Genomic DNA, 60,948 nt, shown 5'->3' on the forward strand with positions numbered 1-60,948 from the left:
AATTTTGTTATATGCAATTATTACAAGTACATATATAACAAGGGAAAAATTTAAGATTTTAAAATGCACATGGCATGTGGCTTCCTTAGCAGTAAATTAAGTAATAATCGCAAGCTAAAATGCTGGCACAGAACAGGCATAGAGGAAAAAGGAGATGTGGGTGTGTATTCAAGACACCCAAAAGCTTTGCATGGTAGTGTGTACCTTTAATCCCAACATTCAAGAGGGTGAGTGAGACAGGTGATCTCTGTGAGTCTGAGGCCAGCCGGATCTACATGACGAGTTCCAGGACAGCCTGGAATTTTGCCATGTGAGTATTGGGAATCGAGCCTGGGTCCTCTGGAAGAGAAGAAGCCAGTGCTCTTAACCACTGAGCTATTAGTCCGGCCCCAACAATGGGTTTGTGGGCAGTTTCACGGATGTTCACAGTTTTGACCACGTTCATTCCCACATTTCTGTCTCCTGGCCTCCCTCTCCTGCTGAAGGCCCTCTTTCCAGCTACTCTCCCTCCTACTTCCATGACCTATTTTTTGCAACTTGCTGAGCTTAATTAGTTTTGTTTCCATGAGCATGGGTGAGGAGCTAAATTCTTGACACACAGAAAATGTTTTTAAAAATCAAAATATACTACTCGGCTTACTTCCATCCAAAATTCATTAAAATTTATATGAAATGGTAAATTCAAATACAAAATTGACCCCAATTAAGACAGAAAACAAATTTCTGTAAAAGGTGCATGTCCATACTCTATCTGCCCCATGTTCTGTTTCTGTCTGTTTGTTTGCTTGCTTGCTTGATTGCTTGCTTGCTTGCTTGCTTTTGGACCCTTTAGCTATATATGTGGGGTGTTTTCTCTGATGGCTATTTCATTGGATATTTTCCATGGAAACAAGATTTGAAACTGAAGAGGAAAACGGTGATGGTCCTTTGTATCTCACTTAGTGATTATCTTGAGTACATTGTTTGCCTACTGATAGAAACTAAGTTTCATCTCTTCTGTGTGAAACTTCTGTTAAAAGTGGTCTGTTGGTGAAAAATAAACCACCCATGCAAGTTTAATGTATTTAGATATAATATGTCCCCTCTGGCCTCTGAGAGCAGATAAGACATTACACTTTGTGTAGGCTCTGCCTTGCTTTATAATGTATTTGGTTGTGATTGACTTAGCTGTCCCTTCGGTAATGAATACCTTTAATTCTATGCAGAAAAGATAATCCAGGACAGAAAGAAACTCCTCAAGGATGGAGTAAAGCAGGACGACACTCAAAAGTCTCAAGATTTTCTGGATATTGTCCTTTCTGCCCAGGTAAATGCACCAAAAGTCTAGGTCCGCTCACACAGCTTGCCAGCCATGTGGGAGGGAGGAGGGTGGATAGGCAAATGAAATTGAAATGGAAAGACAGAAGAAACACACCTTCTCTGCTAAATGCAAACTGTAGAGTGTTGTGGGCCATGGCTCTTGGTGCAGTCTGGAAGAAAGACTGAAACCTGTAATTCACCAGGAATCAGAGAAGACTGAATATCTATCTGTTTGCTATGATTTGGAAGCTATACAGATACCAGGGGTTTAGAGACTTAGGGGAAAAATGGAAACATGGATGAGCAAACCCTTTCAAAAGAAAATGTTGAAAAATTCGATACATTTGAAAGGGTGAAGAAATTTTCCAAGTGCTTATGCAAAGCCTGCTTTCCTTTTGGCTCTGAGCAGAATAGGACTTGTCGTATGTGTTTGATAAACTGAACTAAAAATTGAAACCTTTAGTTGAAACTCTAGCGTTTCTATAAAACTATCATTTGGTTGGTGTCTCCAAACATCTGTGAAGTTTGGAAATCGTGACATTTCATTCCACTATCTCTGCTGCCTGTTGTAGGCTGAAGATGAAAAAGCCTTCTCAGATACTGACCTGCGATCTGAGGTGAACACCTTCATGTGGGCAGGGCACGACGCCTCTGCAGCCAGCATCTCCTGGCTTCTCTACTGCCTGGCTCTGAACCCTGAGCATCAAGACAGATGCCGGACAGAGATCAGGAGCATTTTGGGAGACGGGTCTTCCATCACCTGGTAAGATCTGCAGCCCTCAGTAAGTCATCCTAGCACTCCTTTTGAGGCTGTGCTTATTTCTTACCCTGGTGCCTACTGACCACAGGATCCCAGGGTATGTGTATGCCAAAGCCCAGTAAGCAGGCTACTTGTCTCTTCTTTCTGAAAAGAGCCCCATGTTAGCCTTATCCTCTGCAAAGGAAGTTCACTATCCAAAAATCGCCCAACACTATTTTTTTCAACACAATGTTGCATTTGTTTTGCTTTTTGTTCTACAGATTCACAGTAGATGGCCAGGTCAAGCATTGTCTCACACAAAGATATGTTTGTCTGTGTAATCACTGCTGCTGGGAGGATCCAAATGGAGAACCTCCTAGCCTATCACCTTGTTGACTATCCCATTTCTTTTTATTAACTAAACTTGGGAGATTATGATGTCTGTTTCAATGCTCCATTTTGTCTGTTGTAGATACTTAAAAAAGAAAATAAAGCTAGGCGCAGTGGTACATGCCCTTAATCCCACAGGACAGGTAGATCTTTGTGAGTGTGAGATCCCCATGGTTTATATAGTGAGTTCCAGGACAGCCAGAGCTACATAGTGAGACAGGTCTCAAAAAAACAAAACAAAAGGAGAAGGAGGAGGAAGAGAAAAAGAAGAAGAGGGGAAGGAGAAGGAGAAAAAGAAGAAGAGAGGAAGAGGGGGAGGGGGAGGAGGAGAGGAGGAGAAGAGAAGAGAAGAGAAGAGAAGAGAAGAGAAGAGAAGAGAAGAGAAGAGAATGCATGTGTTGGCTTTTCTCATTCTTAATTGATCTAAATTTGAAAACAGTAATTGAGTCCCGGCCAGGTGAAAAGCCTAAAGTCCAAAAGATCTGTTAACTATTCTCTCTTTTAATGGAAGAAAGAGAAAAAAATACTACAAAGAGCACATTTTTAAAGATTTTGTTTTGTTTTGTTTTTGAGACAGGGTTTTTCTGTGTAACAGCCTTGAAACTCACTCTGTAGACAAGGCTGACCTCAAACTCACCTGCCTCTGCCTCCTGAGTGCTGGGATAAACCACCACTACCCAGCACAAAGATTAATTATTTTTTTAAGAATGTGGATGGGAGTGTCTTGTGAGGGTATAGGCACGTGAGTGCAGGTGCCGCAAGTCCAGAAGAAGGCGTCAAATCCTCTGAAGCTGGAGTGGTTGTGAGCCACCAACACGGATGCTGAGACCTGAACTCGGATCCTTTGCAAGAGCAACAAGCACCCTCAACTGATGAGCAATCTCCAGCCCCAGAACCATTAAAATAAAACTCTATACATACCTATTATTTTCATTAATGAAATTTACATGTGACATTCAGAATATTTTAAGCAATTTCTCTCTTTGACTTCTTGTTAGTCCATTTCTATGTTAGTTTAAAATCCTTTGCTTGTAGGCAGTGGTGGCGCACACCTTTAATCCCAGCACTGGGGAAGCAGAGCCAGGTGGAGCTCTGTGAGTTCAAGGCCAACCTGGTCTACAAAGAGAGTTCCAGGACAGCCAGGGAGGGAGAAACCCTGCCTTGAAAAACCAATAATGATGATGATGATGATCTTTGCTCAGGAAGATTTATATAAGTTCAAGGCCAGACTGGTCTATTCAGAGAGCTCAGGCCATTGAGGGCTATGTTGTGGGAATTTTCTGTCCCACCAGCCAGTTCCCAAATAACCACACAGAGACTTATTATTAATTATAAGTGCTCAGCTGATAGCTTAGGCTTATTACTAACTAGCTCTTATGGCATAAATTTACCCATCTTTCTTAACTACATTCTACCATGTGACCGTGTACCTTTCCTCCGCATGGCATACTCATCTTGCTTCTCTCCGCGTCTCCTGTGAGTCTGCCCTTCCTCATCCCAGAGCTCTCTCCCTGTTCACAAGTTCCACCTAACCTCTTCCTGCCTAGTTATTGGCCCTTTAGCTCTTTACTAATTCAGTGAGAGCAACATATCTTCGCAGCACACAAAGAGATTATTCCACGACAGAAGGCTACATAGTCAGACTGTCTCAAAACAACAACAAGGGGGCTGGAGAGATGGCTCAGTGGTTAAGAGCATTGCCTGTTCTTCCAAAGGTCCTGAGTTCAATTCCCAGCAACCACATGGTGGCTCACAACCATCTGTAAAGTGGTCTGGCGCCCTCTTCTGGCCTTCAGGTATACAGAATATTGTATATATAAAAAATAAATATTTAAAAAAAAACAACAATTTTTCTTTTTGTTCACATTGATATGGGTAAAGTTGTGTCTCTTAATTATGTAAGTGCCAGAGTAGACACAATTGCCCATTTCTTTCTTGGCCTTGATGGGGAAAGAATACAGAATTAAAATTTTACGTTTTTCAATGGCCAATACCCTCATTAAAGTAATTTATCAGAAAAAGAAACAGAGATGTGATCAGACAGAAATGACTAAATACACGTAGTCATTTTCCTGATCTCACAGCTAGTTATACAGATAAACCATTTCATCCTTTTCCTGTTCTCACTTCAGACTTGCTCTGGGGGAAGAGTTCTTTTCATCTCAGAGGCAAAAATCTTAAGGAGTCTCCTGGAGTCCCATCTACTGAAATCACAAGCCACTCTCAAGCCAGTAGCTAGCCTATCTAGCCCAGAGCACTGACAAATCGCCACTCACGTGCTTGCCCACCTGGAACCTCTCTCTCTGCCCCTCCTTGGCCCTTTGACTTGGAAGCCAGTAGAGTGAGAGGAGTTTGTTGTTGGCTTGTCTTATTGGCCAACTTCTCCCCAACCCAAGACTCTGACTGTGTCAGAGATGATTCCCGTGTGAAAGGAAACTGTCATGGTCATGTCAAACACTTTGTGCTTTTCTCGTCTCTCGGTCATTCCATCTGCTGGTATCTTGGAGACTCTTTTTCTGGAACTTTCTAGTGCTGATTCATGGGGCAGGGGAACTCTGGAAACAGTGTTTCTCCAGCTGATCTGGGGCTCTCCCTCCTCCTGCTCAGCTCACTGACTGCCCAGATACACCTGTGCATCCCTACCTCGTTCAGCTGATCTCCCTGCCAGTCTGTCTGCTCTGAGTCACCTGTGATTGGTTCTGTGCTTCCCAAAATCCGAGGAAGCACATACCAAATCCTCTATGTAGCCCGAAGTCAGTCTCCCCCTGTTTAGGATGAGTAGCACCTGACTCTGTTTTCCAAGGTACTTCAATATTTCAACAATTCTCTTTACATAATTTTTTCTCCAACTTCTTTTGCCTCTTGTTCAGTCTTTAGCTGTGCCTTATACGTTCTTCCATTATGTGAAAAGCTAAGGTTTGCAGCGCTGCTTGTCAGAAATCCTGTTGTTAAGCACGTGGCGTCGGTGTGTCTGCCCCCTCTGGGACTTCCGTTGACATGGTGACAGAAAAGATCACATTTTAACAATATGCTGTATAAACCCAGACGAAATCACTTTACCCCAACAGTGGCACATGCTAGGAAAAGTGATCAAATAGAAAACAGTCAATACAACGTGGGTCTGGTGTCTCTGTCACTTCTCTCCTTTGTCCTCACAGGGACCAGCTGGATGAGATGTCATACACCACAATGTGCATCCAGGAGACACTCCGTCTGATTCCGCCCGTCCCATCCATCTCCAGAGAACTCAGCAAGCCCCTTCCCCTCCCAGATGGACACTCACTGCCTGCAGGTCTTCACATTCTCTTCCTAACCCTGAGATCCTGAAGGGGACAGTGATGAGGACTATTGGGATTTGGGGCTTCTTGGGATGTCTGGTAGCCTGGGCAGCTACTAAAAGCTCAGAGGATACTTCCTTGATCCTTTGTGAGCCTCAGTGACCTTCCTAAGCCACATAGCCAGTTAGAGCTGTGAGGTTCCAGTCTCATTTTGAGAAACCTAGCCAAGGGTTTCATCTTTTGTGACATTGTCTCTAAGATAATCTTTGTGAGACCCAAGTGTGTCTGGACAGGAGAGGAGCACCATTGTGTTAGTGTAGGAGACAGGAAGGGGAGTCCTTATCCCCACACCAACTTAGAAGCGGACAATACTTAGCCTGTATAGAACCTTCAAATACATTGTCTCATGTCCCCCTTGGAATGTAATCTTAACAGACATGTGTTCAGTACTTTATAGTTTACAAAACACTTGTGAATAGTTTTGATATCTCCAAAGACCCATTGGGAAAACCCCACTATGTATATAAGGTTCACAGACGAGAAGCAAAGTTAGAACCTCTAGTGACCCTGTGTGTGAAGTCAGACGTCTCTGCGCAGGGCACATAGGTGGCAGCAGAATCACATGAGATGTCATTTCCCTTGTCTGCTTTCGTGTCCACAGGTCAACAGGAGAGCTGAGGGCAAAGCCTGCAACCTGTGGCTGTCATTTTGTGGACAAAACCAGAATTATTTTTGGATAAGAAAATGATGCTCAAACTCCCTCTTCTTTGCCTTTTATTGTTTTAACCACCAACCATATGAATATGTGCCCAAATGTTTAACCTTTCACAGATGAACAGTGCCAAGAGAAATTAGCCTCTGGATCTTCAAGGCAGAACAGAGCAGTCCCTGTGGAGTGCTGCCTAGATGCTAGATGTTAACAGTAATTCAAAGCAAGGCAGAAACCTCAAGTACAGTTTAGCTCTTTGGCCAGATACCAACGACTCCTTAGTATAAAATTATGAATATGGTAAATAATTGCTTTGAAAACTACAGTTCAAGCCCAAGCCCGTTCTCCCCGCGTCCTTCCCTGGTGGAGCGTTGGCACTCAGGTCAGCGGGAGGACATCTTCCCGCACACCCCAGCAGTTTTCTCTGTTTCCCTCCTGCCCCAGGAATGACTGTGGTTCTCAGCATTTGGGGTCTCCACCACAACCCTGCCATCTGGAAAGACCCGAAGGTAAGATTTTCTTCTGTGGACTGCTTTAGAGAGTGGTGCTGAGTGATTGCTGTGTTGATAGTTAAGCCTGAAAAGGGCTGCACTGTGAACGTAAATGTGTAAGGCTCACCGGCTAACGACCTTGTCCTCGCCTCATATCCTTTATCTTTATTGCCATCTAAAGACCTTAGTCCCAACTGTCACTGCCTGTATTTCAGTCACTCGCCTGTCAAGCTCTTTTGAACACCTAGTAGATTTCTGCAGGTCCGCAGCTCGTCAGTAGAGCAAAGTGGGCAGCTCAGCGTCTCTTTTATTGTATGAAGCAATCGGGATCCTGGCGATATTAATGGCACATTTCTGTTGCTCAGTTCAAATGTTCCATAAAGGAACTGTTTGTGAAGATACGGGCAGAGTTTAGGGGAAGCAAATGAAAGTGGGTATCTTTTAGAATCATTAATCTTTTCTAGACCCGATGGACCCCAGAGCGGAGAGTTACACAGCCTGTAGGAGCTAGACAGGAAACATCAAACGGGCCCATGCGGAAGAGATATTGCCAGTCTAGGACAACCAGCAGGGAGGAGCCAGCCAATGAACAGTCAACACCCCAGACTCTCGATTGTCACCCTTCAGATCCCCATCAATGCCTTGTATTGTTCCAAACCATGTGGGTCAGCTCTCTAGAGCCCAGAAGAACCTCAGAAAGAGAGAAAGGAGGACCTGGACAGGCAAGGAGATGTGTAGAAAGCCTGAGCTGATTTGATATGCTTGAAATCCAAAACATAAGCACTAGTGTTTTCTTCTATTTAAACCACTAGGGCTTTCGATCTACTCTGTAGAATAGGAAGCTGGGAAATGATATCTCATTTGTGCTAAGTGGGTGCACTCTTAGACTGGCTAGCAGACAGGTCAGGAGAGGGCCTGATAACCCCTCCAGGTCTATAGAGCTGCTGTCCATGTGGCCACTAAGCAACTTGGCTAATTGGAATTGCAATATGAAGTTTGAAGATACAGCACCCCACTCAAAAGTGAAATATTTCCTTAATTATTTGTAATAAGTACATGATGGACTATTTTGTTTAATAAAATCTATTATTAAAATTAATGCTATCTTCTTAACATATGGCTTGCAGAACATTTTAAATATCTTCTTTGGCATATGTTTCTCTATCAGCACTAAGTATCACCTTAAAAGATGTGTATTTGTATTTGTTAAGCTGATGATGGTATTGTCTTCTCATTTCAGGTCTTTGACCCCTTGAGATTCACCAAGGAGAATTCTGATCAGAGACATCCCTGTGCCTTCCTACCATTCTCCAGTGGCCCAAGGTGAGGCCAAATTAAGCTGCTGAAAATATACACAGAAAGCTTATTTATACCCATTAGCCCCTCTGCTCCATTAATTCCTCCCAGAACCCATCTCTTCACAAAGGACAGTACCACTTAATGTCACATCCCCTGAGTCATGCCTGGGAAAATAAGCCTGTACTGTAAGTATCGTTCACAGGCTCAATGCTAGTAGGAGAAACAATTTGTGGGTGACTCCAGCTGCTGCCTTCTTCAGGGAGGGCATCACACTGAACCCTCCAACTCCACATTCTTGCAAGGAGCAACCTAAGAACATACTCTAAAAGTCTCCATGATATTTGGTGTGAAAACTCGGCTTTGTTCTGGTTGTGTAAGAGAACTTTTCTGGAAAAAAGTAACATAAACACATCTACTCACCCCAGAAAGATGACTCCCCAACAGATCACGATGTATTAGCGCCTAATTTAGTGAATCACTGGCTTTTTGTTGGGTTTACTAACAAGAGTGAAAAGTTGCTTATGGGAACATGGTGGCTCTAAAGATGCTGTGTCTCAGTTACTTTTCTCTTGCTGTGAAGAGACACCGTGACCAAGACAACTTGTAGAAGAAAGAATTTACCTGGGGTTACAGAGTTTGAGGGTGAATCCATGATTGTCATGAGAGGGAACATGGTGGCAGGCAGCTGGGCATGGTGCAGGAGCAGTAGCTGAGAATTTGCATCTGATCTGCAAGCACCAAGCAGAGAGAGAAAACTAACTGGGAATGGCTGAGCTTTTGGGTTTTTTGTTGTTTGTTTTTGTTTGGTTGGTTTTTATTTCCAAGACAGGGTTTCACTGTAGCTTTGGAGCCTGTCCTGGAACTAGCTCTTATAGACCGGGCTGTCCTCAAACTCACAGAGATCCTCCTGCCTCTGCCTCCTGAGCGCTGGGATTAAAGGCGTGAGCCACCACCCAACTAGTTGGGCTTTGGAAACCTCAAAAACTACCCCCTAGAGACACACATGCTTCAACAAGACACACCTCCCAGTCCTTCCCACACCATCCCATCAACTGTGGAGCAGACATCATCTTTATACATGAGCCTACTGGTGGTCTTGCTCAAACCACCACAAGCTGCTTCACCAAAAAGTCAAGTCCAAGCCAGTACAAGTGACCACTCACAAAAGCCGCAACCCTGGCTCTCTATGCACAACCTGGGCTGGTCTGAGAGATCTCTGGACAGCACAGCTGCTCCGTCTCCTCCCCAGGAGTTGTTTACTGTTTCTGTAACTATGGAGAGGGGCCCTCATGAATTTCCAAGTCACAGATTGTCCAGATGTGAAGTCCGTCCACCTCTGGAGTTTCTTGAGTCCTTTCCCTCCCTCATGGAGAAAATGTTTCACTCAGAGGAAACCTCTGAGCTTTCATAGACTCCAGACTTACTATTCTAGAAACTAACTCATTTCTCTCCCTCCACAGGAACTGCATCGGGCAGCAGTTTGCCATGCTGGAATTAAAGGTGGCCATTGCCTTGATTCTGCTCCGTTTCCAAGTATTTCCAGACCTCACCAGGCCTCCTGCCTTTTCCAGCCACATGGTCCTCAGACCCAAGCATGGAATCTATTTGCAACTGAAGAAACTCTCTGACTATTAGACACAAGGGGACAATGACTAAATTTCCTTCTGTTTTTAAGTTAAATTTATAGTCAATGACCCAGGCAAATGGAGAAGAATCTAAGTCTGATGGGAGAGATAGAGGGCTGTGGGTTTGGGCCTCTCTACAGCTGCACATTACCCAAAGACATTTTCAGGAAACACAGGTGACCCTGGATATGTATGACTTAGAGAGATTTTCAAATTATTTTCTAATGATTATTACTAAGTCTATCACTGGGTGACTTCTATATATTTTCTGTTTTTTTTAATAGTTTTCAGAATTATACAAATAACAGAAGAATGGATGTGTGCTGAATGCAAAATTTTTTTAGCACTGGAAAGTGTAGATAAAATGCCCTCTCTCCTGGGCTGCACCCCCTGACCTGACAAAGCCTACTGCTTTTGCTTAATGCAGAGTAATTTAGTGTGCATTTTTCCTGACTCTTTTCTGCATATTCCATATATAATGTCTGTGTGTGTTCTCAGACATCAGTAGTCCCCAGAGCCAGGTCACCTAGCTTCAGACCCTGACTCCTCCACTTAAGCTGGATGTCTCACTTTGGTCCAGTCTCTGGATGGAGACATGCTGTCCGTGCCTCAGTTTCCTCACTTGTAAAACCTCATAGGATGGCTATAAGATTTAATGAACACACACACACACACATAGTTTTTTTTTTTTTGAGTAGCTCCTAAGGAAGAGAAGGGCACCAGGCACTGTTCGCACACACCTTTAATCCCAGCACTTGGGAGGCAGAGGCAGGTGGATCTCTGAGTCCAAGGCCACCCTGGTCAACAAAGTGAGTTCCAGAACAGCTAGGGCTGTTACATATAGAAACTCTGTCTGAACAAACCAAATAAGTAAATAAACAAAATGTATACACACTTTTCTTTATGATTTTTTGGTTTTGAATCTTGAATAAGAAAGTCTAAATTTAGAATATTACAAAAGTAGTTTAAGTATGTTTCTGGAGCTAACTACTCTTATGAAGCCTGAATGGGGACTACTTAAAGATTTCTAAGTTCATCACTTGTTTGAAGCTAATCAGAGATTTGGGTGTGTTTTAAAGCCCTTTGAAAGGCTTTCAACCAGAGGTGGACCTAAGGTGAGCTGCATTTTAGGGAAGCTTTTTCTGGACACGATGATGCATACTTAAAACTCCAGCAAGAGAGCCATGCGTTCAAGACCAGCCTGTGCTACAAGAGAGAAAGAGGAGGGGGTAGTTTTGCTTCTGTTGCATGGATAATGAACATATTAGTGATAGATTGGAGAGGGTAAAAGTAGAAGCCAGAAGAAAGGACACAATTAGAAAGCTCAGACATGGACAAAAGTAGATGCTGCATACTTACCTGGTGAAAGAGACACTATAATCATGAAGGCTGTTTTCCCAGGGCAAGGCTCATCCATTGCGCTTCAGATGTGCTGACTTCCGTATCCCAAATGAGGGAAACTAGCCTTCGTAATTTATTGTAGTGAGAGACTGCACTCATGCTCTCCCAACAACAACAACAACAACAACAACAACAAAGATGGTGCTTGCCAAGGGTGGTGGCATGGTAGTGGGCCTTAGGGGAATGAATGTGCACGTGACTTTGATGGCATTTGGGAGAGTGAAGAGAACTTTTTGGTAGGCTGAAAGTGTGAATGAAGAGACAGAATCCAAGATTTGAGAAACTGACCAAGATTTGGACTTGACCAAGGATTGGACTGACCTGTCTTCCTTGGAACCAGCCTTCTCTCACCAAGCGTCCACCAGGCGTTTGCATTTCTGGACATTTTGATTATGGAGAAACTATAAGAAGCAGCTCTGCTACCAGGCAAAGGCACTAATAAACATGGGAGCATAGTGAAAGAAGGGATGGTTTGGGGAGGCAAAAAAAAAAAACCTTAATCAGACAGAAGACCCACCATCTCAGGTTTAATAAAATCCGTGTCTTAGCAATGATATTCAAAAAGATAAAGAAAATTTAGCCTTCAAATGCAATGACACCAAGAGCTTCCTGTAGAAACAAGGCAGGCTCGCATAGCACAGTTCCTGTGCTCCTTTTGTCTCCTCTGTGCCCACGTGCATAGCTGCGAAAGAGCACCAGCTACCTGGAGAATAATTCCGTTGCTTCGCTGTGCAGTTGGTATTTGGCCAAGTAAGACCAAATAGGAGCTTTGATAGTTGCAGTGAGTATGGCCACAAGTTCTCGAGCTGCCCCATAACTTGCAAGCGTAGTTATATGTGTGAAGAGCCCAGAAGTTTCTTTTATAAGTTAACCTGTAGGCTGGTGGAAATTTGGATGGTTCTTGATTACGGCGTTCTACATGTTGTGACTCATTCATGATCAGCACTGTCCCAGCTACTGTTTCTATTTTAAAGGATCTGTCAGTGTCCATGCTTACATTATAGTCTGCCTGTGGGTGACATCCATAAGCAAACAGCCACTCCCAAACCAGAAATGGCACAAGGGACCACATAGACCTGAGCAAAATGCTGTGACTTTCTCCACCCACCCCTATCCAACCTGGAGATAACAAACAAGCAAAAACTGATGCTCAAATTTAAAAAAAAAAAATTATTTTTATGTGTATGGATATTTTGCCTGTCTGTATGACTATGCACCGTGTGTGTGTAGTGGCCACAGAGGAGGGTGTCAGATCCTCTAGTACTGGAGTTACAGATGGTTGTGAGCCACCATGTGGGTGCTGGGAATTGAACCCAAGTCCTTCAGAAGGTCAGTCCGCTCTTAACTGCTGAGGCATCTTTCCAGCCACTCATCCCCCCACTCTATGCTATTTCTTAAGCACTAGTCTTGGTTTTTCCATGAGGATTGATGTGCCTAACTAAGCTGAAGATTATATCAAACGTCATCTTTTATTCTTTATCCTCTTTAAATCATACCTCTTTTAACAAATCTAAAGAAGTCATGGATCTTCTTCTTGGGATCTTGTGTAGACTCAAAGCATGGGAACACAATTTGTCTATAATGTAATGGCATTGGCCAATCCAAGAGCCCATACCTAGACCTCACTGAAAGACCTTCTCAGCTTTAATGTCCTTTAGAAGAATGAAAAATGGCCACAATTAATAATGCACCCTACTGGTTTGAGGGGGGGGCAAGTTATTTCACCCTTAGACACATCTGTCTCAGAAGAATCTCAGAACCCAAAACATAATTTTACTCACTGGTACAATTCAAAACATGTTAACAATTATATATAACTTATATATAATATATGATTTTCAGAGGCGTTTTACCATTATGATAGGCAACAATGTGAACATTCCTCTTGTAAATGGAGCAGTAAAGCATCTCCGTCAATCTCTTCTGACATATTATCCATTAAGAGGGTTGGAACTGGGCCGGGCGATGGTGGCGCACGCCTTTAATCCCAGCACTCGGGAGGCAGAGGTAGGCGGATCTCTGTGAGTTCGAGACCAGCCTGGTCTATAGAGCTAGTTCCAGCACAGGCTCCAAAGCCACAGAGAAACCCTATCTCGAAAAACCAAAAAAAAAAAAAAAAAAAAAAAAAGGGTTGGAACTGTAGCTCAGTGGTAGAGCAGTTGCCTAACACACACAAGGCTCTGGATTCAGTCCTTTGCACTGAAAACAAAAATACAAAATTTTTTATAAGAACATTGATTTAATTTCTTCCTTCCTCTCCTAACTCTCGCCCATTGTTCTATTTATTACAATGCTGGCCACCAGGTATTGCTCAAAAGCCTCTATTGAAACAGTGCTCTGAGATCTCAAAACAGGAGATGCTACGCCACTAAGAGGGTATCCTTTTTCTTGCTTAATACTTGCAACATTTCTTTGTGGGATCCAGCTCTCTAACTAACCTAATCTAACTAACTTCACACCATCTCTACCTGTAGTCATAGGTGGATCCCAAGTTTACTTTCTACACTATCCCCTGGCAGTATAGCATGAATAAATGAACATCAGCCAAAGATTATCAAATGCCTTTAAGAATATTTCCCCAAGCCAGGGGTGGAGGCTCTCGCTTTTAGTCCCAGCACTTGGGAGGCAGCAGCAGATAGATCTCCATGATGAAGATCATCCTGGTCCACACAAGTCCCAGGCAAGCTAGAGATGCCTAGAAAACAAAGACCGTGTTTCCCTGAAGAACACAGATATTATCAGTGAATAAAATGTTCCACAAGGACAACCTGAACTCGGGAAGACCCAATACTTACAACTAATATTTTATAATAGAAAAAGAACTGCATAGCCCCATGAGCAAGTGGACTTAGTTCTAAAATGCAAAAACGGTTCAATAGACAAACAAAAAAATTGGTCGATGGAATCCACATCAACCTAATAAAGAGGTGAAATCACGGGATCATCTCAATTTATACAGAAAAATCTTTTAACAAAATGCAGTACTCTTTCTAGTTTAAAAAAAGCGCTCTATAAACTGGAATTAGAAGGAAATACCTTATTAAAAGCAAAGCCTGTGCCTTTTAAAAATTCACAAGAAACATCATACTCTATCCTGAAAGACTGAAGACTTTCTCCTTAGATCAAGAACAAGAAAAGATGTCTGTTTCATCACTTTTCTTCAACATAGTACAAGTTTCAGCCAGAGCTAACCTCACCTCCTCAGCTAGTTCTTCAGTGCTCCCTCTTATCGGACCCCAAACTTTTTATATGTCCCAGAAAAATGGAAGTTATTGGCTCCTTTTTTGTTTGTTTTGTTTTTGCTTTTATTTTTCTCTGTGGAGCTTTGGAGCTTGTCCTGGGTGTTTTTGTTTTCATAAAGCTGTGTAAACACGGTCCTCTGCTTGCTGTTGAGGATACGTCAAACAGTACTGGTTGGGGAGCACTGTCTAAACAGGTACTTGGCAAAGAGAGCACCTGCTTTGTAAACAACTTTTGGAAGTATTTGCCCTCAAAGCAAACTGGAACCCCACACACACATGGTTCCCATTGCTTAATGATTAAATGCCAATGGATATAACCCTTAAGAAAGAGTAAAAAAGCATATACTTTGCAAAAGCCTCAGAAGGGCTCAGGTTCTTTGACTGGTTCGCTACACTCCTAAGAGCTGATCCTAATAACACCCATAACGCCTCTGGGGAACCGCTGCATAATTAATTATGGGAGGGTCATGCTGACCCAGACAACGTCAGAGCAGAGAGATCTATGGGGAGAAGCCAGCCCTCAACTCTACCCCAGACAAAGCTCTGAGGACTCAGGAGAGGAAAAGGGCACAAGGATCAGGTGACTTAAGTGATTCCGCAATGGACATGTTGAGGCTGTGCTTTCCAGGCATGGGAGACTCCAGGCTCAGCTGATCCAGATTGGCTCCAGATTAAGCCTAGGCTCCCCCCACCCTCCATTAAAAGGGTTTTTAGGAAGAGGAAAACAAACTCTAACACTATCAAATGAGCCATTGTAACAGGTGGCAGTGGGCATGGGCAGTGGTTGGCAGGCAGGTACTATATCTATACATGGTGGCCCTGGTTCTACATCATGGCAACTCTCACCCTAGAACTTGAAACCAGACTGTCACTGTCAATGTAAGGAGCATCCTCATTCTAATGTCCATTTAGAAATAAGGTAACTGAGACCCAGAAAGGTTAAGTGACTTGTTAAAGTTGATACAGCCGATGTAAATGTCTAGCTGAGACTAGCTAACACACAGGTTCAGCAAATGTGGAGCGCTTCCACGATACGGGCACTGCACCTGCTCTGTAGACGCCCTGTCCTCCATAAGCTCACAGACCACAGCTTGGCTCAGGGTAGTGTGCAAAGAGCTATCAGAGAGTCATCCTGCAAGAGGTGAGGCCTACAGAAGGAAAACCAGGAATCCTGAGTATGGACAGCACAGGCAATGACGCAAGAAAGAACGTTATAAAGAAGAAGAGGAGAGGTGGAAAAGTTAGTTGGTCAATGAAGTGAAGCCGCTCTCAAGGAAGACGGTTGAATCACAGTGTGGCCATCTAGTGGCCGCTATAGGCATTGCAGACAAGACAGCTTGACGTTAAATAAGCAATGACTATAGGCTTTCTGAAAACAGGGTAACACGTTTATTGACGGCCACAAACTCATAGGATGGCATTATTTAGCACTAATTTGTGTATTTTGACGCTGAAATACCTTGATCAACAATTTAACCAACATCACGCTAATGTCAAAATGATAGACAAGATTTGCCCAGGGATGTTTGGCTCCAAACCTAAGCAGAGAAGAGCCAATGGGCTACACATGCCTTGATCATCCTCTAGGAAAAGGGCTGGATCTTGGCTGCATCTCTCTGACTGCAGCATGGCAAAGGACCAAAGGTGCAGCAGCGGGATCAGGAGAAGCAGGAGGAAGATGCTGCAAACATCCAGGCAAGCCGTCTGCTGAATCAGGGAACTGTGAGGTAGAAAGGTGAGTGTATTCACAGGACCTGTGCAGGCCAGATGGGGTCCCAATAGTGAGAGGGGAACCAGACATGAGCCCCCATCAGTAACCCAGAATCTCTAAGAGGTAACCACTTGAAAAGAAAAAATCAGCTTTCTCCAATGGCACCTCATTGGGTATACAAACCACACTTAAGGGAGGCCCCAAGCCCAGCAGTAGCTAGTTAACACAAAATGAAGTCAGTGGTAGTTTTGGAGATGTTTTATCTCAAAATTCTTTGTCTGGACATTTTAACCTTACTTGTCTTTTCATTATATGTTACAGGCTTTACAGCTTTTGTGTGAGTGAGTGTGTGTGTGTGTGTGTGTGTGTGTGTGTGTGTGTGTGTGTGTGTGTTTCTCGGGTTTTTCTGTTTGTTTTGTTTAATTCTGGTTCACTTCTTTGGCTTGTTTGTTTTCTAGAGAGAAGGAAGGCATGGAGCTGGAAAGGTGGGAGATGGGGAGAATCTAGGAGGAGATGAGGAAGAGGAAACTTTGATCATAATATAGAGCAGGGGAAATTTTTATATTTCAATTAAAAATAAGTAAATAAATAAAAATGTGTCCCATCATGTCATGATGGATTTTAATATTATAACAGGGCCCTAGACTTTAGCACAACTGACTCCATTCTTGGAGGCCACTTGTCTCATTCCCGGCTGCTCAGCCCTGAAATAACCACACAGAAACTGTATTAATTAAATCACTGCTTGGCCCATTAGCTCTAATTGCTTATAGGATAACTCTTACATCTTAATTTAACCCATTTCCATTATTTTATATTTTATCACGAGACTCGTGGCCTACCAGCAAGGTTCTCAGCATCTGTCTCTGGCAGGGCTCCATGGCTTCTCTTAGATTCCGCCTCCTTTCTCCAACATTCAGTATAGTTGTCCCTGACTAGCTAAGTTCTGCCCTATCAACAGGCCAAGGTAGTTTCTTTATTCACCAATGGTATTCATAGCATACAGAGGGGAATCCCACATCACTCTATCAAAACCCATAGTTCTGGGAAAATCTCTAAATGTACTAACCTTGCTTTTTAGCTTCTGTAGTTCTGTTTATGGCTAAATTGTTCATGTTAACTGAAGTATGTCAACCCAGGATATGATTTTTTTTTTTTTGCTTAAAAGCTAACCCTGAGAAAGGCTTGAGGCCACACTGGGATCCCGAATACCCAGTGTAGTCACAAGCAGGCTAATACAGAGTTTCTATTGTCTTAAACCCATGTTTAAGCAGCAGAAGGCCCACAACAGTGTTGTTTTCACTCTTCACACCACCCCTGGTAGACAGACAGCGTTGACTGCCCCATTTCAGTTCTAGGAGCTCTTCAAGTACTGCTGTGAACCTGGGCTTTTTTTTTTTTTTTAGATTTTATTTTTATTCGTGTGTGTATCCTCAGGGGTTAGAAGAGGGCACTGGGTCTCTGGAGCTGGAGTTATAGGTAATTATGAGCTGCCTGACGTGAGTGCTGGGAACTGAACCCTGGTTCCATGGAAAAGCAACAGAGGTTAAGCTCTCTTAACCTCTGAGCCTGGACTAACAACTCAGGGAGCACCCAGCCTAAAGCAAGACCTCCGGTTCAGACCAAAACCACACTCCTACTGGCCCTGTCCATGTCCCTCTGCAGGCTGCTAAACTCCCCATGCTTCATCACACACTCCATTGGTTCCTGATATCTGACAGCCTCAGCAGCATCCCATGGCTTCCATGATGCCTGTGAATACTGGATAAAGATGCCTCCCTGTCTAAACAGCACAAGTCCACACCAAACTTCAGGGTGCAGGGCTGGTCCATGCAGGAACCAGGGACCTCTCTGCACCCTGTCCTGGATCCAGTATTCCAACATCTTCCAACTTGCTTAGTGCTGTGATTGATATTCTCTCTCTCTCTCTCTCTCTCTCTCTCTCTCTCTCTCTCTCTCATCTTTCTCTATCTATCTACCATCTATCTATCTCTCCCTCTTTCTCTCTCTCTCTCTGTGTGCACATGTGCGTGCATGCACGCATGCATGTGTGTGTGTGTGTGTGTCTGCATGTCTGTTTCTACCTCTGTGTGTATGTGTGTGTGTATGGATGTGCGCACATGCATGCATGCATGTGTGTATGTGTCTGTCTGCCTGTCTGTCTCTCTCTCTCTCTCTCTCTCTCTCTCTCTCTCTCTGTGTGTGTGTGTGTGTGTGTGTGTGTGTGTGTGTCCTGCCTGCAGATAACAAAGGATGCTCACTCAGGAAAGGCAGGAGATGCAGTAAACATAGGCATAACTGAGAGATTAAGACTCAATCAGGCAAGGTTTGAGTCTGAGCACTTAAGAAGATCCCTACCAGATATTCAAGCTCTACTGAAGCCAGTCGGGGGACTCACACCTGTAACCCCAGCACTTAGGAGTCTGAGGAGGACCACACCAAGCCCAAGCCTGTACTTCAGAACGATCATAAAACTTTTGAATTAAAAAACAAAACAAAAAACTCTGATCAGCCTTTCCCACAGTGTGTACAGCCACCAGATGGCAGCAGAGCTGCCCACTTCCAGAACTGACGATCAGATGACCAGGCACGGTAAGGCAAGCCCATCATTGACCTTCAACCCTGTGGAGGGAGGGGTGCACACGCATGCACATATGTACCCACATCCTATGAAAGGAAAGGGACAGACAGACAGACAGGTGAACAGACTGCTGGAGTTGAGTTCCCTTCCTTTGTATGTTTTCTCCTTCCCCCAGCTGCCCTTAACCCTATCCATCCTTGTCACAGGTACCACTGATAAAGGAAGAGTGGCTTCCTTCCCGCTCTGGAGGGGCTCCTAGAGCTGGAGCTAGAACTGGACACAGACACGTGACCCAACAGCACAGTGGTGCCGGCAGGATGTGTGCAGAGACCAAGAAAACACAGAACTGGAGCTGCCTGGAGGCTAGTGTGGGAGGCGCGTGGAAGGGAGCGGCACCTTCTCAGGTGTGTTACTTTCTGGCAAGTCTTGGGAGCAATGTCAACACATAGACCGCCTTTGTTTCCTCCAGTAGGCACGGGGAAGCTACTACAGCACCAGTTTCACTGGGCCGGGACTGGATGATCTGGCCGAGTAGAGACCCGACAGACAGCAGCTTAGAGCTGGGATTTGGCTCTTGTGTTCTCTGACAGCAACTGAAAGCTGAGAAGGTAGACAAGTCATAGAGCTGAGACTTCCAGCCCGTTTGTCAGGAAGCAGACGCCTCCTACCTAGGCCCCAAGGAAAGTTCTGATGTCTCCAGCCCGGTGGCTTGCTTCTAAGTGTAGTCTAGGAAGACCAGGAAGAGTGAGACTTGGTCCCACACCTCTCCTTCCTCTGACCAGGGGGAGGAAGCTTTGCCCAAGAGCTGCCATAGTCACTGAAGCATTAGCTATTTCGTGCACACATTACCCATTCATTCCACATTGCTGAGTGTGAGGGACATAACCTGAAACTCATCTTCCCCACCCGGCACTCCATCCCACATCAGGGACCACTCTAGGTAGAACCCTACAGGCTTTATCAAAACCAGCCACAGACTGCAAGGTCCCCTTCAGAAATAACTGAAGTCAGCATTGCTTCACGCTCCAGCTGTGTACAGTCTGAGTAGATGTTTCCCTTCTTGCCTGACTTTGGTGGGACCTATGTCACCCTGTGAGATCCACACGTTTGGGGTGGAATAGGGGAAAGGATACAAGTCCTATTCCAGGAATCAGAATGAGCTAGGACTGCCCCAAATAGTGGGAGAGCTCGCTGGGCACAGAGCCGCTGGTAGCGGCCAGCCAGCCGGAGATGAGGTGAAAGTGAAAGGTTCCGGCGCCTGGGCACAAGACTTGCAAGCCAAGCAGAGACCTTAGGGAAGCTTGGAAGTATGGAGTAATGGGGAGAATCATCTGGAAGCAGAGGAGACGCAAGAAGGAGGTGGCGGCGGGCGTCGAGCTCGAGTGGAGGCCGGGGGGTGGGGGGGTGGGGGGGGGGGAGAAAGGGCACTAGACCAGATACAGAAGATAGAACAAAAACGTCCTAAGAGCCTAAGAAAGGGACAAAGAGAAACTGGACGGTTGCGGAGAGCTCTTTAAGTGGAAAGCCGAGAACGGGTAGTGGGTAGGGGGGGCCGGTGGTGCGGCCCCGCCCCTGATCACTCGGGACCTCCGCGTCTCCTCCCCGGCAAGGGTGGAGCACTCGCCTCCAGCCCCGCCCCAGGTCCGCAGAGGCCGCCCCTCGGGACCCGTGGTGCGGCCCAGAAGACGGTGGGAGGCCCAGCTGGTGCGTTATCAGCCTCCTCCAGGAGCCAGCCCAAGGCACCGAGCGGCTGACAGTCTGAGATTAGGCCCCGGGAGGGTCATTAAGCTGAGGCCTGGCCCTGGCCCAGCCTCCTTTCCTCCTGATCCAACCAGGCCGGCAGGTGGGAGCTGGCGATAAGGACGGACGAGGGTCTTGGCGGTTCTGGGGTGGGCGCTCGCTCACTCCCAGCCCCTGGTCAGGACCGGAACATGGAGTGGAGGAGGAGGACTGTATGTCAGTGTCAGCCTAGGCCCTGCAGGGGCAATCACCAAGGCTCGCAGGGCAGGGCAGGGCATCCCCGCAGTTGGGAGGTGGAGATGGGCAACAGGGCTTGCTTCGGCCTCTCCTGGCAACATTTCACAGGTGGTTCTGTCGTGCCAGACTGGGAGCATAAAGGGAACTGAACTGAACCCACCTACACTCCCCACCCTCAACAACTTGAAGGAATAGGTGGCAAGGAACGTGACCATCTGCAAGGGGATCCGATCTGCAGCCAAAAGGCCCCAGCCTGGAGCTGGACCAAAGAAGGGATATTTGTGTTTTAAGGGAGAACTAGCCTCTACCATCCTGTCTCTCCTTCAGTGAGAGGGGAAAAAAAAAAGCAGGGCTGCCTGGTCCCCTGACTTTGCTTTCTGCTTTAATCAAGGGATAGTTGAAAAGAATAGGTACACTCTAAACTGGCAGAGATGTGTCAGGCTGCATGAGTTGCAGAAACCCGCAGAGGGCAAATGCCCAAAGCATCATCACAGGGGGAGCCATCAATTCCTTAAAGCTGAAAACCAGAGAAGGAAGGAGACTTGCCCTAGATCACACAGCAAGGCAGAGAGACCTAGAGCAGAAACACTGCTCCCCCTTCTCTGCTCAGCTCTACCTCTATTGCAGGCTGGCTCCTCAACCCCAGAGAGATGGTTTGTGGGTATTCCTTGAGACATTCAGGCAAGCCTTAGACCACAAAGTCATCGCTGTGACCGTGAAGCAAGGCACTGTGAAAAGGTGAGGTCGGTGAGTTCGAGGCCAGCCTGGTCTACAAGAGCTAGTTCCAGGACAGGCTCCAAAACCACAGAGAAACCCTGTCTCGAAAAACCAAAAAAAAAAAAAAAAAAAAAAAAGGTGAGGTCGGTGGCAGAGAAACATCTGGAAACAAGAAGGCTCTGGCCGCCTTCTCTACACACTTCCCCTGGATCTGAAATGAGTCTGTTTTTGGTTATTGCCACAGAAAGTTGTTCAATGAGACACACAGGCACAGAGGAGCTGGGCCAGGCGGCACTTGCCTCAGAGCCTCCTGGTCTCTTCTCTTCCAGGATGTTTCCCTGACTCCCGTCCCACCTAGGGCTGAGAGCCGAGCCAGGACACAGGTGAGGCCTGGGTTCTGTCTAGTCCATCTCAGCTCCACGGTTTTCTTTCCCATATGCTAGCCCAACACTCTGGAGCCCTGGGGAGGGGAGAGAGCTGGACAGAGTGGGTGGTGTGCTGTAAAGGAAAAATCCAGAAGGTCCAGAGCTTCCTGGGTAATCCATAAATCCAATGGCCATGGGCCCTAGAAGGCAGTGATTGGAAAGAAATGGGCAAGGCCATGCTTGGAGCCTGGAAGCTGGGTCTGAGTCTTTGCCCCAGAAGTATAAAAAGTCTTTATTTCGTAGACATCAGGGCCACTTCCATAGTTGCAGGAGGAGGGAGATGAAAGGTGAGGGCTCCTCAGAATTGGGTGGAAGACCCCAGGGCCACAGTGCATCCTGTGCTCAGTTTGGCTGTGACTCACGAGAGCCGAGAGGGGCAGCTTGTTTCAATAGATCCCTGCAGGGCAGTGATGGGGTGAAGTGCCGGCATCAACTCTGTGTGCCCCATAGCCTGGGGACTGGGGCCATAGAGGAGCTTGTCACATGGGTGTGCTGCGGACCCTGCCCTCTTCCTCCAGAATGTTCTCGAAGGCATTCTTGTGCTCACTGGACCTGGAAAAGGAGGTAGGGCTTATGGAGTCATTGGCTTCCCTTCCCCCATGTCTTTCTCTCTTCACCATCCTACACCAAGGCCTTCTCTCCAGAATTAGCCTCTGGCTCCCAGAGAGGCAGGGGAGCAGAGAGTCCTTCCCCTGAGTGTATCTACACCTGTGTGCCTGCACTGGAGGCTCCTCAGAATCATCCCCACCCAAATGTCTTTCTCCTCGTCTGTGGTTTCTCCTCCTTAGTGGTTTCCCCATTAAGCCTCCCAAGAACTCCCTTCCCACAGAGTCTCCCCCGACTCACCCTTCCACTGACTTCCCTTTCCACATTGAAAACCTTCCCCATAATACCCTTTACCCTTCCCCCTGTCTGAGCCTTCTCCCTGAATCGAACCTTTGTCTCCATGCAGGATACTGTAGCCCTCACAGATCGTTCCTCACCTCACCAGCCCTTCCTCTTTGCTTCACACGCCTTTCCCATCTGCCCCAGTAGCGTCTCACCTAAAACCAGACGCCATTGAAGAGTATCTGCCGTCCATTCCCACCAGGACCCCGTCTGCCTTGCTTCCAACAATCATGACCATGTTCCCAGGCTCCCTGGAAATGAAGTTTGTCAGTCGCTCATCAATGACTGTCCGCTCCGCCCCATCTAAGAAGAGAGTAACCCCAGCTTTCCTCTGGACCCTGCAGACACCAGCTTTCCAGCTTCCTCCTCCTCCTCAGGCCTCACCTCCTCCTGCCTGATCCACCAGGAAAGTGGGGAACACAGGCGGTTGTAAGACACTTGTCCTAAGTCTCAGGTCTCTTTCCACTGCCTCCAAACACACGACCTCAGCCCCATCATAAACCCAACAGGACTCAGAGTATATCCCAAACCTGGAGATGTGGTTAGTGGTCTCAGAAGGCAGATACAGGACTAACAGCATTTCTAGCAATAAGCGCCCATCTTTCACCCCTCAGACTGCCTTTGTGAGGGTCCCTTATACCTACTGAGCTTCAGGTATATGTCTTCAGACATCCCACAGGCACATCATACCAGACATGCCCCCCCACCGAAGTCAACTCAGTTTGTTCTCAATGTCATCTGCTCAGGGCGGGGGCTTCAAGAGTCATCCCTGTACTCCCCCCTCTAGTGCCCCCTACTGCCTCCCTCTGTCAGCTCCCAGCTTCCCTCCCAAGCAGCTCTTAGATTCACCCATCCCTTTCTGAACGGCCTCTGTCCCCTCCAGGTCCAGACTATCCAGCCTCATACTCAGCCTCCTTTTGTCTTTAAACCTGCAGACTGCACATTCTGTGCATTCGCGTGGAACAGCCAGGACTCTCAAGGTCATCTCAACTACTGATCCCAGCTGCATTGCATAAAGCGCCCAGTCTAGATCACTGGTGCTGCCAGGTCCTACTGACCTCCTCGGCCTCACACTGGAACTCCCTGTCCGTCTCCACCCCTGAACTCTTTGCACATACTCTGCAGGCCTTGCAGGGCTGAGGCTGGGTCCCTGGCTATCAGGCCACCTCGGTGAGACCTGGGAAAGATCCCCGTAAGGCCGATGTAGCTTTACCCAGAGGGCTCTTGATCTCTATGCATTCATGCCTGGTACCAGTGCCAGGCCCCAAACTGGAACACCACCCCATCTTCTGACTGACTCCTTGTGTGTCAGGTTTTGGGGTAAACGTGCAGTCGGTGAAACCTTGCTAACCAACCCCCTTTCAACCCCAAGCCAGCTAGGCTGTGTCCCGCACTCTGCACTTTCTTTAGGCTGTGTTTGACTTGAATTGCTTATCCAGTCTGTGCGCCTGTGAGGCTCTTTGCATCACATGTGGCTGACCTTCCAAAAGGATGGGGGCCTTCTATTTCAGGAGGAGGGTCAGTCTCTCATCCCAACCCCCATAGGTGGGAAAAAAAATTGAGACACTGAGGAAAGAAGACATTTCTCCCAAGTTCCTGTGGGGTAGCAGGTGGATGGGGGAATGAGAGAGCCATGAGGTCAACAGACTGTAGGCCTGGGAACCAGACAGGCTGGGAGCTGGTTCTGTCACTAACTCTTCCTGAGAACCTGAGGACCAGTTAGTTTCCCTTCCTCACAGTGACAAGACTTTAACCGGAGCTCCTGAGGTCATCCCTTACTAGAATAAAAGCAACACCCTGAGCACTGAGGGCTTCTCAGCCCCGGGCCTTCTTCACACAGCACTCACGGCTCTTCCTGGCACCAGAAGTGGTTGACAGCAAAGGCGATTGCAACCAGGACCAGGAACACGGCCACAGCAATAAGGCCCTGCATCCAGGGCTGAAGGTTCCCCAGACCTGAAAAAGGAAATGGAGCTGCAGGGACAGGACAGTCTTGGGACTGTGTCAAAGGCCAACAGCCTCTGTAGGGCCAAGAGGGACATCTGAGTGGCTAGAGTAGATGTAAGTTAGGTCTGTCTACTCTCCTAAGTAGGCGAGGGAAGGAAGGGGGCTTAGAGCCTACTAAAGTCCGAAGGAAACCTAAGCAACCAAATAGGGAACACATGTCAGGGTTTGCTCTGAGGCCCTAGCTCCCAGGACCTCCTTCCTGCACACATGCCCCCTTCAGTCACATGCAGGCCCCCTAGGAAGTGCAAGAAAACAGGGACCAAAGGGCAGCTCCAATGACTGGCCTCAGCCCTGTCAGCTGGGAGTGGCCCCTCCTCCTCCCCCGCTGGCCCAGAGCTGCCAGGCTAAGGCTGGCATCCGGCAGATCCAGTTCTTGAGCATAAAGCTTCTTTGGGAAGATTAGGAGGGGTGAGATCTGCCCTGGGCTGCTCAGCCCTGGGCTCGGATGGGGGGCAGGGTAAGAGAGGTAAGATGGCAGGGGATGGTGGGCTCCAGATTGGAGCCTCTTCATCCTCTCCAGCAGCGTGGCCAGGATGCAAAGGTCAGAGAGTAGGTTAAGGTCTAGCCTTGTACCCCTTCTGCTTTTTCACCCGACATCAACCCCAACCCTTAAAACTTCTCAGAAGCCTCTGCCCTCGGGCCACTAGCAGCCCCAAGGAAGACTATTCTCCTCATTAGACCGAGGACCTCACTCTGAGCCTCAAGAAGAGAGAGGACAACAGGAAGCTTGGGAGAGCTTCAGACAAGACACCTGTAAGACTTGAGCCATCCTACGTTATGAGAAGCTGGGCGTCAAAAGGCTTCAGCTTGCCTCATTCCAAGGCCAAAGTCCTTTGAGTCTACTTGGATATCTTCTGCTGCAGAGAAGACTAGCCTAGTCTTAGTACTGTCTCTGAGGCTGGCAGGTGTTAGGAAAAGGGAGGATCCTGGAACTTTCTGGTTGTAGCCATGGCAACACTAGGTTAACAATCCCCGGGTAGCAGAAGATGCACAGTACAATTGCTCTGCAAGGGCCATTGTTTTGGGTTGCCCCCATCCCCACCCTTGCCAAGAAACACTGGCTCAGGTCCATCACTTCTTCTGGCCAATGATGCTCTGGCATTGGGAACAACCCTGGGAGGTCCCTTCCCCACTTCCTTCCTTGGTTCTTACAGCTAACTCCTCCCTCACAAGACACCAGGGACCACAGTCCTCTGCTCCTCCTCTTGTGGCTCTAGGGAGCAAGTGGTAGAGTCAAAGATGGAGAGGGGAATGGTCTGGGGCTGACCCATGTAAGTTACTAGACCTCTCTGGTACTTCAGTTTCTCAGAAGGCCTCTGAGACATAGGATTCAGAGGTGACACAAATATGCATGAGCATCTTCGCCAACCCCGAGACACTGGGTACAAAGCCCTCCCAAACCTCCAACCTGGCAGCAGCTCTGAGAGATGGCAGGGTGAGGTTTACTGAGAATGAATAAAAAGACTAAGACTCAGAGTGGGGCAGTGATTTTCTCAAGGTCACACAGCACAGCAGAAAGAGCTTGGTGAAGAGTACACCCATGGTCTGCTCCGGAGAAAGTGAGAAAAAGGGGGCTTGGGTCATCCAAGAGGCAGAGGCAGGCCATCTCAGTGAGTTCAAGGCCAACCTGGTCTACATTATGAGTTCCAGGACAGCTCAGGTAGAGAGACCCTGCCTCAAAACAAACAACAGCAACAGAAAAAGGACTTAGGCCAAAGCCAAGGACTCGGGACAGCTCCTGTACAACCACTACCCGTCCTGCCAAGAGCAAGCATTTGAGGGTGCCTTCGGACCACTCCCAGCCTCAAGTTCCTAGCCCCTGCCGTCAGTACCCAGTCATCTCTGGGTCCTGCTGTGAGGTTTGGATCTCAACTCCTGTCCCTCACCTAACCACCAGAGCCAACATGTTCCCTGTTCTCCCACTTCACTCTGGAGAAAAACAAATCTCAGAGCCTAAGTCAGAGGAGTGTGTCTGGCCCAGTGCCCCCTCCAAAACACTACGGTATTGCAGGTCACCACCCCGTCCCACCCAGGTCACTGTTTTCCCGACCAGCCCTCTCCTCTCTGCAGCCCAGGTGCTCCTGGCCTGTGCTACCTTGTTGACAGCTGGCAGGTGCCACTGCGGAGAGCAGGCCCAGTATGAGCAGGTTGAGGGCCAACATGGCTGTAGGCAGCTGTAGGGCCTTGGTCCACTGCTGGTGTTTGTACTCCGGGAGCTGCTGGAGGTCTGGAGTGTTCCTATGAGATCAGCTGGGGAGCAGTCAGGCTCTGAAGGAGAGGCACGGGATTGGGTTAGGCAGAAAGGGAGGGAGGGCAGGGAGGAAGAACTGGCAGGCTGGTGAAGAGAAACTGCCCTTCCTCCTTTGGAAATGCGCTGCCAGGCCTGGCTGATGCCCAGCCCAACAAATTGGCGCTTAAGGTACCCGTCAAAAGCCAGTTAAGGAGGTGGGCCTGTGAATTGGGGAAGTAAAGGGAAAGTCCCAGCCCCCTCCAAGATCCACACTACGTCAGAAGTCACCCTCAGCTCACCTTTCCTGGCAGTGGGGCTGGGCTCTCTGGGAAAGGTGTGACACACATTTTCAGTCTGGACTTGAATGGGCTCAGTGAGTGGGTGGGGCGTTTTGGAGGACTGACAGTGAGATTAAGATACTTGCTGGCTGGCTCAAGGAGTCAGAGGAAAAGCACCTTCGTGGCCAAAACCCTCAGGAAAGGCTCACCTGCCTGCTTTCTCCAGGGCTGTCTTACATTCACCTGTTCTGATCCACCACGCCAGACACTGGGTCCCACCCCTGAGATACAACCTCACTTCACAATCCCCAACCCTGACTAATCCTGTTGTTCCCCCACGCCTTTCTCATAGCCGGGTTCCACATTTCCAGTCCCCGGTAACCTGGCAGGAACCAGACAAGATTTGACTTGGTCAGAAGCCTCAACGCTTCAGATCCACCTCCATTCATCAGAGGAGGTTGTGCAGAACAGGCCCAGACTATAACCAGGAGTAGCCACAAGGTAGTTCTTCTGTCCTCAGACATAGACGCCGCAAGCCAGGCCCAGCAGAAGCCCACCCCCTACTCCACAAGACACATAGCATCCACCTGACCTTCCAGACACTAAGAATGACCCAAGTACCTACTGAAGTCTGGGGCTGAAGGTCATTGTGGGCATCATTGCCCCAGCCACCCCAGAATACAGGAGTTGAGATGCTAGAGCAGGATAGACCCACTTCCTAAGGAAGGGAGGGGAAAGGATTTCTTGGCAGTCCCTGTTGCTTGCACTGGTTCCTGAAAGGTCACTGCAAGCAGGTCTTCCCTGTGGTCACTCGGGTAACAGATCTTCTGCTGTCTTGGCTCCAGGGAGGTACTCAGGTACCTTTGAGAAACCCTAGGGCACAGACACATGTCCATCTGTCCTTGAGTACAGAGCATGGAGCCTGTGATCCAGGACCCACACAAGTCTACCATCCTGGCTTGATCGGGTTCAGAAAGGATGAGTTTGGAAATAAGATGGCAAAGAACAGGTGGCCGTGACATTAAACACCGGCAAAGGCACTGTGGATGGTACGGAGCCTGAACTCGGAGGACTTCTGCAGAACTGCTTGTCCTGAGTCACATTTGCCAGCAGGTCCTAGTTCCTGTTCAAAGAGAAAAGAAAAAAATCAAAGGAAAGGAAAGAAAGAAGGAAGGAAATGCTGGCAGATCAAGAGAGGCCCAGAAACCAGGTGGTGGTAGTGCTCGCCTGTAATCCCAGCATTTGGTAGGCAGAGGCAGATGGATATCTGTGAGTTTGAAGTCAGCCTGGTCTAAAAGAGTTAGTTCCAGGACAGGCTCCAAAGCAGCAGAGAAACCCTGCCTCAGGAAGAAGAAAAAAGGGACAGAAAGAAGGCCCAGAGATGACAAAGTTGGTGTCCAGAGACAGGGTCGGAGGCCTGAGCCTGCTTCCTCTGAGTGTCTGCCTACTTTCATGCATGTGAGCCTGTGACCGTGTGACAGTGGGTTCTTCTCCAAGGGGCCGTAGGGGAACTCTTCATGGGCTTGAGCGACACCATCCGTACATGTGTAACCTGTTTTTAACATGGCCTGAGGATTTCAGGAGCACTCAGGAGGAGGCATGACAGGCATTAATGAACAACCAGGGAACCGCTGGTTGGAATGAAAGGAATGGGGCGGAATTTAACAAATATCCACCAGGCCTTCCTCAGTGGTGTAAAGCAGGGGGCAGGGGACCAAGGTCAAATCCTCATCTGAGAAAATGAAAAGGTTATTGTAGACGGGAGAGGCAGACTTAGGGATGCAGGTCCTGTCACCACTGACTGAGCTGCTTTAGATGGGGCTTTGAACAGGGCTTGGGAGGTGGAAAAACCAGGGAGGGTGTGGGCACGTGACTAGCTGGAGAGGAGAGTGAGTGACTCTCAGGTTAAGTTTCTGAATTGGGCAACTGAGTGGGTGGCAGTGTCTCAAGGTGGGACACGTGACTTCCCCAGGATGCAGTGTGTGTGTGTGTGTGTGTGTGTGTGTGTGTGTTGAATTGAGAGATCAAACACAGGTGTTTCAAAGAAAAAGGGGGCAAAATGAAGCAGGAAAGTGAAATCCCGAAATAGAGGGATACTCCAGCAGCCGAGGGCAGAGAGATCCAAAGAGAGGTGTGCAGAGAGGTTTCTGTGGTGGTACCCACTCACTAGCTTATACCCTCAGGGAATACCCCAGCCTCTGGTACCAGCATGGGAGACCCAGTCTCGTTCCCTAAGCACCCCAACTTCCCTGAAACCCCAGCAGAAAGCAGAGACTCCCAGAACTATACTTTGGGCACAGTAAGGGATGATGAGTAGAAAGGACATCAGGTGACCAAGGGAAGGAAACAGCTCCCAGGTCAAAGTCCCAGGCTTTAAAAGCAAAAACAAGTTGTTCCGGAAAGCGGGTGGAGGGATGGGGGTGGAGGGGACTCTTGGCTTTAAGGCTAGGTCCCTGATCCCTGGAAGTTCTCACTCAGGGAAAGGCTTGTCTCCCTAGGCTTATGAACAACATCCCTGTTTCCAAGGTAACAAAGGGGTTCCTGGTTGTCTGGCTGAATCTCAAAGTTTGGGTGGGTCTCAGCAGCTCTTACGGCTCGACCCTGGATCCTCACCTCGGGCAGCTGTTCCATCCCGCACTCGGTTCCCCCCTCCTGTTTCTTGCCCAGCTCTCATCTGTAATCATCTGGCCCCTAGATGAACCTTCCACCATCTAGAACTGGCTTATCCTCAAGAGCGCTAGTTTCCCACATCCCTCCCTCCTTTCTGTCCTCCCTCCAACATCTTTCCTGCCATTCTACCTACTGCCAGGAGGTGGCACTGTGTAGCTCCAATCCCAGGCTGTGGTACTGGCCGCACAGTTCACAATGGAAGATTAAAGAGCTTCCCTCTCTCTAGCCGCCCTGACTCCCATCCTTTTTCAAGGGTGGAATACAGGAAGGGAAAATGAACACTGACATATAACCAGTCAGTGGAGATGGAGACGGTGGCATGTGTACCTAGAGTTCTGATGTAACAGAAAGTGACTGAATCATCAAGGAAGGCTTCCTGCTGGTGATGCTCTGGCGTGGGGCGGTATAAGACAACGCAGAAAGATATGATGGAGACGGCCATACACCTAGAGTTCAGACTGAGAAAAAGCCGGGTGACACATTCAAGAACGGTGTTTGAGTTTGTTCGTTTTTGCTGCTGTTTTCCCCCTGTGGTACTAAGAATTGAATCGAGGGCCTAGTCCATGCTAAGTAAGCACTGTGCTACATTCCCAGCCCTCGAGGTGGACGGATGTTCAGCATACAAAGGTAAAAGTCCTCTTCACTCATCCTTGTGATATCCTTCCTGTTAATCTTTGCTGAAAGCCTGAACATTCCTGGAGACTGTCTCATTTTGGCCTCTCCTGGTCCATAAAATAATGTTCAAACTTCTGCCCAGGTGTCTGCCTGAGGGGCAGGGCAGTCAACCCTCCTCTTCATCCTCGCCTGGCCCAGGGTCTCCTGTCCCTTGACCTGATCCACACAGTACATAGTCCTCTGCCTGGAGTGCTCTCTTCAAGTCCCTCCTAGCAAAGTGGCCTCCCAAGTCTTGCTTTAGAGGTCGCTTTCTCCAGGAAGACTTCTTTGACGTCCGTCCCCTCCCCTCACCTTCCCCGGAGTCTTCTCTACTCCTCTGTTCACGGCTATTCTCACAAACTGAAATGCCATATGGTTGACATGTTTGTGCACCTATCGCCTGCAAGGACAGATCTCTCTCTCTCTCTCTCTCTCTCTCTCTCTCTCTCTCTCTCTCTCTCTCACACACACACACACACACACACACACACACACATACACACACTTTTATTTTGTTACCTCCAGCACACAGCATGAGCACAATGCCTACACCACATACTCACATACATTTTATGATATTAAATCAGAATATACAGTGCCTGGTCTGACAGGGTAGAAGGTAAAAGGAAGTGAGTGGAGGGATAGCGTGACTAGCTACAGGTGGGCCCTTTGTCTTCCGCTACTGCTAGCTCTAGGACAGTGGCCCCAGAATCTCTGTGGATAAGTGAGGGCACTTGGAGCTGTCCAGCCCTAAGGAGAGAATGTTTCCGAGGGAACTGAACTATGCCTATAGAAGTACCAAGGAAGGCAAAAGACCATGTCACCCACAGTCACCCATGAGGGTGTCTACAGAGGGCTAAGCTAGACTGGTTGGGGAATGGAGGCTCCTCTCCACGCTCAGAGCATTTCACTAACTTGGCTGCCTGCTGTTAACACTCCCTAAGGCTTGTGAACTTGGGCAGGGGGTACCACATCTGGCTTTTCACTAACCTGTAAATGTTGCAAGTTTCTTCCATTCGAAATAAAGACTGCAAACCACAGTCCTCAGATGCTGTCCTATCACGCCCAGCCGCTGTGGGTATTTGACGTATTTATTATTTGTGTTTATCAGTAGGTAACCATAGTAGTCAATGAAGCTTCCACAAATCCGGTCAAATGCATTTTTAAAGGTACACTTAAATTACTGTATCACAAACGTACCTTTAACATTTTGATAACTCTGTTTCAATACACTTTGCTTGCTGTTCAGTGATGTACATTTTATTAGATGCTTCTGAAAACATTTCATGGAGAAAGAGACCACAGGGAGCTAGCAAGATGGCTCCTTGGGTGCTGTACTTGCTGTCCAAGCCTGACGACCTGGGTTCCATGCCTGAAACCCATATAAAGGTAGGAGAGAACCATCTCCACAAAGTTGGCCTTTGACCTCCATATGTGCACTATGGTTTGCTCACCTCCAAATACACACCATGCACATGCACACCCCCCACACGCACACAAATAATAATAAATAATAATATGTAGACGAAAGAAGCGGTAGGCTTTCTTGAACCATGGCACAAAAGAGTTAAGGAGTCCTGACTCTTTGGTGAATCTGCTGCAGGTCTATTCGAGGCCATGCCATGTGATCTCAAGATCAGACTTGGAGAAAGGCTGGTGACTCTCTGGACAGAGGTTATCTGGTACCCAGAGGGAGCTATGATCCGGGCAGACAAGTACTTGGCCTCACAGGTGATCCCAAAGCTAGGAACTGAAAGAAGCAAAGGGTACAAAGCCCAGAACATGCAGAGCCAAGGAATGCACTGGCGGCTGCTTCTGAGTCCTAGGAGACCCCAGTGGGCCAGGGAGATTTATGGTGAGGACCCCCCAGAAGAGAAGATCAATCACATCCTCCTATTGCCTCCTCACCCAACCCAGAAAGTAAGGAGGGGGCCAGACCAGGATCCTCCTGCCAGCAGAAGACCCAGGGCCAAATCTTTCCCAATGGCTTCTGCACAGTTCTGCTGCCCATCAGGGCTCCAGGCCAGCAGGGAACCAAACCGGGAAACAAGCTTCTAGAATTAGCCTCTCCTGACCTACAGGCTCACCCTGAATGATGCCATCTTGCTCCTAGTTTTTCAGCTGAGGAAAATATGACCCTGAAAGATTCCAAGTGAGTGCCACATAGTCGATTAGGAGTGATAGGACCAATCCCTGGCAGTTCTTTATACAGCCCAGGGCTCAGTGCCTCTCCCCAGCCCTGACTTATTGATCACTTTGCCCAATTTCACCCCAGTATGCTTTCATGTATTCATTCACTCCATGTTTGCTGCCAGCTAGAGGACCGGAAATACCATCATGAGCAAGCAGAGCTTAATATGTGTAGCTATGAAACTGTATCACACCAGCTGGGCACAGCACTGTCTGCTATAGTCCAGCACATGGGACACTGAGGCAGGAGGATCATTGCAAGTTCAGGCTACATAGTGAATTCTATGTCTGTTTGAACTACACAGGGAGACCTTATTCCAAAAAAGAGGGGGCAGCTGGAGAGATTGCTCAGGGGTCAAAAGTGTGTACTACTTTTGAAAAGACCTGAGTTTAGTTCCTAGCATCCATATCAGGTGGCTCCCAACCACCTGTCACTCTAGCCCCGGGAGACCTGACACTTACAGCCCTGCAGGCACCTGTACTCACATGCACCACACACACACACACACACACACACACACACACACACTTGAAATTAAAATCAATCTTTTATTAAAGGTTACAGTCTTACTAAATGTCTCGAAGCAGGTGTTTGGGCACTGTGTCCCATCTAATATGGAAGATCAGGAAAAGATAACAGGATGTGTAACATTCATTCAACAAGTGTTTATCCAGGGCCTTATGGCAGCATTCAATATAACGAGTCAAACATTTTTTTCTGCACCTTTGGAGTTGATGCTTTGTAGGTTCTGCCAGGAAGCAAGCACACAAAGTCCGACGGAGCTGAGGTTTGGCTATGAAGTATCTGCCCATGGGCCCCTGTGTTGCCAGCCAGGGGACTTTGGGGAGAGTTTGATCCTGAGGTCTCAGATAATGAGTGGATTGATTGATTGATCCCTCCATGGTCTCAGAGTAACATTTCAGGAGGCAGAAGGACGTGCGATCTGTTTGGATGAAGGAGGTCTCTGGGAGCACACCTACAAAGAAATAGTCATTTTGTCTCTTGCCCCTCCCTCTTTATCCCTATATATCCCATGTCCTCCCTCCATCTTCCTCTCTATCTCCCTCTCTCTTCTCTTTTTCTCTCCTCTCTCTCTCTCTCTCTCTCTCTCTCTCTCACACACACACACACACACACACACACACATACATGTATAAAATCATCAAAGATTCTAAGTATTAACTTTAAGGATAGTTTGAATTTTCTAAAGATACTAGGAAACTGAGGAGGAGTATCTTGAAAACAAAAACAAAGGAGGGAGGGAGGGAAGGAAGTCAGGGAGGCCGGAAGGAAGGGGGCCTATAAGGCTTGTAGATGACATTGCAATAGTGTTGAAGGGCTATAGAGGGCCTGGAGAAGATGGCTCAGTGGCTAAGAGTGCTGGTTTCTCTTTAAAACCATCTCGGTTCAATTCCCAGAACACATCTTTAACTCCTGTACCAGGGGATTCAACACCTTCTATCCTCCACAGGCATTGACCACGCATCCCACATACAGACATACAGGCTAAACACACACACACACACACACACACACACACACATAAAATAAAAATAAATAGCCAGGTGGTGGTGGTGATGCACACCTTTCATCCCAGCACTCAGGAGGCAGAGGCAGGTGGATCTCTGGGATCTCTGTGAGCTCAAGGCCAGCCTGGTTTACAAGAGCTAGTTCCAGGACAGCAGGACTGTTACACAGAGAACCCTGTCTTGAAAAATTCAAAAATAAATAAATATAAAAATAAATATTTTTAATGGGTTTGAGAGCTTGAGTTCTGAAATGTGGCCAATGCAAACTGAAACCCCAACTTTGCTTTTCTCTGGTGGTGACAACAGCAAGGCCCTTACATCTTGAGTGAGTTTATCCATCCGTACAAAGGGATAGTATCAGCTGCTTCCCCTTGAGCTTGTAGAGAGACTGAGAGGAGATTAATGAAAAGCACCTGACTGGTGCCAGTAGGAGCAGGAGTGATGGCTACTGATGGGCATGCTTGTCCGCTGTGTCATAGCCCACCCAGAAGTGATGCCTCCAAGCCTGGACCACTCTCCCAACTGGCATCTCAGAAGTAAGATGTCACCTGGTGGTGTGTGCCTTTAATCCCAGGGAGTCTTTGTGAGTTTGAGGCCAGCTTGGGCTATTTGGTGAGCTACATGGTGAGACCTAGCTCAAAAGAAAGAGTAAGATGTCCAAATTGAGCTCCTGAGCTCAAACCACTGAACATTTCCCCTCCACAGGTTCCCCTTGACATATGGCATCCCACCCTCCCTGTGGTTGCCTTTCACTTTCTCTCTGACACTCTCCACACCGAGCTGCCAGTGAATCCTCTTGACTCTTTCTAAACAATCTATCCTGAGCCCCGTCCCCTCCCTTTCCAGGTTTACTTCAAGTTCCCTATTGTAAGCTGTGGCTTCCCATGGCCTGGTCTCCTCACTCCCTGTCTGTTCTCAGCGTGTCAGACAGAAATTCAAGCTAAACCTTAATTTGTGAGCTAGTCAAAACACAAAAGCCCTAGCCGTCAGGATGGCCTAGCTTCTCTACGTGATGTCTCTAACCTGTCCCCTGCTCCCTCTTCCCTTACTCCAGCCACACCTGCCCCCTGCTGGCCCTGGCCACAGCAGGCCCACTTGGACCTCAGGGCCTTCGTACTCCCTGTGCTCTCCCTGTGATAGCTACTCTCTCCCAGTCGTCTTCACAACTTTCTCCTCATCTCCCTTGGGTCTTGACTCTAAGATCACCTAACCCCTGAGGCTTTCCAGTTCAGACCTTTGAATCCCTGCAAATTCAGCTCTATAAACCCCACCTATTTCCTTTTCTAGTTTTATTTTGCTCTTTGGCATTATCCCCCTGGAATCCACCATTTATTTAATTTATCTCCTGTTCTCCATTTTTTTTCTATCAGGAAAATTCCATATTCACTGTTCTATTTCTGGCCTGGCGTGTGGGAGGAACTGGGCAATAGGAGCCATCTTTTAAAAGTGGCAGCTCAAGGGTGATATTGGAGCAGTGAGCCTGGAGCCCTTCCACTCACACCAGACTGTGCTTATCTCTCTCCCAGTCTCTAGACAAATCACAGAGAGGGGCACAGGTATGGGCGCAAACACCAGACTCTATCCTGATGGAGATGGAGCTAGGGAAAAGCCAACGAAGGGAATACCTTTGTGCAGGGACTTTTCATCTTCTCTATGGCATGGGCCTCTTGAGCAGTGTGGTGCAGTCTATGTAGTTTTTTAAAATGAATGTCTTAAATACATAAAATAAAAAAATAGAATTATCATAAAAACCAACGAAACAAAAATACAACTTAAGGTATGTTAAAAATATTATATTATGGAAGCTGGACATAGTAGCACACACCTACAATCCCAGCACCTAGAAAGCCAAGCAGGAGGGTCACAAGTTTGAGCCTAGCCTAAACTAACTCTCTCTCTCTCTCTCTCTCTCTCTCTCTCTCATAATAATAATAAAAGTGATTAGTGATAATTATGATTATTAGTGATAATGATAATAATGATAGTGATAATAATAATTGCCATAAGTTTAAGGTGAGAATGACCATAGATAACATACCAATGTGATCTACCACAACTGGAGAATGATTCCATTGGTGACAAGAAGTCCCAGATGCTGGTGGTTCTACTATGATTCTCTCTCTCTCTCTCTCTCTCTCTCTCTCTCCTCTCTATGCACCCTCTCTCTCAGATGGAAAGTCGTCTCAGTCAAAGCCATTAAAAACAAGATGTAATATTTTTCCCCTTCGTGTCCATGTTCTTTCTGAATTCTCTCCAACATCTTGGGTATCTATGGGCCCAGGTTTGAGGGGGCTGCTTTGAAAATAATCAAACCATTCACCCTTTTGCATCAGTCACACATCCCTAAAACACTGGTTTATTGTGCACTCTGCTTGGAGATTGGTGAGAGTTTTCACATGCGATGAGACTACTACTCTGTGCAGGGAAGTACCTGCCCCTGGAGATCTGAGCCCCAGTAGCCCACCAACAGTGGGGAAAGGAGGCAGGACATACTTAGTCACCCAGGACATAGCTTAAAAGATGCTGGGAGTTCGGGAAGAAGCAAGGGGGAGGGAGGACAGATCATCAGAGACACTCTAACCAGAGCCTACCATTGTTGCTGGTGATAGGGTATTATCTTGAGTACAGCAAAGGTGTAGCCTGGAAAGGAAAGAAAAAAAAAAAAAACAGAGGGGAGAGCAGGGAGCAGTGTTTCTCTACGTTGATCTTGGGGTGTTTCTCTAGGCCACTGCCTGGAAAGTGCAGGGACTCCCCAGGACCTGTTTGTTTCTCTTCCTCCCCCACCTCTGTCCACACTCCAGAGCTCTGAGTGCCATCAATGTGAGTGATGGCGGCTAATCGGGTGTACTTGGGTCTGTGGAGGGCCCCTTGTCTCTCTCTGAGGACTCTCCAGCAAAGACAAGAGCAGGACAAAGGCTCCCCTCCCCCTGGCCCGGGACTGCCCTCATTAGCATCATGGGAGCCTGCCAGCAGGCAAGCTCCATGCTTCCCGCAGCTCAGCGCAGCGCAGCCAGGCAACTGGACAGGCCAGCGCCTTTGGCACAGCCCCAACCCGGCAGATGTGGACCCTGAAGGGCCTACAGCCAACCCGAATACCCCCACCCAAATACCCAAAAAAAAGGCAAGGCAAGCAGCCACTGCCTTGTCCTGCCTGCTGTCTGCGTGCACAGGATCTCCGTTTGCATTGTCACACCCGCAGCCAACGGCAAGAGAGGGGGAGACGCATATAGTCCCCAAAAGGAGACACCTGTCTCCAGGAGCTAAACACTGGAGACTGTAACGCTACCTCTGTCTAGACTTGCGGGGCACAATCGCAGCAGCACGGCTAGGCAGTCTTAATGTTGAGACCGCAGCTTTAGGGCAGTGGCAGACAATAGAACGGACTGCTAGCGCGCCAGCCATGCAAGTACCCCGCAGTTCTTAGCGTGGTAAGGCAGGTAACCACCGCAGAGCTACAAAGTCCCAGACGGGGTCCTCAGAGATATTGACTGGGGGCTTGGGGATGGGAGTGCCTGTAGCTATCTGGATCCCACCTATTCAGGGGTAACAGAGTGGGGAGGGGGGTGAGAGTGATGGGCAAGCCTGATAGCCCATTGAATGCGTGGCGCCCAGGGAATTGCTAGAGAGAGGGGCGGGAGCGCTGAGAAACAAGCCTGCCTTAGCCTGTGTGGGAACAGTAAGAGGGCAGAAGGCCCAGCCCCCTGAGATTCCCCCGGAGCCTGGGACCCAGGAACACCGAAAGTCCCAGGCTGCAGCTGGGTGAGCCATGAGCTGGGAAGGGCTGAGGGCCCTGAGCTGCCAGGGCTCAGCTGGCCAGGTTGTCACAGGCATTGGGTGGGAAAAGGTTTTCTAGCCTGGTCCCATAGCTCTCCGTAGATCTCAGAAGGGCAAGGGTCTTGGAAGACTTTGTCACAGGGTGGCAAAGGGGTGGGCAGGGGTAGTTGAAATCATTGTCAGACTACCATCTGCATAATGGAAATTAATGAGGACACAGGGGGTCTCCCCCAAATCTGGGAACTCATGAAATAACCTGCACACGCATCTCCCAATTATATGGATCTACCCTCTGACTTGCCCTCAGAGGACTCTGTGGTAATCATAGCACCATCCAGGGCTGATTTGCTGTGGGATGAGAGACTGGCTCTGAGCAGCTTCTCTCAGACACATTTGACCTCTGTGACCTCTGTAAAATGGAAGCACATTTCCCTGTCCTGAATCCTTGAGAGGACATGCAGCCTTCTGAGCATGCTCCTTCTGAGAGGAACTTCTATCCTCTTTCTGATCTCCTCAGCCTTGGGGTCTGTGCCAAAACCTGTTCTTCCCAGGCAGCTCGCTCTGCTCCGTCAGCACCTTGGTGTAACTGTCCCATGGGGACAGACATGTCTACAGAATAGACAGTGCTGGGAAGCGTGTTAGAATCAAGAAAGAGCAGCTTGGTCCTACCTTGCTATGAACCACAACAACCAACATGGCACGATCCATAACCCTAAGGGTGTAATAAGGACACTCATACCTTGGCAGGAACCAACAGTTCCCTAGTTGGAATTAAGGTCTACTTAACAAGCAGAAACCTATGCCTGGTACTAGAACCCCAGCCGACTACTCAGGGCTAGTGAAGTCACAGACCTTGCGGGAGAGCCTACACCCGCTACTTCACTGAACCAAATAACCCCCAACCACCTTCTAAATATTTATCCATTTACCCACTGATAAGTGTAGTTCTCACCCTTCATCAAGGGAGATTCTCTTTGCAACAGACAGAGACCACTATAGAAAACCACAATAGATCAAAATGCAGAGTTGTGGAGCTGAGTCTCAAATGATACATCTACAACACTAATCCTGAACCAAAGGCTCCGGGATCACTGCAGAAGAAGGGGCAAAAAAAATTGACAAAGCCGAGAAGCTGGGTCTGAGATTGTGTCTCCTAGAAAGGTCAGAGAAGCTGAATCCATGAAATCTCAACAGTGTGGCTGCTTAACAATACCTAAACAAGTCCACCACCAATCAACATGCGAAGATGGTCGGAGGAAAGCTCAAAGGGCCTCAACCCTAGACAGGGAACTAAAGGGCAACTCAAGGATGCTGAGAGCAAGAGTCTTTCCAGGGAATTAGCACACCCGCTGACATCCAATACCAAAAGACCAGCCCTGAAAACATGCATACAAATAACATTACACGACCTGAGCAGGTGGTATTCATATATTTAGAAATGTGTGTGTATGATAACACATATATGTTTAATAACAACTGAAAAGAGGCCTTGATTTTGAAAAAGAACAAAGGAGGGAGTGCAAGGGAGGAGTTGGAGGGAGAAGGAAGGGAAGAATGATGTAGCTATATTATACTCTCAGAAAAAGTTTAAAAATTCTAATGAAAACATCTCCTTGGAGGTTTGTTCCAGAGGATTCTAGGCTCTCTAAGTTCCAAGTTCCAGGGTTCTGCAATCATATCCTTCTCACAGTCACACCCAGGACGCCATGACAACAGAAAGCTCACCTCAGCCATATGTTCAGCAGGCCATCATGCTATGCTAAGGATGCTGTGGCTCTCTGACTCCTTCCCTGTGTCCATGCCTGCAGCTGACCTCCACTGTGGTTACCTACAAAGTCCCCAAAGCCTGTTCTGACCACCCTCTGATCTGCTCACAACCCTCACTATGGCTCCCATTACTCTCAGGGAACCTCAGATTTCTGGTGACCAGACCACAAGGCTTCTCCGGCCCAACATTTAAAACATATATACCCCACCAACCAAGGCCACAATCTCCAAAGCACATCACATTCTTCCCAGTGCTGAGTCTTTATTCATACCCGCCACCCAACTTCCATTCCTCTCTGTACCCTTGATAAAACCCTACTTATCTATCTCTCCAGAGCTAGCATTCTCTGAGAAACTTCCCATGACCACGAAGTGAGCCCATTCTTCTCCTGGTTGGCCTCTAAGAGAGTCCTTAATGCATGGCCTCAACTACCCGAATGATCTGTGTCCCCAGCATGGCCTGGTTCAGCAGAGGAGACAGTAAGTGATCAGTAACCCAATGGATGAGGGTCTAAAGCTTTACTGGTCAAAAACCAATATCTGCACATGGTTTTCTACAATTAATTCAAATTAAACACCATTGTTTACAATGTGTAATTGTAAACAAACTCGGTTCCTTGGTATGTCAGTCATCCTTCAAATACTGAAAAAATACATGTGTTTAATAGCTGTTGTGTTGGACAGGGCAGGTCTGAAAGTTTTCCATCAGCTTTGGAAGTCCTAAGGACAGCCCTGGCCTAAAGAGGTGGTCACTCAGTGGACCTAGTGTTGAGTTCCAGCTCAGCCCACCTCCATGACCCTTGTTGCGATGGCTATTCTTGGTTGTCAATTTGACTATATTTGTAATGAACTATAATCCAGTAACAGAGGGCAAACCTGTGATCTGGGTCATTGAGGATGGAAGACACCATGCCTTTGATATGGTTCTTGAGGTTGGAAGACACAGGCTTTTGATTCAGATCTTGAAGGATCTTTAATCTGGGTCACACCTTCTTCTGGAAACCTATAAAGGACAATGGAAGAAGGAAAGCTTCCTGATTGCTTGTCCTGCCTTTCCAGCACACCCGTTCTTCCCCTGACATTGGAGCCCACTTCTTCAGGATCCCAGCACACACAGAAGATCAGCTGAGACACCCAGTCTCCTGGGACTGAGAAACTACTGGATTCACAGCCAGCCATTGTTGGATTGGTTAGACTGCAGCCTGTAAGTCATTCCAGAGAGATGAGAGAGAGAGATGCCCTCCACAAATTCTGTGACTCTAGAGAACCCTGATTAAGACACTTCTTTCTCTGAATTTCATTTTCCATTTTTTGCAGCCTGGCCCAAACACTGTACAAGGCCATGCCAAGCCAGCATTTGACAGGACTTTTTGATTGATTCTACCACCCTTTGCACTGAATCATATGCGAGTGGACTTGGGAAGCCAGCCATTGGACAGATGGAACCCTGCTCAGCGACCCACCTACCTACCCTTAGACTCCAGCAGCTGCAGGGCAGGAAATAACCAGCATCTAAAGCTTGACCAGCAAGCCTCTCCAGAAGGCAGGCCCTGACGAAGGTGTGGTCAAGGCTGTCTCTCCATAGGCAAACAGTCCTGAACACACAAGTTCATCCCCACTGGTCTCAGATAGAGGCCTAGGGAACGGCTTAGGGGAAAAAGGAGCTACAGAGGCGGGTTGACAGAGCAGGGGAGGACTAGAGAGGGGAGAGTCAGAACCCCCTCTCCTTCCCCCGCTATCAGCACAGCAGTCCTCCCCCACTTCCTCTCTTCGAACTGATCATATCCTGTTATTGTGTGGAGAGAAAAGACCAGGAGCTGGGGAGGGGCAGAGCTCAGACCAGACCAAGCGCTCAAGGAGAGAGCGAGGAGAGTGAAAGGCACCTCACCTCCCACTGAAGTGAGTAACCCCAGGAGCACACCTCACCCTAGGTAGCTTGGGCAAGAGAATAGGACCCAGGAGAACACCCACATTCCTGGACCAGCCTGCTCTAATACCCGGGACAAGAAGTGGAACTCCCTCCCAGATACCTTCCAACCTTTGCTAGCCCAGGGTCCCTGTTATCAAAGTTAGGCTGCCCATACCGCTCAGCCCCTCCCATAGCACTTGCCTCTGGGGTTCTTCCTGGCTCCCACTTTACCTCCACTCAGCCCCTGAACTGAAGTGGGTGGTCCTCGCTGACTACCCAGCCTTACCTGGCAAGGGACAGGCCCACTAAAAGTCCTGCTGCTGAGGAGTAGTTAACATTGCTGTACACACATACCCTTCCCCTCTTTTCTTCTGCTAGGACAGCCCCATCCTAGTCCCATTTCCAGAAAAAAAAAACAACAACAATGTTTTCTATACATCTTTCTATATAATCTTTCTTAATAAGACACAGACACTTTGCATATATTATTTCGGAGTCTCATGACAGTCCTGGAAGATGAGCACTATTTAACAGACAAACCAAACCTCAGGGTGATAAAGTGACTCACCCGAGAACCTCTCCTTGCATGACTCCTCAGTTGTACTGAACACGGCTGGCTACTTCCTCCACCCCAAATACCATTCTTTCTTCCCTCCCCTCCTCCTTTCTTTCCTTTCACGGCAGTCTCTTCAATCTGCCGCTCAAGTCTGCGAGTCTAAGATCTACTTTTTCTCCCCACCCCAAGGTTAAATCTCACACTGTTCTTGCCCTGGGCCAGGGAAAGACATATCTGAGGGGCTTCCAGATAAGCTGGGTCAGATCTTGACACATCTGAGGGGCTTCCTGATAGGCTGGGTCAGATCCTGACACTCGGGCCGAATCCTACCCTCTCCCTCTAGGAGATGGATAGAAGCCAAGAAGGCAACAGCTGCCTGAGGAGACTAGAGACAAACAGGGTGGGAATTAACTGTGAAACCATTGAATACCTGTTGGGGACAATCTGAGCTAGTGTCCACGTCTCTAGATTTGGGGATAAGTACTGAGGTCCAAAGAGGAAGAAAGAAAAAGACTTTTCAGAGTCTCTTAGCCCACATAACAGGTGGAGAGACACGATCCTGTCTTAGGATAACACTGTCCCCCAAAGAAAAACATGGCACGCTGGGCCTTCCCAAACTATCCCTGTTTGTTCCTTACCTCTCCTTTTGCTTTGGTTTTTGAGACTGTCTCATGTAGCCCAGGCTGGCCTGAAACTCACTGTGGGTTAGTTAGTACTAATCGCTTTCTAACTGTTGAACTATAGTTGTGTGTGTTTGTACATTCATTGTCTCCCTTCTAGAATGTAAGCTGCAGTGGCCAGCATTCGTGTTTGTTTTGTTCAGTGCCGAACCCTCACCTACAGAACAGTATCCGCTCAGAGCAATTGCTTATTAAAAGAGAAAACAGAAGCTACACTTAGTTGGAGATGTCCACCCTATAAACTTCCAAAGGGTCAATCGTTTGTGTGCAATGGCCTCCCTAAGAACCACAATCTCAGTCTCAAATTCCATTCATGAAACCTCAGCACCTACATGGCCACTCAGAACTGTCTGTAACTCCAATTCCAGGGCATTCACGCCCTCTTTTGGCCACTGTGAGCACTGCACACATCTGATGTGTTATATATGATATATATATATATATATATATATATATATATATATATATATATATCTGAGTCATCAGGAAACCTGAGGACACCAGTGGTGGGTAATGTTTTCCTTTGTCTGTCCTAAGCCCTTGCTGGGAACAATGGCCCCAACGAGGGAAACTGATCTAACAGGAAGGAGGAAGTTAACCCAACAGAGAGGTCTATCTGCCAGGCTGCCAACACAAGGACAGGGAACTGAAGCCCCGTGAAGTTGCAGGAGAAAAATAGGGCGCCCTCCTAACCCCTGAGTGTAGCCTCCTTCCTCCCCACAGGCTTGTTCTGAGAGTAGGAGCTGGATCCCGCTTCCTAAGAGGAGTGGAGCCCAGCCTTGCCAGGCTTTTCCTTTTAAAGTGCCCACTCTCAGGCTCTGGGGTGCCACGTGCAAGTACAAAGTCCAGGTCCCTTTGTAAAACTTTTATTTAGAAATCTTCCCCATATAACCTTATATATATATACACACACCATCATCACCACACTGGGCTTTTTTTTTTTGTTTTGTTTCCCCCCAATAAAGAGTCACACGCCCACCGTGTTGGCCTCTAGGCTGTACAAACATCAAGGTACCTGGAGCAGTTACTCCTCTTCTGCAGAGAAATGCAGAGACCAACACAGTTCATCACATACAGTACAACACTGACGGAAAGTGCTGGGCCTGCCCACAGACATGGCGTGCTATGTACACAGGCTGGGGCAAGCCTTCTGCAGAGGGTCATGTACCACTGGGATCCCAAGTATGGCTAGACCCACCCAAAAGGCCAAAATAGCTGTGAGCTCACTACAGTTGCTGTGCCCTTTGTTTTTGTTTCTGGAAGAAGGATAAAGGTTGTACCATCGTGTTACTTGCCACCACAAATAAACATGAATTATTCTTGAAAGACAGGATTCTCTCTGGTCCTTACATTCATTGTTTTCCTCAAATGTTTCTCATGGTTACATTTTCCCCTTTTGTACAGATATTATTCTTGGGACCTTGCCATTTCTTCAAGGGTGAGGAAGGGACAAAGGGAGAAAGATATGGGGTGTTGAAGATGAAAAGAGAATGCAGGGTTTTCCTTAGATCTTACAAAGACCGAACTCCTGGACCTCCGCTCTAGCCCCATAGGAAGTACAGCAGTCTGGAGGCACTCGTATCCCCAGTCTCTCTCCCTTTCTCACGTCTATCTCTTGCCTTGAAATCAGGGAGAAATTAAGATTAATCTAGAGAAATGAGGATCTGGATAGCTCAAGGGAGAGTCTTAATAAGCTAAATTACTCAAATATCAACTGCCCAGGGCCTGAACTCTGGCTGGAACTCACTGCAGGGTCAGCACTAAGGGTAATGAAGCTTTTGTGTCTGTGCTGGGTATTGAACCCAGAACCTCATGTGTGCTGCTCCTCCACTGCACTGCACCCTTAGTGCACAACAGAGCTCTTTATGGACCCCACTGCCTGCTGCATCCATCCCAGCAAGGCTACAAAGCGGAGAAAGGGAGCCGTAGCTTAAGCTCCCAACAAATGAGTGATCTCTCTCAGAAAATCCACCTCCAGATAAACATTTTTCATTCCCAAGTCATCATTCCACCGAGAAGAAAACACAGCCCTCGATCTCAGGACAGTTGTTCCGTTTTCACATGAGTCAGACTCCTTGTCCTAACTCCCAATCAATGGAAGGAACCAACCTTAGTGTTCACAGCAATATGAGACAGCTGAGTGTGGTATGCGACAATCCCGGTGCCTGACCATATTGTCCCTATGCCTGGGGAATCTCAGGACTTAACAGGAAGAGGAGGGGAGCAAGATCCATCTTTGTCTGCCTAAGTCTGTACTCGGGCACCGTAATGGTACTGAAACTCGAACAGAAAAGTAATGGGCTCTTACGTTACATGATGGGGCCTTTGGATACTTTCTCTCTGGCTCAGTTGCAAAACCTGGGAGAGAGAGAGGCAGAGGCAGAGAGAGAAAGAGAGAGAGAGAGAGAGAGAGAGAGAGAGAGAGAGAGAGAGGGAGAGAGCTAGCTCTAGGTGACACTGGTACAATGACAGATACACAGGACTTCTGTGCAGTTTGTTCCATGAGCTTGAACTTCATTACAGACAGGCCTAGCTTTAAGAAAACCCAGTCCCACCATGAGGATTGATTCAGGAAAGAAACAATGGGGCAGTTGTCCATACTACAAAAGGATTCTCCACTTTACAAAATGACTGGCAGGGGTTATTTCTTTAAAAGATGAAGAAGGATTTACTTTACAAAAATTTTCATGTACAGCTTTTCGAGGGGCACTCACAGTGCATGAAACCAACCTGCCATGCACATACATGGGGCCTGCAACTGTGTGACAGGAGCGTATTGAAAGTTGGGCTGAGCAAATTTGCATGCTAAGGTCTCAAGCCAGGGCCTCACCTCTGACTGGACTCCATGCCCTAGCAGCATGACCCAGAATTTCCACCAACAACCGATTAGGCAGAATCCCAAATGGAGTATTTATGGGACATTTTGTACTCCATTTGGAAGCCCAAACCCTCAGCCAACAGACATCTTGCAACAGGAAGCTTCCCAAGGAAAGCCCATGGGCTGTACAACCCAAGCACCAACATGCAGTGTATCAGCACGCTGTCATTGTGATGTGCAGGAGATGAAACCCAGTGCCCCAAACACTCTTGCTTTTCACCCTAATGTCACTCTCCCTTTCTGTGCCTGTACACAGCCCAACAGAGCATGCTCCAGGCTGCTGACCAATCCTCACAGCTGCAGGATAGGAAGGCAAGTCTCAGTGGGGAGAAAGCAGAGCTCTGATGCCCCAGAGCAAGAAGGGCTGTTGGGTTTTTCTGGCCCAGCTAGTTGAGATCAGGCTGTCTGTTCACTGGTCAACTTTTCCAACCAGGCCCTGAAGAAGGCACCTCGAGGCTTGACTCTCCGGAGCAGCTGGCAAGCTGGATGGATCAACACGGACCTGGGTGAAGATGGGGCTCAAGAAGTGGGCAGCTCTTGGGTACCTATATATTTGAACAGAAGCTGCCACAAAAGCCACCCCAGCCAGCTCGGGATGGGCTAAAGGCAAGGCAGAGGCTGCTGGATGCCTCCGGTAATGGGTAACAACCCCGTATCTCATCCAAAACAAGGCTCACAAACTCTAGACCAAAAAACAGTGACACTTGAGCCTCTAACTGGGAAGTCCTGGGGATTGGAAAAGGGAGAAGACTGTGCCATCTTCAGATAAAGTACCTACTACTTCACTTCATTTTCCTCTTGTTTCCAGGCAGGAAACAGAAACACCAGCTCAGGGTCAGTTGGGACTTCCCAAAGTTCAGACTATAAGGGAAGTTCATCAAGTACAATGCCTGCTTCTCATCCCACCTGCCCTAAAGCCCAGCAATGCAGGGGCCTAACAGGCCCTGCCTGCTGGCCCTGGGCAGCCCCAGACGCATCACCGGGGGCCAGCCCCATCGGTGGCAGGCAGCAGGGCAGGGTGGAGGCTGCGGGCAGTGTGCTTAGGTGTTGGCTCCTCTGTATAACTGTCCGGGCTGGCTGCTCCATCCAGAGAGCTCCCACAGCTGGAGTTGGGGGAAAGCACATCCTGGAGAAGGTCTTCAGGGGGCATGCCACCCCCTGCCCCACCCCCACCAGCTCCCACCACAGGGTCCTTGCCCGGCTTGGCACGCTGAGTGCCTTCCTCCTCCTGGTCATTGAGCAGCTTGGCCAGGAAATTTATGTACTTCATGGCAAGGCGCAGGATCTCATTCTTGCTTAGCTTCTTGTCTGGTGGGTGGGTGGGGATGAGCTTTCGGAGCTCAGCAAATGCTCCATTCACATTCTGCTGCCGCCATCGCTCCCGGCTGTTGGTGAAGATGCGCCGCACTACTTTGGTGTGAGGGCCTGAAGATGGAAGGACGTGGTTAAAAGCAGGCAGAGACCTTCAAAGGGCTCCTCTACCGAGAAGCTATTCCTAGGAGTCCAGGTGACACACGATCTCTGAGATCTACATCCCTCCAGCCCTAACTAACTAGCCTCATAGCCCCTTCCTCCCTACCACCTTCCACAAACAATGTGTGTCTGTCTGTACTGGGTGCCTCCTATGGGCTCTGCAGCATTTAATATTTCTTTTCTGTTTTATTTTGATTTTTTTTTTTTGAGACAGGGTCTCATTATGCAATCCTTGCTGTTCTGGAACTCGTTCTGTAGACCAGGCTAGCCTCAAACTTACAGAGATCCACCTGCCTCTGTATGCCACATGCTGGAAACAAAGGCATATTCCACCATGCCCAGCTAGACGAGGGCCATATTTCAGTCACTTAACTCAAGAAACCTTACACAAACCGGGCGGTGGTGGCGCACGCCTTTAATCCCAGCACTCGGGAGGCAGAGGCAGGCGGATCTTTGTGAGTTCGAGACCAGCCTGATCTACAAGAGCTAGTTCCAGGACAGGCTCCAAAGCCACAGAGAAACCCTGTCTCGAAAAAAAAAAAAAAAAAAAAAAACCCATGACTGAAGCCAGACTATCTGGGTTCAATTCCTGACAAGAACTCACTGCCTCAACTTCCTCATCTGCACATTGCTGGTAATTTAGGTGATAGATGGTGTCCATGGCTGGTGCATCACACAAGTGAAGCTCACTAAGGGAGAGATAACTCTTTTTTTTTAATATTTATTTATGTATTTATTATGTATACAATATTCTTTCTGTGTGTATGCCTGAAGGCCAGAAGAGGGCACCAGACCTCATTACAGATGGTTGTGAGCCACCATGTGGTTGCTGAGAATTGAACTCAGGACCTTTGGAAGAGCAGGCAGTGCTCTTAACTGCTGGGCCATCTCTCCAGCCCGAGAGATAACTCTTAATATCTACTATCTGTTCGCCAGGTTTTCGCTAACAACCAACACCATGGTAGGCGGTAAATAAGTGGGAATCAGACACGCAGGGCCTGTACCCTTGTAGCGTTTACATGATAATGCGGATGGGAGGTGAAGAATAAGGAACAAACCAAAACACAACAAAAGGCAGACTGGCAAGTAAAAGGTGTAAAGAAGCTACTGCATTTAGCTAAAGTAGCTAACAAAGCATTTATTTGAAAAACAAAACAAACTTGAGGCTGAAGCAAAGCCATCCAGATACAGGGAGGGAAGCAGAGTGGATCTCTGAGCAGAAGGAATGACAGGCGCAAAGGCACCGAGGCAGAAACGTGGCGGGTGTAAGGCATAAGAGAAGAGGAGGCAGGGTCCATCGCTCATAAGTCCCTGCAGTAAGAAGGGCATACATTCAGTTCTAGGGTGACAGAAGCACCAAGTGCGGGCTTAGTATATGTCTCCTAAGTGGCCTGTCACAGCGGCAAAAAGAGGGAAGGAGGGCTATCATTGTAGTTTTTTATTTTAGCCATTCTGACAGAGACTTGAACCTAGAGTGGCTCCCAGGTGCCCAAGCCGAGGTCCCCAGTTAGTTCCTTGGGCAGCTGAGGACAGGGAACCTGAAATGACCCTATCCTAGAGCAATACTGACGAATATCTTGCATATCATCATAGAACCTTCATCTGGTGATGGATGGAGATAGAGACAAAGACCCACACTGGAGCACTGGACTGAGCTCTCAAGGTCCCAATGAGGAGCAGAAGGAGGGAGAACATGAGCAAAGAAGTTGGGACCACAAGGGGTGCACCCACCCACTGAGACAGTGGAGCTGATCTATTGGGAGCTCACCAAGGCCAGCTGGACTGTGACTGAAAAAGCATGGGATAAAACTAGACTCTCTGAACATGGCGAACAATGAGGACTGATGAGAAGCCAAGGACAATGGCACGGGGTTTTGATCCTACCTAATGTGCTGGCTTTGTGGGAGCCTAGCCAGTTTGGATGTTCACCTTCCTAGATATGGACGGAGTGGGGAGGACCTAGGACTTACCACAGGGCTGGGAACCCTGACTGCTCTTTGGACTGGAGAGGGAGGGGGAGAGGAGTGGGGGGAGGGGGAGAAGGGTGGAGGGAGGGGGAGACCAGTGGGAGGAGGGGGAGAAGGGTGGGAGGAGGGGGAGGGAAATGGGAGGCTGGGAGGAGGTGGAAACTTGTTTTTTTTCTCCTTTTCTCAATAAAAAAAAAAGTTAAAAAAAAAAAGAGGGAAGGAGGGGAGGATGCAGAGCAGAAGGGAAAGGAAAGACGTCTAGGCCCCCAACTCCAGTAAAGGAACTGAAGACAAGCATGCACAACCCTGCCTGAGCTCAGCAAAGGCTTCTAAGGACGCCTCTGGACCCAGTAATCATTACCACACTGATGCTAAGACTGCCAGACAGCGGACACTAATGCACACGTGCGCAACACCCAAGTGTGCAGAGCACTGTGCCAAGTATTCAAGCATGACCTGGGAGTCTCAGAGCAGGGGAAACACAAGAGGTCAGTGTGGTGGCAGTCTTCCCTGCTACCACAAAGCCACAGGCCCTAGCAACCTTCAGGATGTTTGCTGTACAGAAGGGACAGCCCAGCCTGAGGATCCTACTTATCCTCTTTCAGTAACCACTAGGTCCTGGGCTCAGATTGGAAACTTGAGGAGGTGGGGGGAAGGAAGGATATGGACATCTGAATCCACTGGTCACTTTATGGCTGAGGATGGAGGCAGCGCTCAGGCTAGCACTTACTTGACCAAGTAGATGCCTAATATTTGATGGTCCTTTTCTCTCACTTGCATGCGCCTGTACCTACCCACATTCTATGTTTTCCCCAGTAGTTTCCACAGCCCTTACCTTGCCTGCAGTTCCCTGAAGCCTTTTAAGGGTCAAATACAGATTGGGAAAAACACCACAAACCTTCAGGGAAGACCTATACTGAACTGCCTCAGAAAAGCAATTTAGTGCCCCCAGACCTTTAGACCAAAGAGTGTTCTCCCAGTTGTGACAAAGGAGGACCAGTCCTTTATATCACGGCTAATGCTCGTGAGCTGGTGCAAGCTCCTAGGTGGACAGGGGGCATTATAATCCTTGTCACAGTAAGCGCCAAACAGATTCTAGAGGGTAAGGAAGAATCCAGAACACATTCCAAAGTTTAAGGCCAATGCTATCATTATGGTCCAGGCCTCAACCGAGACTCAATTTCTTCATCTGTGAAATTGAAGCAAAGTTAAATGCATGGATCTGTGTTGAGAATTACACAAAGACCAAGCATTCAAAAACAAAGTTTGATAGATGCAATAAGTGTCCAACACATGGCAGTAATGAGAGCTGTCACCACCTCACTTCATAGCCTTAGGGTGACAGAGGACTGTTAGCAATGAGTTGGTGTTGGGAGGCAAGCTGGGGATGAGACACACTCCTATGTTGAGGAGATCCCAGTGCTGGACCCAACTTCACTGTCTCCTGGTAGCTTTTCTGACAGGCAGAGAAGGAGGAGTCAGGAGCACCTACGTGGCATCAGAACCTGTAAGGTTCTCTCTCATCCAGAAGCACCTGTCAGTCACCTTTCCTCTTTGTATGTCTGTATCCTGGGCTATCCTGGGTTCTGATGTCTTCTGTATTGTCAGACTCGAGCCTTTTCCTTTCCAGAAGCTCAAGTTCTACCACACACACCTTCTACAGGCTCCCAGCCTCCATGCCAGATCTTCTCCAGCCTCAGCACACTTCCTACAGGGGCCCTAGACAAAGCAGCACTCTCGCCCCACCATGGTGCTGGGTCTCTCAGTCTGCTTTCCTGCCCTGGTAACATCAGGCCAACACTGAGAGGAGTGGGTGGAGCTCCAAATCTCCCTTCACCCAGGACAAAGAGGATTCAGAGTTCCCAACGGGCTGAGTCCCCCTGGCTATATATATTCCATGGCACCATAAGCCACTCTTGGTCTCAGCCCAGAATGTGGAAGAGAGACAAAGTGATCCCGCAATAGACAGACCTGGAAAGAAAATCTTAAAAGGAACAACTCCAGCCGGAGACTCCAAAGTGGATTTGAGATGCAGTTCAGGGACTTACTGTGAGTTAAGGAATCGGAGTTGGGGACATGAAGGGTTTCTACTCTCCCTGGATCCTTGTCAAAGTGTAGGGATCAAGCCTAGAATGGGAACTACATGTGGCTGACTCTACTGATCTGGTTTAAGTGCCAGTCCTAACTCAGGTTTCGGGTTCTGGTGGTTTGGATGGACTTCTGGCCTCTGTGAGATGTCTGTATTGTCCCCATGCTCCCCATTGCAGATGGTTCCAAGCAGAGCAAGGGATAAGCATAGACTCACCGTCAGTAATCTCCATCTCATATGGGGAGGGCCTCCTCTTCACCCGGTTGTTGTTGGTAAACATGGGGAAGGCATCCGGTTCCCCGAAGAACCCACTGCAGAAAGAACAGGTGGATAACAATACGATTGAAGACAAAAAGGCCTCAACCAACAATCACATAATCCCGGCAAACATCTTTGCTCAGGCAGACACAGGTGGAGTGATGATAGGCAACTCCAACACCACACAGCTCTCACTGGCAGTGTCTCTTGCAACCAACCTCACTCCACCACCGCTCCCCATCCCTCCTGGATGGAGCACAGACTGAAAACACTGGCTAGCTAACTCGCCCACCATGGTGCTCCTCTGCAGCTTTGCCAAGCCTTCTCCTAGAATTCCTTCCTCTGTCTGCCTTTCCTCGGCCCTCACCACAGCGGTCCAGCAAGGAAGCCAGCATTCTAGCACCAACTACACCCAGTGGCCCCAACAACGCAGGTAAGTGGCAGAAGGGCTAGGTGCGGATGACAGTGCTGCTCACCGCATCCTAGCAGAGGTTGAGAAGAGCTGCTCTCAGCAACAGCCCGAAGATCCTTCGCTGCAGCTTCCAGAAGGCGAAGACACCCTTTGCATCAAACCTCACCTCTGCTGCAGAGGGGCATTCAACACGTTGGCCTGGAACTCCTACTCAAGGAATCCCTCCTACCGAACACGGTTCTCAGCAGCCTCCACTGCTTCCCACACCCACCCACACGCCTGCACCCTCAAAAGAGCAGGCGGGCATCCCGGGTTTTGCCACAACAGTATGCTCCCAGAAGTCCCGATCAGTCCTGTTTGCCAATTGGTCTCACTGAAGCCCCTTTCCCACTAGTGCCAAGATTGGGGGACTCTATCCACTACGCTGGGAGTCTTTAACTACCTCCCTTCTCCCAGAGCTCCGCCTGGACCCGCAACGCAGCAGGGCACCAGACAGCTCACCTGCCAAGCGAGGCCAGCGGCTGGCTGAGGCTGTAGAGCAGCGCTCGGCCAGGGCCGGCGGGGGCTGCCAGCGCGGGAGGGCTCAGTTGCACCATGCGGCCGTCTCCAGGCAGCTCTGCCGGGGCTGAGGCGGGCGCGGGCGCCGGGGCGGGTCCAGGAGGTCTGCACAGCTCGGTGGTGGGTACTCGATGGCGAGCTTCGGCTACTACCGCGTCGCGGCTCTTTAAGTCCCTCACGGCCCCGCCCCCACTGGCAGGGCCGCCCCCCGCGCTACTGCGTGAGCCTAGCTCGATGACCGGGGGCTCCGCCGGGGCTGCGCGGCTCGTCTCCTTGGCGACGCCGTTGAGCAGGACGAGGTGCGGGGGGGCCATGCGGGCCTCGGCCGCGTCCTGTCCCTCTAGCTGCGGGTCACTGCGTGCCGCCTCGCTCGGCGGCCGCTCTGTCATCCTGTAACCGAGTAAGGGGAAAAGAGGAGATCACGCACTGAGACGTGAAAGACAGAAAACTCAGCGCCACGTGGACACACACCCCCACCCTGGTGGCGTGAAGGGCCTGGAACTGGAGAGAGATGGTGGTGTCTCTAGATTGGGAGAAGAGGTTTGGGAGAGCCGGGAAGGCACAGGGTTCAAGGGTAGGAAGAGAGCTGGAGAAAGATGGCAGAAACATTGGAAAAAAAGGAATGCAGCCAGCGAAACAAAATCGAAGGGAAAGGAGGAAGGAAATGTACGGAGAAGAGAAAGAAAGATCACCCAGTCCCTCCTTCTTAGGCCACAGGGGAAGGGGAGGGAACAAAACCCCCGAGCGGGCAAGCGAGCGTATCCTTCCCGCCCCCCTTTTGGTTTTGGCGGGGAATCTTTCCGGGCCTGAGCAAGGTGCTTTAGGGACCTCTCCCAATCTACTGCCACACACATACACCACACGTAATACACCCAGAAGCATTATGGTGGTGAAGTAGGGTGTGGAGGCTACAAGAACTGGGCTCTGCTCAGCTACAGATGTCAGAAGTATTCCAGAAAAGCCAGCGACCTTCCCCCAGTATTCTCCCTGGCAAGAGGGAGGTTGCCTAGGCTAAGCAAATCCATGCTGTATTCTGCAAGCTGCTACCCTTCCAGGAGAAAAGAAGTCAAGGAACGCAGCTGTTCCTGGATTCTGGTCCCATCATCCTGCACGCTCCACCCCATATGCTCAACTGGACTCAAAGGAGAGGGTAGGTCTGGAAGGGAAACCTGACTGAGACACACGGGAAAGAACTCCTGAAGCCGGTAGGATCTGGGCTCCTCTCTTGATGAAAAAGACAATATCAAGAAGGCCCTTGAATTCTTCTAATGAAGCCCCACATACACACAATAGGGTGTTCTCCACAACATGGAATTCAGTTCTCACTGTACAGCATTGCCTTCCTGTATAAACCCTGGAGGCCAGCAACTTCCCAAGTTCTAACCATACCTCTGAGATGAGCACAACCACTCATTTCCCACCAGTGTGAGGGCTTTTGTGTCACCTAGCTTCAGCAACAGGCCAGATACAAAATCTGTAAGACTCAGGATCAAAGTTGGAGGGTACTTGTGAACTGCTTTCACTTTAAAAATAAAAATACTATGAACTCGTCAGATGTGGTGGCACATGCCTTTAGCCCCAGCAATGAGAAGCATGCTAAAGAATCCTGACTTTGAGGTTAGCCTAGGCTACACATGATCCTATCTCCTCAATGTGTACATTTATGGATGTATGTGCATATATACAGACACAGACACCACACACATATTACCACCTTGGCAGGCTTTATAAATAGTTCAAACTAAGATTTCTGCTCCCAGAATTAGATAATTGGGCTATTTTATTTCGTTTTGATTCTTGTTGCATTTACTTATTTGTGTTAGAGGGTGCACACGCCACAGCCACTAATGTGGAGCCCAGAGGACAATTTTCAGGAGCCTGTTCTCTCTTTTCACCTAGTGGGTCCTAGGGATCACAAGTTGTTAGACTTGACAGCAACACCCTAACCCACTGAGTCATCTTACTGGCCCAAACTGGGTGTTTTAAGAGAAAATAATACAAAAATGTCCAAGTCTGTTCCAAACAAGAATCCATCTAATTGCTGGTTGCAGACATGGAGCTCCTATTTGACCACTACAATGCTCTGGACCAGAGTTATCATGGAAACTGATCCCTCCTAATAAGGAAAGGAAACTGAACCTTCTTCAGCCTCCTCCAAAACTTAGGGACTGAATTCAGACTACACAAGCTGTTTTGGGTAGTTCAGTCTGGAAATAACAAAATTCCCCAAGACTGTTACACACAAAATCCCCCAATATGGCCCTGTGATGCTTCATTGAAATTGACTTCACAATTATAGTGGAGACAAAAGGGCTATATACAGAGAATACCACAACCACCGGAAATGAACCAGAAGTATAGTAGCCACTCTGGCTTCCCTCCCTACTGGTGAAGTACACCAGAAATAAACCAGCCCCTGGTGAAATAGACAAGCCAGGGGTGCTGGTCCCCTACCTCACAGCCGCCACCATCTGTGTGCTTTCAGTGACCAAAGCTTTAGTCCCAGCTTCTAAGGAAAAGTATTATGCTATGCACTGCACTGAGCCCAGTTTCCCTCCGACACGTTTACACTCCCTGATTAATTCTGCTGCAATGACAGAAGCTGATTCCCAATGGTCAAAAAGGAACACATATTCCAGATGAGTTGACCCTGAGCTCCAATGCCTCACCAGATGATAAAAGTATCCCTACCTTCAATGTTTCCAGTAGAATCCTCCTTGCTCAGCTCTTGGTTGGGCCTTAGGAAAACCTAGCCCACTAAGACCAGGATCACCCTCAGTAGCCATAGGGAGAGGTTACCACTGAATGGCTTTTATGCATTTGTTTTTATTAAGGGAGGATGGAAAGGAAGGCGGCTCAGGACGGGACCAGGACGGGACCAGCACTAGACTGGGGCAGTCCACCATTGCAGCTCTTTGTGCTTCAGAGACTCAGGCTGCATCTGGGCATCTTCACCTCCCAGTTGCCCCAGTACCAGCCGCAGGTGACAATACGTGCCTGAACAAGGGGAAGGAATAGCTCCTTCTAGGACCGGCATTGCATCCTCTCCAGCAACTTCTAATACCCCAAATCCTAGCTGGGGATTTTTTAGTTACTTTTTTTTTTTTTAAGAAATAGCCACTGCCTTAGACTTGGTTTCCCATCCCTCCATCCGCACTCATATGCGCAAGACACAGTAGAGAAACACAAAGCCTGCACCACAACCAAACATCCCAGTGAACAACGCACTACCTCACTACCTCTGCCACCACCGGAGTGGAGATGTGTTCCCCCACAGCATGCTAGGCCTCAGGCCTTAGCCCGGATAGCCTTGGCCTTTTTCCGGCCTGAGCTCCAAGCACAGGCCGCGCCACCCGGATGTAGCGACAACAAAGTTACAGGCCTTATGAAATGTGCACGGAACCGGGACCATGGGAGCGGCCTGGAGGACATAATCCAACCAGCTGGTTTTATCCAAGGCCGGAAAAAGGAAAGAGCCCTGCTGGAGACCTGAGGCAGCTAGTAGTGGTCAGATCTCGGGTTCTCAGTCTAGGTTAGTTCCCTCCCTCCCCCGCCAATCTTCTCTCAGTTCTGAGCCTCTCCCACCCCAGTTCCCAACCCCGAACACAGTTTCCACAGACATTGCCCCCACCCCAAGACTCCGGCCCGCAACTCACCTGGGGCATATTTAGAGAGACCGGCCCTTCTGGTTAGGACCTCTACTCCTCCACTGGAGAGGGGTCGAGGTAGGAACCCGGATCTGTATTTTCCCTGGCTCTTGTTGAGAGGCCAACAGTTACTTAGCTAGAGGTGAGGTCCTGCGCGGTCTGCCGCGCCCAAAGCGAGTTTCCAGGAAAGATGGGGGTGGAGAAAAAGAGGGAGGGCGAGAGAGAAAATGGGGGGTCAATGGCTGGGAATTACCTCGTGTACCCCGCCAGCCCAAAGAATAGCAATCGTCTTTCCGCCTTCAACTTGCAGGTGTTTGGAGCCCCCCTCCCCCAAACACGTCCCGATTAAAAAAAAAAAAAAAGAACCCTACACCTGACCAATCAGGAATAACTACTTAGTCCAACAACAACAGCCTCTCCAGGCAGGCTGCCCGAAACATTTTCCAACCCTCTAACGGATCTGTCTGATTCAGTGTGGCCGAATTTGTTTTCTAAGCATGGACTCGTCTATGCGGTTTGCTCGACAAACTGAGCCCAGGCTCCTGCTGCCGACCCAGCGTGAAGGTGTAATTCCCTACGTGACGCGGGGTTGGGGGGCGGGGGAGGACGTGGTGGAAAAGACAACACTCTTCAGGCCCTGGTCGCAGGGTCAGAACCTGAGAGTCCCCAGACATGACCCCCATCTACCAACCTTCTGTCCCGAAGAAAGGTAGAACCTGCTTCCAAATGCTCTATTTCCCCGTTAGGGTTGGAGGGGAGAGGATTGTATCTAGTCTAGTTGGGTCCCTTGTTTTCTTTCTACTGGCGGAGTGGGGGATATAAAGGAGGGTATTTCTACATCTGTTCCTCCGCTACCTTTATACAACAATTTTCGATATTTTTCGGGGTTTTAATTGGCAGAAGATGGGAGAAACGCTTATGTTTTGTATCGATAAACAAGGCAAAAAGGAAGAGGGTCAAACGAAAACCCGATGCCGCTTCCTAGTGAGGTAACTGGATTTGGTTTGCTTTTATGTCCGTTTCCTCCCTCCCGTAATTTTTTTTTTTAAATTGTTTTGCTTGAGTCGTCCACCAAATGGCACGTCGATTTCTCTCTGTTGCGGCTTTGGCGGAAGTGCAGAACTATCTCTTCCCTGGGTATCAACTCGGTGGGTGCGGGTGAGAGGTTTTCTTTCTCCTTTCTAATCCAAAAGATGGAAGGGAGGGGAGGGGAGAAGGGGGAGTCCACCCATTCCCGGTGTTACTTGAGGTTACTGTTTGCTTTATGGCTGAATCTCCGTTCTGAGCAGCTCTCCATTTTCTTTCCCCACCCCAAACCTGGCAACTTGGAAAACAGAGCTAGGGAGGGGCGACGGTGGGACTGCTTTGTTCACCATCCAAAGCAGCTGAAGGGACGAGCTGGTGAGCTTTTTGTTCGATTGTTTTCATTAAAAGGGGGTGTTAATAGTGATGGTGGTGATGACAAAGGTATTATCACAGTACAGAAGAAAACACAATCATTTCTTCTCCAGCTAGGGTGGCACTGACGCGGTCCTTCAAACGAAAGCAGACTCTGAGGGCAGCCACCCGCTCACCAGGGATCTGACCCTGCCAGAATGGGGCAGGGACTGTGGAAAATGTCCCCCGGGGTGATCCCGAGGACCCCCACCCCTAGCACCAGACCTGGAAAGTGAGTCAGTCCATTGTCCTTCCCGGCCTCTCCCCCAACCGCTGCGGACGCACCCGCGAAACTGACCAGAAATAGGCGAAACACGGTCTCTGCGGGCGGTAAGACGCTGGCCTCGGCGAGCGCAGTTCAGCTTCCAGCGTGGAAGACACCCCCCTCAACCAGCGGACCCCCCAACACCAAGGCACAGACGGCCTCCGGACAAAGCTGCCTCTCACTGGGCTCTGTCCGCCCACCCGAGCCAATACTGGCTCCCGAATACATCATAATTTGGAATAAAATGTGAAATCCCGCTCCCCGCCCCCATGCCGACGCCCCCACCAGCGCCACGATCTCTTGCTCGCCCTACCCCCACTCCCGCCCCCAGCGATTTGCAAACGCACCTCTAAAGGACACAGGCACAGGACTCTCGGTGGACAGGACCACACATGGTCCAGCCCCAGAGGAGGGAAGCAGAGGAGCACAAGCCTGCTCTGTCCCACAAGCCGGAGCAGGCAGACCCGCACACTGTCCAACATGACACAGCGACATCAGTCACACGCAATCGCACACAGTCACACAACCTAATAGGGTGGGGATCACACCCGCGGCGGCACAACGAAGCCAGCCGAACACTTTGTCCAAGGCCACACACCGCGACACAAGGACCGACCTTGTTGAGGAAAGAAAAGGGGTAATTTACATACAACGAATAAAACGCAGAAGGGCCAAGGAGGGTCGGAATCCCCACACTTAAATAGTGAGGACTTCACACCACCCGCACACGACCTATCGCCAAAAGTCCACGCGGGGAGCAGCCACCGCGGCCCGCCCGCTCACGCACGCACTCTCAACCCGGCCGCCCGCACACACAGCCCAGAAGCAATGGAAGCCGCCAGAGCCGGGCTCTTTTCTGTCTATTGCGCAAAGGGAAAGGGGGAAGGAAGGAAGAGAGTCTCCCCGGCGGGAGGGGCGGCGGAGGGGCGGCGTGGAAAGTGCCCCCCCCGCCCCCGCGGGAAGAGCCTGGGGAGAGGGAGCCCAGGCTTCAGTGCGCACGGGGAAGGAGTGTAAAAACGGACGGCAATTCCGCGGGAGGCGGCTGTCGCCTGCCCCCGGGAAGGCCGGGTTGCTCGGGTTTTTGCGCCCTGGGGTGCGCGCGTGGCCATGTTGGGCCGCCCCCGCCCGCGCCCAGCCGCGCGCTCTAATCCCGCTCCCGCCCGCGGCCTCGTTAGCACCGGCCGCGTGCGCCGCGGAGATAAGGCGCCGCCGCGGGCCCGCCCGCCCCGATAAGCGCCTCGGCCATTATGGGCCAAATGATTCATTTTAATTTGGCAATTTCTCCGGAGGCAGCGGGGACGGGTTGCGGCGCTGGACTGGCCCAGGAATGAGCAGCGGAGAGGGCTGAGCGTGCACGCTGGGACCTGACCGGTCCAGCCCCATTTTCCACCCCTGGCCTCTTGGGATTCCCGCTCCCCACAAACTCGGTTCTCCGCCTTCCAGATGCTCCTTCAGCGGCTTTGGCCACTGCTTTAGACTCTTAAGACCACCGTGACTCCCCAACCATCACCTTCGCTTCTTCATTCATTCGTTCTCCAGTGTCCTCGAAACCAAATACCTACGGTCTGTTTCTCTTATTACTATACCGCACCCCCAGCTCCTAGCGGATGGTCAGCGTGGCCCCTGACCACTCTAAACTGGAGTTGCTTAAATCCAAGCTCTATGGGAGACAGAAAGAAATATCAATAAAGAGACAAAATGTCCCTTTGGCTTGGTTTCAGGATGAAAGCAGAACCCACGAATTCCCCTCCCATCCCCCTCCGCGCCGGCCTGTTGCTTAACACAATCTTTAATCTTGGTACTGAAGCAGAGTATCTCTACAGATACTATTTAGTTTTCATTTAACATGCCTAAGGACAGGAGAGACATCGGAGGTTGAGGACTTGCCCCTCCTGTGCTACGCCAAGAATTGGATTCCCGGCACTAGCACTACAAAAATAAAAATAAGTACATAAATTAGTGAACTCTAAATTGGCTCTTTTCTTTGTCTTTTGGTTTTTGTTTTTCAAGACAGGGTTTCTCTATATAGCCCTAGCTGTCCTATAACTCACTCTGTATGCCAGGCTGTCTTTCAACCCAGGGATCTGCTTGTCTTTTTCTTTAGTGCTTTAAGGGCATGCGCCACCAGGACCCAACTTTTATTTTTTTAATTAGCATACAATTAGATATCATTTTGGCATCTTCGAACAGAACAAAGTGTGCTTTAGTGATACTCCCTCCCCTTCAGCGAACTCACCCCCTAAATCGGACTTTTCTTACAGGTGAGAAAACGGACTAGGGGGAGCAGGTGGCAGGGCCATGCCAAAGTAACTCAAAGTTCAATTTCTAGTGAGTGGCAGAAGCCTGATTTGAAGGAAGGTTTGGCATTGAAGCCCATAGGCTCAGATCATTGTAGGAACTCAGTTGGCTGAGGAGTTCCTGGTTTCATCTTTTCATAAGGGTGGAAACTGGATTCTGTACAGGAGGCAAAGACTAAAGAATCAGAAGTTTTAGGTCATCCCCAAAAACTTATGGAATCCTGGGCCAGTTTGGGCTACATTAGATCCTATCTCAAAAATAAATAAATAAATAAAGCAAGCAGAGACTAATGTTGGTTGTGGAGGTGCACACCTTTAACCCCAGCAATTGGGCGGCAGAGGCAGGTGGGTGTCTATGAGTTGGAGGACTGACTGGTTTACATATAGAGCTCCAGATCAGCCACATTTATAGGAAGACCCTGCCTTGAGGAGGCGAAACAAAGGAAAACAAGTTGTAAGAGCCACTTAGGCAGGACCAAAGTGAACAGTATCTTCTGATCGTAAAAGGACCACTGCACTGATGAACTCACAGCTGTGGCTGCCTGTACAAGATCAAGTCAGATTCCAGCACGGAGAGGGGAGGGGCTCAGGAAGTCCCACCCCTAACTGAAGAGCTATTGACAATTGATGACTTCTGGAGGACTCATTTT

The 60,948-nt window shown here is 48.7% G+C and overlaps 3 protein-coding genes and 1 non-coding gene across 5 annotated transcripts in view; 2 read left to right on the forward strand and 2 right to left on the reverse strand.

The window, feature by feature from the left end:
- The window catches only part of LOC121448317 (cytochrome P450 4X1), a 23,821-nt gene extending 13,139 nt beyond the window's left edge, over positions 1 to 10,682 (forward strand). The window contains exons 7-12 of the mRNA XM_041652228.1: positions 1,206 to 1,306; positions 1,872 to 2,062; positions 5,587 to 5,720; positions 6,860 to 6,924; positions 8,147 to 8,229; positions 9,666 to 10,682. Coding sequence (XP_041508162.1) covers positions 1,206 to 1,306; positions 1,872 to 2,062; positions 5,587 to 5,720; positions 6,860 to 6,924; positions 8,147 to 8,229; positions 9,666 to 9,840 — 749 coding nt within the window. The 3' untranslated portion in view covers positions 9,841 to 10,682. The remainder of the gene's footprint in view (positions 1 to 1,205; positions 1,307 to 1,871; positions 2,063 to 5,586; positions 5,721 to 6,859; positions 6,925 to 8,146; positions 8,230 to 9,665) is intronic.
- Positions 10,683 to 11,181: 499 nt separating this feature from the next.
- LOC121448973 lies at positions 11,182 to 11,341 on the forward strand. The gene has a single exon (XR_005974440.1). It is a non-coding gene; the product is annotated as a U1 spliceosomal RNA (small nuclear RNA).
- A 10,736-nt stretch (positions 11,342 to 22,077) lies between these two features.
- Positions 22,078 to 27,352, reverse strand: Pdzk1ip1 (PDZK1 interacting protein 1). The gene is made up of 5 exons (XM_041652888.1): positions 27,309 to 27,352; positions 26,875 to 27,047; positions 24,620 to 24,728; positions 22,928 to 23,023; positions 22,078 to 22,436 (listed from the first exon to the last, which is right to left on the reverse strand). The coding sequence occupies exons 2-5, from the start codon at positions 26,939 to 26,941 to the stop codon at positions 22,364 to 22,366; spliced, it is 345 nt and encodes a 114-aa protein (XP_041508822.1). The 5' UTR covers positions 26,942 to 27,047; positions 27,309 to 27,352; the 3' UTR covers positions 22,078 to 22,363.
- Positions 27,353 to 43,876: 16,524 nt separating this feature from the next.
- Positions 43,877 to 58,756, reverse strand: Tal1 (TAL bHLH transcription factor 1, erythroid differentiation factor). Of its 2 annotated transcripts, XM_041651230.1 has the most exons (5): positions 58,349 to 58,756; positions 56,309 to 56,458; positions 52,596 to 53,042; positions 51,641 to 51,735; positions 43,877 to 47,320 (listed from the first exon to the last, which is right to left on the reverse strand). In XM_041651230.1, the coding sequence occupies exons 3-5, from the start codon at positions 53,039 to 53,041 to the stop codon at positions 46,872 to 46,874; spliced, it is 990 nt and encodes a 329-aa protein (XP_041507164.1). In that variant the 5' UTR covers position 53,042; positions 56,309 to 56,458; positions 58,349 to 58,756; the 3' UTR covers positions 43,877 to 46,871. The 2 variants fall into 2 exon arrangements, with proteins under 2 accessions (XP_041507164.1, XP_041507165.1); XM_041651231.1 differs by lacking the exon at positions 58,349 to 58,756 and having other exon boundaries at positions 56,309 to 56,618.
- Between the last annotated feature and the right edge of the window lie 2,192 nt (positions 58,757 to 60,948).

The sequence above is a fragment of the Microtus oregoni genome, unplaced genomic scaffold (genome assembly GCF_018167655.1).
Source record: "Microtus oregoni isolate MIOR12 unplaced genomic scaffold, Mior012 000005F_ref0000423, whole genome shotgun sequence".
In the NCBI taxonomy this organism is placed as follows: domain Eukaryota; kingdom Metazoa; phylum Chordata; class Mammalia; order Rodentia; family Cricetidae; genus Microtus; species Microtus oregoni.

Bases quoted from the DNA above. Each gene is read 5' to 3' on its own strand.
- Pdzk1ip1 (XM_041652888.1), bottom strand. From the start codon at position 26,941: ATGTTGGCCCTCAACCTGCTCATACTGGGCCTGCTCTCCGCAGTGGCA. The intron at 24,729-26,874 runs GTAGCACAGGCC...TTCCTTTTTCAG, and splicing joins ACCTGCCAGCTGTCAACAAG to GTCTGGGGAACCTTCAGCCC. The intron at 22,437-22,927 runs GTGAGACGCTAC...CTCCTTTTCCAG, and splicing joins TCAATGGCGTCTGGTTTTAG to GTCCAGTGAGCACAAGAATG.
- Tal1 (XM_041651230.1), bottom strand. From the start codon at position 53,041: ATGACAGAGCGGCCGCCGAGCGAGGCGGCACGCAGTGACCCGCAGCTA. The intron at 51,736-52,595 runs GTGAGCTGTCTG...TTCTTTCTGCAG, and splicing joins CCGCTGGCCTCGCTTGGCAG to TGGGTTCTTCGGGGAACCGG. The intron at 47,321-51,640 runs GTGAGTCTATGC...TTCCATCTTCAG, and splicing joins TGAGATGGAGATTACTGACG to GCCCTCACACCAAAGTAGTG.